This window comes from Pinus tabuliformis, chromosome 7 (genome assembly GCF_031772625.1).
Source record: "Pinus tabuliformis cultivar Carrire ecotype Pingquan chromosome 7, CPIR1, whole genome shotgun sequence".
Taxonomy (NCBI): Eukaryota; Viridiplantae; Streptophyta; class Pinopsida; order Pinales; family Pinaceae; genus Pinus; species Pinus tabuliformis.
The window spans coordinates 859,123,320-859,195,408 of record NC_142293.1 but is presented as its reverse complement, the minus strand read 5'-3'; the positions used below and the strand labels follow the sequence as shown (position 1 = coordinate 859,195,408).

Below are 72,089 nucleotides of genomic sequence, written 5' to 3'. Positions count from 1 at the left end.
TAAAAAATACATCATCTTCGATCATAGGTTGAAAAACATCTTATGATCGGCAAAAATGATAAGTATAAAAAACAAAAATGTCACATGTGCCCACAATAGGCGATCATCCTATCAGTGGTGATGATCTCTATAAGAAACCACTGCCCGGGCTACCTTGCAAAGAAACCTCCTAAAAGGTCCCGGGACTCCAATCACATAGCGCTGAAGTCGACGAGGAATGTCATCTATAGTGGTCTCGGGAATATCTCCTGTCAAACGCTCGAGATGACCCTCCAACTCGGCCAAAACCTCTGCTGATTCGTCCTACGGGGCAGGCACGGGTGCAACTGGTTGCTTCCTATCGAAAGGCCGGAGAGCGGCTGGTCGCTGTGGACCCACATCTGCATTTGAAACTTTTGCTATCAGTTTTGAGACGATGGAAAAAAAAAAAAAAAATTAAAATAGGAAAAATGTTGAAAGCGATTTTACCTGAGTCATCCCACTGCTCTCCTGGTGAAAGAGCCATGTCTGGATCACCACGAAAATCTATCCCAGCGAAAGGGAAGTCCTGAATAGAAAAGACCTGGTTTTCCAGCCATTGGAAATACTCAGGTTTGAATCGAGCAACCTCTGTCCTCTCGTCCGGGTGACGGGCCATAACTGCAACCCATCGCATCAGTTTGGGCTCTCGAGGAAGCCCAGCTCCAACAGTAAGGTGTTGCGGGATCAGCATAGGAACCCTCTCCAGGCTAAAACTCACGACCAAAGCCCCATAACCAAAGGTCTTTAGTCGTCCGTTGTTGGCCCTGGTCAGTTGGCCTTTCACATTGGCCAGCACAGCATCGTACCAGTTGAATATGGTGCCTCGAGCGCAATCAACTGCCATACGCATCTGGGATCCGGTGGCAATATGTAATGCGACAGCTCCGCAAAGTCGGGTGACAGTAAACGCAATCACCATGAGTTCAGGACGGGATATGGTTTTTATGTCTATCCCTTTGTCTCTAGCCTGGCTATTGCAGTACTCTAGCCGGAGGCTATCGACAGACTGGCCACCTGGCCTAGTCCCGTGCAAAGTCAAGTCTTCACCTCTCTTAGGCAAACCAGTCAAAAAATAAATGTTCGTCGACTCAATTTCAAGCTGGTGGCCGCCAATGAAGAACCACTGGTCCTGTATGCTCCATCTGTCAACCAGCCACTGTAAGAAATCCACCTGAGCCCTCATGCCAGGAGTGACCCAGAATTTGTACAGTCCGCATGCCCACAAAGCATCAAGTGAAGGCTGATGATTCCATGCAGCAGCATCCACGTCTTCATGCTCTCGTTCATGCCAATCTAGCATGATGTACTCTCTGCATCAAGTATAATGATAAATTAAATTGCTAGAAAACATTTTGTATGGTCCATTTTTGAGAATTTTTGGGTTCAAAACCCTTGCGGCGGGGTACGCAACCTCCGGGTTAGACACAGTGCGTGGGACTGCACTTTTTCTACACGGAAGGTGCGGACCCCGATCTTTTTCCCAATGGAGAAAAAGTCAGGGTCCGCGGGTCCGCATTGGTAAACCTGCGGACCCCCGCGCACGGGTTTTGCGCCTAAAAACCCTCCCAAAAATGAAATGAAGGACTAAAACAAAAAATTAAACAGTTAAAAATGAAGAGTGGGATGATGTCGATTAGCTGGAGAAGACGGCATTTGATTCCGACGGTTGGATTTTCCGCAATCTTCACGAGAAGTTTTCTGAGCAAAAGCACTATTTTCTCACCCAAACTCAAACGGTAAAAATGAATTGACAAAGGCCCTTTTTATAAGTTTTTTGATTAAATAAATTGAAAATTTGTTTATGTTTCACTTTGAAAAGGTATTTTTGCAACATTTTTACCCATTTCAAACAGGTATGAGTAATGTTTGTGTTTTTGTGCGGAATAAAAGGATTATTCAGGTAAAATCTATCATTTTCGATGGAAAAAAAATGCAGAGTCATCTTTAAGCTCTTTTCTGACTCCTAAAACATGAAAAGATTGCGGAGTGTTTCTTTTAAACTCGTTAAAACGGAATTAAAAGATTGTCTACTTACAACTCTTTTCCGACCGTAAAAACACGAAAAGATTGCCGGATTTTTGTCGTTTCGAATTCGATATTGGTTATAAAACGACATGTCATTGATCGCTTTTTTACTTTTTCGGGTCAAGGGCACTAATAACGAAAAGTACTCCTTGGTCGTAAAAGATCAAGTGGTTCTCTCAAGTATTATTTTATACTTTTTCGGGCTTGGGAGACACAAATTTACAAAAAAGGTCAACCCTGGAGTCTTCTTAAGTTTTTTCAGACTCTCTAAAATTGAAAAACGCCGTGTTTCTCCTATACTGGACTCGTTGAAATTTCACAGTAAAGGACTTGTTCAATTACAAACAGGAACGAACCACTCCTTCTTAGGGTTCGAATTTAAACTAAGTTGGACTCATCCGAAGGATGAGCTTATAATCAAGCAAATGTTATCCTCCTCAAGCTTGTCAAAAATAAAGAGGTACTTGCTAGAAATGGTGGGGGAAAAGAGAGAAAAATGAGTCTGTTTGTCATACTTTGTAACCACTCTTGAACATGACACTTTTATTCACCTGGGTTGGGAAATCCTTTGCCTAACAGTTGATCAAACCACATTGAAAGTCTTCAGCCGGTTTCTGGGTATTAACTTTGGGTCAATTGTCACCAAGCCATCTGTCGTGTCGTTATGTGTTCAAGAGGTCACTGCCAATAAGCCATTCATCTGCAAAATATCTGTCATCCATCTTGACCATCCCTGAGTCAGTCCTTGCAACTAAATTTCTTCAACTTGATCTATGATTTCGTGTTGTGGGCTTGCCTATGACGGATCGCTTTCTATCGACATCAGCTTATTATCTAGAAAGATGATCTAGGAATCGTCAGTACCTTGAGATCTTCATGCCTCAATGGCAGGTTTCTCGCCTTTGACGACAATTTACATCATTGAATTTCGATCGAAGGATTCCGTGATATGTTCAACATCAACACATCTATTCACATCTCATGGATTGTACTGGGTACTTTGAGAGCCATTGACATCACTGGTGGCTTCTCTCACACTTGTTAACAGTTTACATCATTGACTGGTAATCAAGTGGTTTCTACCATGTTCGACATCAACACATTTATTCGCATGGATAGAATCGTACTATTTCGGGAAGTAGAAATGAAGACCCTGGATCTAGCTTCCACCATCCAGGCTGCGAGGAATTTTGTATTCATTATGTTTTGGACTATTCATAAACAGATGGCTGCGTCCATACTGTGTTCACATGAGTCTATACTTGTGATGTTTTACAAGATCATTCCTATATCAGAGCAGTAGATATTTTTCTAGTTAGTTTTGATCTGAGTATGGGAATGCCTACCTCAGCGATGATATGATATCACATATATATCTTGCATTGAATGTTTTTACAGGTTCCGACCGGGCTCTCCACAATATGATCCTCGAAATGATAAAGTACTTCACTCTTCCTATATGATAAATGAAATCCTCATCTACTACAGACTTCGCACTTTAGGGGGCAATCTGTTACACAAAAATATCGTCACCATGATTATTTGCAGTCAGTATGGGTCTATCATCACTTGTACTGTCCTCCTAAGCAAGTCTAAGACCTCAGCTTTTCAAATCGAGCTTTGGAATTGGGAGAAAGACATTAAAAATCAATGTAACTCTGGTTCCGCACTTTCTCTCATGGTCACCTGCGGTCCCGCACCTTCTGTGTACAAAAGTTGCGTACCTACCCGCTCTGTCCCTAACAGTGTAGGTGCGGACCCCTGTGAAAGTCAAAAGGCGCAAGTTTTATCTTAAAAAACTCACTTTGGGTTAATTTTAGAGTTTTCTAGAAGGAATTTTGACGTGGATTGTTCTCTCTGAGGTGGTTCATGCATCCCAAAAGAGAAGGAGCTAATCCCTTGACTAAAGGAGCTATCCCTTTGAAGGAGGGCTTTATCCCTTTGAAGGAGGACCTAGTAACTTCCCTCCATTGCACTATAATACAGGCATTGGAGTGAGGACTAGAGAGGTTAGAAGCTGAACATTTTGAGGGTAAATGCTGGTGAAATTAAGACTTCCTAGTTGAGCTTAAGAGGAGAGATCACATACCTTTTTGGCTTCATTGGGGAGTGAGTGAAACTTGTTAAAGTAGAGGAGACTTCTTGCTGGACCCTGGGAGGAGATTGTACAGCGTCAAGGCAAAGGTTGTAAAGTTCTTCTTTTGAATTAATACAATCAAACTCATTTTTCTCAACAAGTATCTTATGTTATTTGTTTCATGAACTCCTTGACTTTCATGTTAAATATGTTTTATGCAATTGGCTTTTCAGGTGCTATTTAATTTGTTTTCCTTGTTTGTGTTTGCAGATTCGCGAAAAGGAGCTCATTTGGATCAAAGGAGCGAGGGCATCCACAAGCTTGCGTTGGACCAAAGGTAGGCCCTAAAAACACTTGTTTGCTATTGTTTATCAAAACACATTTAGAGAAAGATAGTGTCTGGTTGGTTTGCTTGTCATTAGGTCTTCTTTAGATTCTAGGAAGGTCTATCTTGTCTACAAGATCGACTCATTCCGTGTGACAGGAACCTTCACCGGTTTACTATCCTGCATATTAAACCTCTGTAGTATTGTCTCAACATACTTCCTCTGGTTTAACCAGAGCTTCCTCTTTGCCCGATCTCATTTAATTTCCATGCCCAAAATATAGTTTGCAACACCAAGATCTTTCATGTCGAATTTGGAGGATAGTTGGGTCTTAAAATCCTGGATAATTTCTTTCTCATTTCCAACCAGCAACATATCATCCACATACAAATGTATCAAATTTCTGATACCACATCCTTGGTGATTGTTTTAACCCATACAGAGACTTTTTTAACTTGCATACCAGTTCTTTCTTACCCTTCACCACAAAGCCTTCAAGTTGCTTCATGTAGATCTCTTCTTCCAGATCCCCATGAAGAAATGTTGTCTTCACATCCATCTGTTCTACCTCAAAATCAAAAGCAGCAGCAACAGATAAAAGTAATATAATAGAAGCTACCTTGGCAACAGGAGAAAAAATATCACCAAAATCAATTCCCGACACCTGGGAATAACCCTTTTCTACCAACCAAACTTTGTATTTCTCCACCTTTCCTGCTACATTCATCTTCTTCTTGAACACCCATTTTCTGCCAATGGATTTCCTTCCAGTCGGAAACTCTGCCAGATCCCAAGCCTCATTTTTGTGAAAAGATGTCATTTCATCGGCCATGGCCTCTTTCCAGAGTTTTCCATCCTCTAAATCTATTGCTTCCTTCACGATTCTGGGATCATCATCAGTAATAGATAAAGAAAAATTTGAACAGAAAGAAGATGGACTATACCTTTCTGGTTGCCTTCTTTCTCGAACTAATCTTCTCATAACCGGAGTTTGTGGCTCTTCATCTTCTAATTCCTCTTCTGCTGTAAATTATGATTCTTCTTCCTTTAGCTCAAACTTTATATTGTCAGGTTCCTTTGACAGGACTTCATGTTTAATAACATCTTTCACCTCTTTAAACACCACATCTCGGTTGTACACAACCTTCCTTGTTATTGGGTTCCAAAGCTTATAACCTTTTAAACCATCCTTATACCTAATAAAGATGCACTTTTCAGATTTACTATCCAACTTTGTTCTTTTCTCCTTTGGAACATGTGCATATGCATCACAAACAAATACCATCAGATGTGAAAGAGAAGGTTTCTTACCAGTCCATACCTCTTGTGGAGTCTTATCCTCCAATGTTGATGAAGGTGATCTGTTGACTAGGTAACATGTTGTCTCCACTGCCTCTACCCAAAATTCTTGTCCTAACCCGACACCACTAAGAATTCTTCTTGCCCTCTCCATCAACATCTTGTTCATTCTTTCTACAACTCCATTTTTCTCAGGTGTGTATGGAGTAGTCTTTTGTCGTGATATACCACACTTCTTACATAACTCTTCAAATTCCTTCTTGCAAAACTCTCCACCGTTATCTGTCCTCAGCACCTTTATCTTCTTCTCTGTCTGGTTTTCCACCAGAGCCTTAAATTCTTTAAACTTGTCAAAGACTTTAGATTTATTCTTGAGGAAATATATCCATGTATTCCTTGAGAAGTCATCTATAAATGATACATAGTACACAGACTTACACAGTGATGGAACTGACACAGGTCCAAACACATCATTGTGCACAAGCTCTAATATATGTTTCGCCCTCTTACCACCAGAGGCGAAACTCACCTGATCTTTCTTCCCATATACACAATTTTCATAGAAATCAAAATCTAGAGAGCTATTAGACATACCTTCTACCATACTTTTACCATGAAGTATTCAAAGGCCCTTCTCTCCAATATTTCCAAGCCTTTGATGCCATAGCATGGTATTTTCTCCAGAGACCACTAGATTTTCTACCTCCACTTTTAGGAACCACAGAACTGTTGCACCCATCAATACAGTGCTACCTTGCAGCTTGTACGAAGTTCCAATCCAAACTCTCCGCATCAATACCAATGCTCCCCGAACTACCTTACAGGTATCTTTCTCGAACACTATTTTTACACGTGCATCATCCAACTTCCTTACATAAATTAGATTTTTGGTTAATGCAGGAATATGCAGAACACCCGAAAGTGTTCTAATCCTTCCACCTTGTAACTTCAACTTGAATTTCAGTGACCAATGATTCTAGCCTTCTTATCATCCCCTAAGAAGACATCACCACCATCATATTTCTCATACTCGCAGAACCACTCTCTATGGGGAGTGAAATGAAAGGATGCACCTAAGTCAATCCACCATGCCTCATGATCTACATGTGTACTTGAAGAAGAAGCCAAGTACACATCCCCACTTTCATCTGAGGGGGTTTTCAGCTCTGCAGAAGGAGCATCATCAAATCCCTTTCCTTTCTCAGGAGCTTTAGATTTACAGTCCCTTTTGTAGTGCCCTTCCTTTCCGCATTTCCAGCACACTTTTATAGGTTTTCCTGGAGATTTAGATCTCCCTCTAGATTTAGATCTCCCACTTGAGGACTTATTTTTGTTTCTGTTTTGGGACCATCCTCGTACATACAAGGTATCACCATTCTGGCTCTCCATATTTTTCCATCTCATCTCCTCTGTCAGCAAGGATGAGACTATTTCATCAAACTTCAACGCAGTTACATTGCTACCTATTGCAACAACCAGACTATCCCATGAATCTGGTAGAGAAAACAACAAACTAATGCACTTATCTTCATTTGAAATTTTAATATCAAAAGATAATAACTAGCTTACCACAATATTAAATGCGTTCAGATGCTCTGTCACCGAGTCTCCATCTTTCATCCTCAAGTTATACAGCTTTTTTTGTAGGAATAGCTTATTCACCAGAGACTTATATTAGTACAAAGTCCATAACTTGTCCCACAAATCCTTCATTGTAGCTTCCCCTGATACATTCAACAATATTGAATCTCAGAAAACAATCGTATTGTGATTTTTGCCTTCCGATCCAACTTCTTCCAGTCTTCATCGAACATTGTTGTTGGTTTAGTACCCAGATCTACTGCGAACCACTAATCTTTATACACCAACAGATCCTTCATCTTTAGTTTCCACAACTTAAAACTCTAACCATTAAATTTCTCAATCTCTATCTTTCCACTACTCGTCATCTTCTTTCACCACAAGAATAAATCCCACTGAATAGGGTCTACCACAAGCTTGAGCAAAACCCCTCAACAGCAAAGGCCTCCCCTTGAAGCCAAAACAACTCTGATACCAAATGTAGGTTTTAACCCGTACAGAAATTAATTGCATACGAATTCTAAAAACAGAAAATAAACAATGGCGAGAGCATAACACATAAAACAAATATACACAGATATTTTCCATTGGATCCCAAAACCGGGACTACCAAATATATTTTTCATTATGTTCCTTTCAATGTTACAATACATATATATACATGTCGAAGCATCCATCAACCCTAGATTAGAACTTAACCATAGTTCCCTTGACCAGATCTACAAAATACCATGGACTAAAAACCATCGCGCCCAAAACCATGTGCGAAATCCATGCACAAAACCATAGGTAGGTCCACCCAGCTAATATAGGGTCCAAAAAGAAAATTCCTGGGGCGCTGCCCCGAACCCCGTAGAGGGGGGCTACTGCCCCCCCCGCGATCCCCCCGCTGCGCCCGGTGCAACAAAGGGGAGTATGACCACCCCCCAGCTTCACTACTGGGGCTAGTCGTGGAAAGAATATAACACAACCCAACATTGATGCAGTATTTACAATGACATCCTACTAGAAAACAAATAAACATATCGCTTATTGGAGCTTTATAAAATAACACATTGTGGTATTTACAACTATATATATATATATATATATATATAGAGAGAGAGAGAGAGAGAGAGAGAGAGAGAGAGAGAGAGAGATCAAAAACTCATTTGCTTCAACCAAAAAATAATGAAGGATACAAAACCTACATCTCATCATCCATCTCCCATGTAGCTTCATCGAGTTCAAAGTGCTTCCACAACACTTTAACTTGATCTATTGCTCGATTCCGGAGCATGGGCAGTTTCTGTTGCAGAATGCATTGAAGCTTTGGTTGTAACGCTCCCTCTAGTTCCACCTGCAATACAGACCAACCACATGATCAACATCCTACACATATCTATTAAGCAATGAAATGTGGAAAAAATCATGGAATTTCACTATTAGCGGTAGTGTAATTCTGTAGGCCACTAGTCCAATCCTCTCAAGGATCTCAAAAATATAGCAATACTGAAGTGACAACTTGGCACATGACCCAATCCTCAAGGAGCTCCTCTTGGGCTTGATGCGCAAGTACACATGCTCCTCAACTTGAAACTCCTTGAATGCTCTATGTTAATCAACATATCCCTTATGCTTTTCTTGTATTTATTTTAAATTCCTCTTAATAACATGAATATCTTGTTCCATCTCATCTAACATGTCCAATACAATTATCACCATGTTCACTAGATCACTCCAGCTGATAGGAGTATTAAAACTCCATTCATAAAGAACCTCAAATGGAATCATCATCAAGGATTCTTGATACCCATTATTATAAGCAAAATATACTTGTGGAAAAAACTCCTCCCACCTCCTATGTTGATGCATAACATACATCCTCAACATATCCTCAAGAATCTTGTTGACCCTCTATGTCTATCCATATGTCTATGGATGATAAGCTATGTTGAAATTTAACTTTGTCCCTAAGGCTGCAAACAACTCTTTCAAAAACCTAGAGGTGAACTTTGCATCTCTATCTGATATGATCTTCTTGGGAACACCATGCAATCTCACTATCTCCCAGATGAATTTTGAGCTACCTCACTAGTTGAATTCATAGACTTCACTTCAATGAAGTGAGATACCTTGTGCAACCTATCAATCAAAACCATGATGGAATCATGTTGTCTAGATGTCTTAGGAAAACCTGTAATGAAGTCCATGGAAATGACCTCCCATTTCCATTCTGAAATGAGAATAGGTTGTAATATACCAGTTGGGTTCTTACACTCAACTTTCTCCTATTGATTATCCAAGCATCTTGTAACAAACTTAACCAATTTCTTCAAATTCACCCAATAGTAGAACTTCTTGATTGCTTCCAAAGTCTCTTGATATCCGGGGAGACTTGAATATGGATTGACATGAAACTCTTTTAAGATGAGCTTCTTCAACTCACTACTATCTGGTACACACATATTGCTCTTGAATCTAACCAATCCATCTACCATGAGGTGATACTCCTCATATCTATCACCTTCACCCTGTTGTTTCAACCTCTACTTCAACTGTTGGTACCTATCATCATGTTATACTACACTCAAGATTCGCTCCTATAAATATGTCCCATAAGAGCTCACAACTAAAATATGATTCATCTGCACTCTCCTACTGAGAGCATCTATGACCCTATTCTCCTTTCCCTTGATGTATCTGATATCAAATTCAAACTCACTAAGGATAGCCAACCATCTAACTTCTCTTGAATTCAAATTAGGTTGGTCAAACAAGTACATCAGTCCACTATGATCACTTATCAAAATAATTCTCCTTCCAAGAAGATAATGCCTCCACATATTCAATGCACGAATGATAGTTTCCAACTCAAGATCATGAGTCACATAGTTTTCTCATGCTCATTGAGCTTCCTTGGCCCATTCATGTTCATTCAGCTTCCTCCTCATTCTTGGAGTATATTAGTATATCATCAATAAACACTATCACAAACTTGTCCATATAAGGATGCAACATGTTGTTCATCAAGCACATGAAAGTGGCTAGAGCATTAGTGATACCAAAAGGAACCACCACAAAATCATAACGCCCATACCTGGTACAAAATGTGGTCTTGTAGATATATTCTTCTTTGATGCACACCTGATGATATCCTAATCTCATATCAATATTTGAGAACATTGTTTCTCCCTTCAATTGATCGAACAAATCATCAATTTGAGGCAAAGGATACATCTTGTTCAATTGTCTATAATCAATGTATAATCTGAGAGTACCATCCTTCTTCTTTACAAACAATAGTGCAAAACCAGATAGCTCTTCAGGACTTCATCATCCTCAACATCTTTCCCTTTTTCACTGGAAACATGCACTACAAACAATACGCACCTTTCCTACAATTGCACTTAGCTTGCATGGTTGTAACCATTCTCACTTATGTATGATCCTTCTTTCCCTGTAAGATTCTCTTCTCTCCATCATCAACTAGGCACTCAATAACCTTCTCATAGAAATCTACCTTGGTCCTATGAGTAAAAAACTAATCCATGCCCAAAATCATACTATATTATCCCAAAGGAAGCACATTTAGATGTGTTGATGTAGGCATACCATTCAACTCAAATGCGCAAGCTCTCACCCAATGATGAACTCTTTTATTGGTCCCTATAACCAACTGCACAAACCAAGATTTTGCATGCACTTCTTTATTCAAGAAACACTTATCCACCAGTTCAAGACTAACATAACTATAATTAGATCCAGGATCAATCAAAATGGAAACAACTCAATCGAAAATCTTACCTTCCATCTCAGTAAGGCATGCTTGATGATCTGTCTGCCTATTATCAGGTGTTTCATAGATTCAAAGAATGATCTGACCAACATCCTCAACTTTTTGTGCCTCCTGAGCACAATAGATCTGTGGTCTACCACCCTGGTACAATGGACAATCCTTCTTGTGATGGTCTTTGCCACAAATCCCACATTGCAACGATTCTCTACCAATACCTTTACTTTTTTGCTCTCCAAACTGAGGTCCATGTCCCTTCTCAACTGCATTAAACTTCTTATAAGGAGCCACATTTTCTTTCTCACCTACATTTTGAGGTCTTCCTTGCCTCTAAGACCATTTTCCTTTAGCCTTCTCATTCCCTTTCCAATCATGCTTAGGCTCAGACTTACGCTTTAACTGCTCATAACAATGCTTCAATTTCCTTATGGCTTCCTCCGATGATTAGGGCTCATCATACTCAATCTGATCCTTAAATTCTAAAGGAAATCCACTTATGAACCTTTGTCTTCTCATTCTTCAATTAGGGCACATACCTCAATAGATATAGAAAGTTGTTCATGTACTCTTCATCTCTCATGGAACCCGTCTTCAACTCATAGAACTCCTTGGCCTTTGCATCATAATACCTCTTAGATGATTACTTATTTCTAAAGATTCTTTCAGGCTCACTCTAAGTCAACTTCTCTTCTCTAATGCCTCTGACATTCTCCACATATTCCCACCAGATATTTACTCTTCCTTTCATACTAAATGTGGTTAGTTTTCTTGAACTCCTTAGCAAAACACTACTTCTCATTCCTCCTATAAGGATGATGGAAGTGATGATGATGATGTCTTTTTGAACCAGAACTAGAATATAACCCATAAGCACTACCTCTCCTATCAAGCATATCCAACCATCTGCCTCCTCTAATGGTATCATCTTTATCCAACCTATATCCTGATTGAGGTATGCTACCATATGCCCCATTAGTCATTTCCTCCTATCCATGACTAATCCTTAATTGTCCCTGTCTATACAAATATGATAGACTCTAAAGGATCATTGCATTGACTTCGTCTTGCTTTTCTAGAGCTCTAGCAATCCTATCCTGTGTCTCAACTAGATTGTTATTATCTTCCTTACAACTTCTAATTTATGCCTTCAAACTTCTCAATTCTTCTCTTATATCAGGAGAATATTCATCTCCTTGTTGCTCAACTGCTCTATAAAGAGAGTCACATGAACTGTAATCCACAATTATTCTCGTCATCTCTAATATTATTCTTCCTGCAAACATACCATGTTAGATAAACCAAATAGAAAACATAATCAAACCATACCTCAGTGTATCTCAAGGGAGGCTATCTCATTTACACAAGTATTGGTAGAGAATCCTTGCTTTCCTTCACTTTCCTTTGCTTCTCCTTTTCCTTCCCTTGCTCACTTGATTACCTTTGTCTAAATTTAAGTGAATGTTAAAGTGCTGCCAGAATGCTCTAAGTGTGCAAGAGTGTAAGAGAACCAACAACTAACTGACAAAAGCTATGAATTGTTTCTATAATGCCTTTTTATCATTGATTTCCCGTCTTCTTCATTTTTCTTCATTTTACCTATAATTTCCCTTGCATGCATATTTGTGTCTCTTCATCTTCCTTTTCTCCTATTTTCCTTTATTTATCATAATTAAATGCCAAGTATTGTCCTTTTTCCTTTGCCAATGCCATAGCCATTATTAAATTGCAAGTGATGCCCACTACAATGTTTTCCCACCATTCAACTTGGAATATGTGTCTCATGACCTTGGTCTTATTTTTCCTTTATTATCCTTTATTACCTAAATATTTAACCGAGGGTTGTTACAATTCCCTAAAACAATGATCTAGTAACTGTTCACTGAGAGAGAAAACAACACAAATGATTGTAGCGTTGGACATTGTAGGAAGACTTTGATTTTGGCAGTGGATTCTGGACTTCTATTATGAAACCAGCTCACAAAAAGATAGAAAAGAGAGATCAACGCCTTAGAATTCAGGCTCTTCGAGGGGGCAACCTCCTTTACATTACACAAATGAGCAATTCTTGGATGATTCAAATGAAAAAACCTCCTTTCTATATATAGGAGTCTAAGAAGTCACAATATAACCCAGTCGACCTAACAATAATAATATAAAGCCACAAAAATAACAATAGAGGGATTCTATGGGGCACAGTAATAACAATATGGGGACAATAGGGGCACAACAATATTAATAAGGGATAAAATTACAATAGTAATGGGGTAATCACTAGTATTATAGGGACCCAACATGCCCCTCTCCTTCAAAAAAGTGTTGTCCTCAACGCTTGAGTAGTTTTGGATGCTTCTGTATAAAATTCTCATCCTCCCATGTGGAATCTTCAGTAGATAAGTTCTTCCACTTGATAAGATACTCTGAAATTGATCGATTTCGTAACTATCGAGTTCTTGTTTCTATGACTGCTTCTTATTCCAATATAATTTTTCCTTCCTTGTCAAGTTCTAGCAATATTGTTTGAACTGGGAGCTTGTCACCTATAACCTTCTTTAAACATGAAACATGGAAAACTAGGTGCAATCGAGAAGCTGCAAGAAGATCCAATTTGTATGCCATGGTACCAATCTTTTGCAACACCTTGTATGGACCATAATACTTTGGTGATAATTTATTATCCTTCTTAGCTCGCTTAAGGGACATTTGCTTATATGGTTGTAGCCGTAGGAATACCCAATCACCTACATCAAAACTTCTTTCGCTGTGATGTTGATCTGCTTGTTGTTTCATTCTATTATGTGCCAACACGAGGTTATCCTTTAAGAGTTGGAGGACTTGTTGTTGATGTTCGATGTGATGTTATACTGCTTGAACCTTAGAATTTTCTCTTAAATATGATGTGATGGATGGTGGCTAATATCCATAAAGTGCCATAAATGGGTTCATTTTTTTTGCTGTATGGAAGGAAGTGTTATACCACCATTCAGCTAGAGGCAACCATTTGACCCATTGTGTCTGTTTATCAAATACAAAGCAACGAATATATCCTTCCAAACATTTGTTTACTATCTTAGTTTTCCCATCAGATTGAGGATGATAAGATGAGCTATGAGCTAATTGAGTACCAAGACAAGAAAATAATTCTGTCCAAAAATTTACAGTGAAAATGGGATCTCTGTCACTTACAATAATCTTTGGGTTTCCATGGAGCTTTTGAATTGTTTCCATAAATGCAGTAGAAACTGTACTAGTTTTAAACGGATGTGATATTGCACAAAAGTGTGCATACTTGGTAAGTCTGTCAACTACCACCATGATGACACTCTTTCCCTCAGACTTGGGTAAACCTGTGATAAAATCCATTGAAACCTCCTCTCAACGTTGGCTTGGAATGGATAAAGGTTGTAATAGACCCGGTGTCTTAATTGTTTCAACTTTATTTTGTTGGCAAACCAAACATTCCACCACAAACTCTTGAATATCTGATTTAAGGCCCTCCCAAAAAAATTCCTTCTTAACCCTGTGGTAAGTTTTTAAAAATCTTGAGTGCCCTCCTAAGGGAGAAGTGTGCAATTCCATAAGAATCTTTTGTTTTAGCTAGGAATTCTTACAGAGGTATAAGCGATCTTTGTACCATAACGAATCATTTTGCCAACTAAATGTATCAGACGTACTAGAGTCTTGTTGTAACTTTCGAATAAGTGCCCACACTTCTTCGTCATTCTTCCATCCCTCCCTTACTTCATTTATCCAATCTGGTTGGATAATAGAAATGGCGCACAACAATGCTTCCACATCCTCATCCTTTCTTGAGAGTGCATCTGCCACCACATTTTGCTTCCCTTTTTTGTAGATGATTTCAAAATCATAACCCAACATCTTTGTGACCCACTTTTTTTGCTCTTCAGAGGATAATCTTTGTTCTAAAAAGTATTTAAGGCTATCATGATCCGTTTTTACCTTGAAGTGTCTTCCCATTAGGTAGGGTCGCCATTTCTTAAGTGCATGGAGTATTGCCAACATTTCCTTCTCATAAATAGCTTTGTGTAAAAACTTTCCCTTGATTGGATGACTTTCAAAAGCAATGGATCTTTCATTTTGCATTAGAACAGCACCAATTCCATTTCCTGAAGCATCACATTCCACAATAAAGGTTTTTGTGAAGTCTGGTGTAGCTAAGACTGGTGCTTGGCACATTGCCTCTTTAAGATGCTCGAAGGCCTTTGTTGCTTCTAGAGTCCATGAAAATGCATCTTTCTTCAATAATGTTGTTAGAGGTGCTGCTATTCTCCCATAATTCTTAACAAACTTGCAATAATACCCTGTCAACCCGAGAAATCCTCGCAGATGAGTTATGGATGTGGGGATTTTCCATTCCTTAATGGCTTTAATTTTGCTAGGGTCTACCTTAACTCCTTCATGAGATACAATATGACCCATATATTCCACCTCTTTTACTCCAAAGAAACATTTGGATCTTTTTGCATATAATTGTTTCTCCTCCAATAGTTGTAGCACCCTGTCAACATGTTTAACATGATCCTTCCAAGACTTGTTGTAGATTAGTATATCATCAAAAAACACTAACACAAATTTTCTAAGGAATGGTTTGAAAATGGAATTCATCAAACCTTGAAATGTTGAAGGTGCATTGGTAAGGCCAAAAGGCATGACCAAAAAATCATAATGACCCTCATGAGTTCTAAATGTTGTTTTCGTAATGTCTTCAGTCTTCATTTTGATTTGATGATATCCTGAATAAAGATCCAACTTGGTGAAGTAAATTGATCCATGCAATTCATCCAATAATTCATCAATGACAGGAATGGGAAACTTATCTTTAATAGTGAGCTTGTTGAGCTCCCTATAATCAGAACACATGCGCCATGATCCATCCTTCTTGTGCACCAATACTACTGGAGCAGAGAAAGAACTTTGACTCGGTTGAATTATACCAGCCTCTAGCATTTCTGCAACCATACATTCAATTTCACACTTTTGGGCATAGGGATATCTGTACGGCCTGATGTTTGGAGGAACACTTCCTAGAATCAGATGAATAGCATGATCATGATCACGAATAGGTGGGAGACCTTTGGGAGTCTCAAATACCTTGGAATGATTGTCCAAGACTTTTTGGAGATCTGGAGAAATAGATGATTCCAACGTGGAAACATCTAGCGAACATAATTGTGCAATTACACCTCTTTGTTCCTTTTTTAGAAGCTTTGTCATACCGTTAGAGCTGATTATTTTTCCCAGTTTCCCTGCAATACCCCTTAATTCAACTTCCTTTCCTTCCACAGAAAATTTTATGAAAAGTTCTTGAAAATTAAAAGCTATTGTACCCAAGGATTGTAGCCATTGGACTCCTAATACAACATCAGCACCTCCCATTGGAATGGAAAGCATTGGGCTAGTCAATACATATTCTCCCATGGATAGCTTGATATTATGGCACTTTCCAGAGCAATTTATTGTTCCTCCATTTGCAACCATCACTTGACACTCTGGTGCTGGATATAAGAAGCAATTCAATTCTTTTGCTACCTTACAATGAATAAAATTGTGGGTACTTCCTGAATCAATCAACACTATTACCTTTCTCTTCTTGATTTGTCCTTCTATCTTGATGGTTTGAGGAGTGGTAATTCCCGCCAATGCATTACAAGATATGGTCAAATTCATTTCTTCTTTATCTAGGCTTTGTTCCTGGAGTATATCCTCTTCTTTTGACCTTTCTTGCTCCTTTTCTTCTTCCTCTTCACAATCTATGTAGAATAATTTCTTCTCAGCACACTTATGACCTTTAGTGTATTTGCTATCACAACTGTAACAAAGCCCTTTTGCTCTTTTTTCTTCCAATTTTTGTGGTTTCAACCTTATAAGTTGTGGAAGACTAAGGGCAACAACACTTCCATCTTTATAGTTGTGAGTGGTATGCTTCCTGGTTTCCATAATTTTGCTTTCCATTTTTCTTGCTAACCTGAATGCATTCTCTAATGAATCAGGTTCCCAAAAGCGAACATCATGTTGGATATTATCCTTTAAAGTCCCTATGAATACATCAATCCTATGCTCCTCTGGAATATTTTTTACTCTTATGTTCAATTTTTGGAACTCCTCAATGTGCTCCATTATTGAACCCTTTTGCTTGAGACTTATCAATTGACTAAAAAAAGTGTTGCTTTCTGTATCCTCATAATGTGCTGTCAATTCTTCCGTAAAAATTTCCCAAGTGATAATTTGTTTACAAGAGCAAAGCCATTGATACCATACAAACTGATTTGGTTCCAAATATAAAGTTGCAATACGTACCTTTTGTGTGTTTTGCACATTATTGAGATCGAAAAATTGCTCCATCTGTAATATCCATGTTGCGGGATCCTTGCCATCAAACTTCCTCATATCCTTTTCGGAATATGGTGGGTCTTCGATCCAACATTAAAGTCTATGGAATCATGATTAACATTTCTTTTGTTCTAATCATGAGTTTCCTTTACTACCCTTTCACCATTAGTGACCATTTCTTGTAGCAACTTATTCATATTTATCTTCAATTCTTCCATCTTATCATCCATGCCAACAATTTTAGCGTCCATGCCTTTCATCTTAGCTTCCATGCCATCCATCTTAGCTTCTACGCCTTTCTTTAAACAATCCATATTAGCTTCTACACCTTTCTTTAAACCATCTATCTTAGCTTCTACATCTTTCCTTAAACCATCCATCTTAGATTCTATTGCTTTTTGTGCAAGGGACACTTGTTGCACTTGGTCTCGTAATTTTGATATATCATGTTGCATTTCTTCCTCTTCTTCATGAGTAATGCTAGAGCTTTCAAGTTGCTTACTAGGTGCTTTCATTTTCTTTCCTTGGGGCATCAATTACCAATTCAAGCTAATTTTTCAAACCAATCTTATGCAAAAAAAAAATTAAAAACTACAAACCCTTTTTCACTTTGTAGAAGCTTGATATTGAATCTGATGTATCTCTGCAATTTCAGATCATCCAGTTCTGAAATTGCGACCTGTAGTATCCCTATGTGTCCTCTTTCCAATTCCACCAGTCTAATCCAAATTGGATTCTCCAAGGAAGAGTTATGCACAATCTCCCAAGATGACCTGATTATATACTAGTTCAGTAGAGCGAACTTGTATGACATGCCACGAGTCATTGTTTCGACCTTTGGCTTTGAAAAATATATACAAGAAACTAAAATCCGTCCTCTTTCTGTACCTTCTTACGAAATTTCAATCTGATGTTCAGAGAGAAAGTTATGACGATTTTCCCCAGGTCACCTATTTGGAATGTAATTCAGGAGTCTGCAAGAAGACCAACTTCCTCAGATCATATCTCCACAAATATAGCGTGAAAAGCTCTGAAATTCGGACCCGAGATTCAGGACGATTTCTTCTCAAATGGGTTTTTTTTAGCGTCTGAAACATCGCAGAAAAAAGTTATAGCGAAAATGCCACGATGACCTGTTTGGAGCAGCGAAACCCTAGAATCCAAAGCTCTGATACCAAATGTTATGAAGCCAGCTCACAAAAAGATAGAAAAGAGAGATCAATGCCTTAGAATTCAGCCTCTTCGAGGGGGAAACCTCATTTACATTACACAAATGAGCAATTCTTGGATGATTCAAATGACAAAACCTCCTTTCTATATATAAGAGTCTAAGCAGTCATAATATAACCCAGCCAACCTAACAATAATAATATAAAGCCACAAAAATAACAATAAAGGGATTCTATGGGGCATAGTAATAACAATATGGGGACAATAGGGGCACAACAATATTAATAAGGGATACAACTACAATAGTAATGGGGTAATCACTAGTATTATAGGGACCCAACAACTTCCTAGGAAGGAGGTGAATCCTAGTACTACTTTGAGTGTGGAGGGGTAAGCCTCTAAATCCCTTGTTGTTGATGCAGGAAGGGTATACTTTTATTTGTTGATTAAATAAAATGTGCATATGTGTATATGTGTATATCATGGTAAATATTGCGTCAAGTTGTATTTATAAAGATCCATAAACAATATGTTTATTTGCTAGTTGAAGCAAATGTGTATGAGAATATATGTGTTGTCATTGTAAATATCACATCAAGTTGTTTTATAAAGCTCCAATAAACGATATGTTTATCGTATTTCAACATTTTTTTATTGTAAATACTGCATCAAGCTATGCTTATAAAGCTCCATAAGCAGTATGTTTTATTGGTCATAAGTATCTTATAATACCTAGGATGGTGTTCCCCCAAGAGGAAGGGGTTTGTAACAACCCCTGGTTGATTTTTTATGTAAATATAATAAAACCAAGGTCATGGGACATGTATTCCAAGTTGAATGGTGGGTAAACATTGTAGTGGGCATCACTTATGGTTTATTGATGGCTATGGAAATTGGAAAAGACAAGAGGCAATAAATGACATTTAATTAAGGAAATAAAGGAAAATAGGAGAAAAGGAAGATGAAGAGACACAAATATGCATGCGAGGGAAATTAGAGAGAATTTAGAGGAAAATGAAAGAAAAGAGGAAAAACAAATAAAAAAGGAAAGGAAGATACTAGGCATGAATGATAAAAAGGCACCTGAGAAATAGTTGACAACTTTTGGTCAACGTTCAGCAAAGGAGAGAGAACAAGCAAGGAAAGCAAGGGTGCACAAGAGAAAGTTTGGAAAACCACAAGTAAGGGCAAAAAATAATTGTAGATTTACAGGTAACATTGTGCATGCGCGATTTAGCATGCCTGGATTCAAATGCAAGGTAAATGCATTTGGTTATTTTGTTGTCATTGGCATAGGATTTGTTGGGATTGATAGTGGTTTCGGCCTTGCCTTGCTATTTCTTGGATAGCCATGATGTAGTGGGCTCTCTATTTTGATTAAGCTTTGGATGGTCGGTAGGCTTGGATCTCAGTTGAGGTGGTCTCAGGAAAATTCCCAAGAGTCAAGGGTGGAGATTGGTTTTCTCCTAAAACTATTGACGGGTGGGTGGAGACGGGAAAATTCCTTTGGAGCTAGTGAAGGAAGTCAGAGGCATCCAAGCTTGTTTTGATGTTAGTGATTTATAGACCGGATAGGTGAAATCATTGTGGTTGAGGGTTGAGGTGATTTGGCCTCTAGAAGCCCTAGTTGGTTCTATTTTGGTTTAACCCATATGATCCCACATTCATTCTTGGAATATGGCATGGGGATGATTGGTTGAAAGAGAGATTTGGTTCAGCCCAATCTATGGTCGGGTGCTATGTGAAAGTCTCTAAATTGGTTGGAACTTACATATGTTAATATTAGCTATGCTCTTATTGTAATTGATGAGAACATGTACTGGTTATTATGTTGATCTTATGGGTGGTGTGTCATGGATTCTATTTTAGTTGTATGTTGGTTATGTTCATATTTATATGATGTGTTCTTGATATGGATATTGTTCATGATTGGATAAATTATTGAATGATTGATGAATGCATGGGCTAACAAGTGTTGTTGCAACTAGCTTGAGAGGGCATAGAGCCTTCTTAATGGTTCTTTGATGAAGTTAAGATGATCATGATCAGATATGCATTCATGACCTATATCTACTATGTTTACCACTTGTTTTACGAAATGATTATCATGATACTGGCATGTTTTGAGTGAGTCCTAACCTTAGCATTCATTATTCAGACATGTTAGCATCTTAGACTTGATTCTAGAGAGTTCTAAGCATGTCTTGTATGCCATCCCTAAAAAAAGTGGCACAGATCTCACGACCGCATGCACAAAACAGGGAGATCTCATTCATAATCCCATGCATGAAGGCTTATGGGTGAAGTTGTAGCTTCCCACTTCCATAAATAGAACTTGGACGTCAAGTCATGTCATAGTAGCACTCAGCTCATGTTTACCCTGGAGAGGTTGTAAAATAGGGTAAATGTGGAATGAGGTGTTACAGAAGGTGGATGTGCTTCAATGTGTTTTGCAGTCCATTGGTCCTTTTGTTGGTTGTTTTGGGTTCAATATTCAATGGTGAAAATTTTGGGGAGGAGGTAGTCACTCCTTTTGTCCCAATTGGTGTGTCATTTGTGGTGTCCGGGTCTACCGTATGGAGTTTCTATGATGATTTAGTCTATTGGTTCCCTGGTCTTGCTGGAAGTAGGTCTTGTTTGTTCTTGTGTTCTTTTGCAGGTAGAGGCACTCATAACAGTTATTGTCAGTTTGACTCTAATTCATATATGTCGTTGAGGCAGAGCGGAAGGAGCAGACGAGGAGGTAATGCCTGAGTCCAGCAAGGGAAACGTGGTGCTAGGATTTTTTTCTCAAGACTTGGTTGCCTCATTTTTCAATTTTGTTCTGCCAAAAATGCGCAAATAAATTAGGAAGATAGAGACACAGGTGAGGGTTGAAATATAATCCCTCTCTAATTCATAGGTCATGGAGGATATTTTGACTTGGGTTCCTAACTGTAGGCACATCAGGGGAAAGAAGAAATAATTCCTAAACTCATTTGATTTTGATTGGAAAATGAATACTTTGTTAGGTCTGATCTTGAGGGACAAACAAGTGGAGACGTACAATGTTTTTGCGTCCCTGGAAGACGTCAAGAGAATGCTCAAGAATTAGCGGTTTTGTCTGGATAGAATCAAATCCTAGTTGGATCGTGTAGAAAGCCACATTGCATGTGAATCAGATGGGGGGGATATGATGGATCCCCTTGGTTCTAGCACGAGGGCTCCAACCATTATTTCTTCTTTTAAGAATGATTAGAGTGCTATGTGGGTGGAGGTGTAGCTTGATAGTTTTGTGTGAGGGCCCTTGGCTCATTAATATGGATGCTTGGTGTCTCTGGTAGCCTTCTCATTTACATTGCCGTGTGAATGGTGGTTCCTGGCCCATCCTATTGGGCATGTTCCATATCTTCTATCCCCTAGTTGTATGTTTTATGGTTGGTCGTGGTGCTTATCTCCTGGTTGTTAGGTCTCAACATGGTTATTTCGTAATGGGTTGTGAAATTTTGGTTTGGTTATATGTATTATGGGCAGACCCTTCACATTTTTAGAATGATAGTGTCTATGCTTCTTGGAAAATATGTTAGCTATATTTGGCTGGGTCTGTTGGGCAATGTTGTTGGCCAGTTCTGGTCATGAATTTAATGATTCTGGGTTATGAAGTCTATTTCTTTTCCAGTGGGATTTGAGACCTAGTTGGTCTGGATGAATGAGGTATTTTGCATCACCCATGATCACTTTGATAATCTTTGTAAATCATTAATATAAAATTCCTTAGCTTACAAAAAAAGGGGTATATTTACATGAAACAAAGCTTACCAATTCATTCTTTGAAACAAGTCTCATTTATTCTCTTAAATAGTGGAATCCACTTCATTCTCTTAAATAGATCCACTGGCTTCCTATATGCAAATTGGCTTTCTCATCCCAATATTACTATGCATTACTATTATAGAAATACCAGTCCCTTAAAGAAGTGGGAGGTAGCAGTGAAGGGATAAGCAAGCAGTGGAAAAATGCAGTGAAGTAATAGATTCGACTAACAAAGTCGATTACAAATAGGTGACATAATAAGTAACAAATTTAGTGTTTTATTTTTCATGTCAATATAAAATTATCTATTTCTCAAACTTTGGTTAATGATAAACTTAGATAAATGCTATCTATTATAATTAAAACAATGCAATGTAATGTAAACTTTGGTTAACTCCAAACTTATATAAATGTCATCCCATATAATTTTAAAGAAACTTGGCCCAAAGCTTATAATAGAAATGATAATAATATAGGTAAAGTTTGCAATAAAACCCCAAATCATATCCACCAATATAAATCAACATAAAAAAATTTAAATTTATTATATAACCTAAAGATATTCTTTTCCTATATTAAACCTCAGTGAATGTACAAATTTAGTGAAACAACAACGATCAAGTGATTCTCATAATCCCTATCCCTATATAACCTTCAACCAGTATTTCAGAACGGTAAAAACAAACAATCGCCTTCCTAAATTGTAAGATCACGAGTAAAAAACTTTGTTATAAGATATTAAGATCTAAATAACATAAAATAAATGACTTAAATTAGAGTTTGCTTAAAAAATTATTAAAAAATTAAATAGTATATCTTAAAATTAATTTTATTTTAATTTTCTATATATTTTAAATAATTAAAATTTATTACAATTAAATAATGGTTAAGAATATATCATATAATTATATTTTGGAATCTCTTAGATCGGGTGGATAAATGAAGCAAAGGGGGAGATGAGGATGGTCACCTCGTCATCACCTTGAGCAATTGAAGAGGTCGATGAGGGAGTAATCTGTAATGCCCCACTTAAATCTTATCCTACAAATTGTGTTAATATTTACATTATCTGAAAATATTGAGGAATATTGGTCTAAAATAAATTTATGATTTCCATTATTCAAATTCCCCACTTACCTTCTCAAATTGAATATTGTGTAGGATATGGTCTCCTTCCATTAATTCAAAGTATATTTATTCATTCACACGCCCCAATGTACCCTCACATTTAATGAGGAGAAGACAAAGTCCTCTCCATCTTATCATCAATATATATTTATTCATTCACACACTCCAATGTACCCTCACATTTACTAAGGAGGAGACATGGTCCTCCCCATGTAATTACACTTCACATTCCCAAATGTACTTCCCCATTAAATTCTCAATTTTAAATTCATATCACAATTCCAAATGTACTCTAGCTTGGAAGAGAAGTCAACCACTTCACATTCCCAAATTTACTTCCCCATTAAATTCTCAATTTTAAATTCATATCACAATTCCAAATGTACTCTAGCATGGAAGAGAAGTCAACCACTTCACATTCCCAAATTTACTTCCCCATTAAATTCTCAATTTTAAATTCATATCACAATTCCAAATGTACTCTAGCTTGGAAGAGAAGTCAACCAAGGATGGGTGAGAGTTAAAGACATTAATGAGAGGTGGTTGAGGAAAGAGGGTATAAAAGGGAAGGGGGAAGGAAGAAGAGTGGGAGTTGTAGTTTTGCTTAGGATTGTGGGGGTTGGTTGTGATTGTTTGGCCTTGTTATGATTTTGGGAGACCTTGGAAACCTGTGGAGGTTTCTTGGGTTTGAGAGGAGGAAAGTATCGTTTTCTAGTTTTGCACATTCTTCTTGAGGACACACTATATCTGGTTGGACTTGGGCACGGAGGGCTAGGGAACCTGTGGAGGTTTCCTGGGCTAGGAATTTATTTCCTAGTTGGCTGGGAGGTAAATCCGGTTGGGTCGGCGAGAAGGAGCGTCAGCTGGAGCTATCAGACAAAGGTATCGTCATCAACCGCCGGAACAGGTATTTTTCCATGGACTACTCTTGTTAAGTTGATATCAATGGAATGCACACCATAATTTATGTTGATTATAATGTAAATGACAAAATTTTGTTTGTTTAAAAGCCCTTTAAGTAAGTAAGTTATCACCTCTTGTCTTATTTAATTCAGTAAAATTAGATCCATTAGCAGACCTTAGGATAGGGCTCTTACACATGGTATCAGAGCTTTGGTTAAAACTCTGGACCCAAAGCCCACTAAACTCAATATTATACACGCTAGAAGGAGGGCTTGAACCTCCGACCTTGAGGTTAAGCTATTGTGGTTAACAATTTTTATCTGTCCAATTGAGAGGGTGAACCGCCTATGGGCCTTGATGCGCAGAGATATGCATGTGATTTTCTCTTGGAGTCCCTGCCCTATGTTTTGTTGTCAGACAGGGTATCATCGGAGGCGGAAAAAAAAATATGCTCTGAAAATTGCTGCTACATGGAAATCTAAAATGAACCCCGACCATGCGCACATCCCTCCTGTGGAAGCACACACATTCTTGCAGCTCTTGGCTTCTTACGGAATTTCAAAGGAATTTAAGGATGATGACTTTTGTACGCTAGTCCCTCGCATTTCCGGTAACCCAAAGGCACCAGAGCTCTATGGTGCGCTTCAAATCACTCACAAGATACCAGGTTTCTAGACTTTGCCTTCTTTGTTTCAGGAAGCCTCTTGGTTCAGTTTAGATTTTGTATTTAGGCAAAGATTGCTGAGGGTTACATTGTCAGTTTATACTGTATACTTTATACTTTAAATAAAAGTATACCATTCACCAGAAGTTAGGGGGTTGGAGTTCACTATTTTGTGTGCTTTAATGTGTTTTTCTCGTGTTTGTGCTGAAATGATTAGAGTGTAATTAGACAATAGGTAAATGTGCAAACTTTCTTGTTCATAGGCCGATCTGAAGAATAAGATGAAAGCATAGAATTTGCGCAGTTCGACTCCTTTTCTGGCTGTAAAGCGAATTTCATACCACCGGCCTTGAATCTGTTGCCATCCCTGAATATGTTACTCTCATGGGGATTGAACAGACCACCATTTTCGTTCAAAAAGGTCTCGGACCTCGCCTTCTTGCGGGCGTGCCCAAATGGGTCCATGAGATCTTCGAGCTAAACCCTCCTATATGATACGACCAAACTAAACAATAAACCTTCTTAGAACCCTTGTCTAAGCTCGATATCTCCACCCAATAGCTCAAACCGCACGAAAAACCCTTAAAACAAAACCCAGAAAAAAAACACAGACAACTCAAAAAAAAATCTTACAGATGACCATCCAATATCAATGCCAGTTACAGTGTAGAAACAAGCTGTCGCGTAACTCTCGCAATGTTTAGACTAAGGCCGCAGGGACAATCTGTAAATACCTTAGGAATGCAGTTAAACAACACACAAAATGGTATTTTTTTTTTTCAACTTACACCAGCTGAATATCTCATATTAAGGAAAACATTTGAAAGCTTCATTCCGACATAGTAAGAACGACCCACATTTGGAAGCCTCAATTAGAATAAAGTTTAAACCAACTTTTTCGAAGTAGAGATAATGCCTATACAGATGTTTTCTTCACAAAGATATTGGCAGTCATACAGGGAAATGGGCGCAACCATCAAGAAAAATTAGAAGCTATCTAATGGAGACAGCCCTCAACTAATATTCCATTTAATTTCCTTTGGGGAGGAGATATGAGAGAGTTTATAGAAAGACTCACCTATGTTTCTTTGTTGCAAGATTCCATTCGGTCCCTTAACTGTCATCCTGTGAGAAATAACCGTCTATATTGGTAATAAGTTTCCAATCTCCCTTGAGTTTGACAACTACATAGTGACCACTGACCATCACATTGAACTCCATTTTCCTTCTGTTAACCCAGAGAGAGAAATTTTGCTGTATCCTCTGACCCAATGTAATGACGAAATGTAATTTTTGGTTGAGCATAAAGCCAGCTATGCGATACTATAGATTTTATATGACCATGAAAGCATACCAAGCAACAGAACCTCATCCACTATCTGGGAATCGGACCAAGAGATTGAGTTGGAATAGGGGGCTTATTCGCTTTCATTGAGTTCCCTAATATGAGAGAGAGAAATCTTATATAACATGCTCCTACTACAGAGTGCATCATAGATGTGATCATCTAGTTGGCTCTTGAACCAAGTTCTGGATGCTTATGTAAGACCGAACACCCCGTTGAACACTAGCTTTTCAAATGTGTGCACCATCATCATTGTGCATCAACTCCTTCGCTTCTAATGCTTTTATGGTGCCATGGGGAAAGCAGATAGAGAGAGTCTTCCAGTCTCATCCTCAAATAGAACTGAAGCTGGTTTGACCAAACAAACAGTAAGGATGAGTTCAAACTCAGTCAATAGCTAAGCAAACTGGAGATTGGTGCAGAGTAAGTTTAGTTTGGTGCAGAGTAAGTTTAGTTGCGTATGCATGATGTATTTGTAGTAGGAGGGCACATATCTATATTCAGTTAGGATATTCATGTGGGTAAGTTTCAGTTTAGGTAGAGGAAGCAGATCTCAAGGAAGGGAATATATCCACATAGATCACATAAAACAAATTTTCCACGTTCATATCCAAAGTGAGTCAAGATGGGGCTTGAATGCATCTTATGATGCTTTTGATCTGGTTACAACTTACATCATTATTCCACTAAACTTCTGCTTCATAGTAAAGTGACATCATTATTTGTAGCTGAGTTATTGCTGAGTGAGATGGGTTATTTATGAGTTAGCAGAGCTTAAAGGGTGAGTAGAAACTACAAGATCTTCAAGAGAATCTATGCACTCAGACCTGCAACAGTGCTTCTTTGCATCTCCCCACGCTACAAAGGCAACGTGCAATTTCGTAGTACAGGCTTGCTGCTTCAACTATCCCTCGCCTCCCATTTCTCCAACTATGCATAGAGCTTTATGTATCTTACCTTCTCTCCAAAAAGCCTGTACAAGAGCTTTATAAGTTAAACCATCTGGACAGATGCCATTAATAGAATCGAGAGGGAAAAATATTCTGCTTTGTTAGTGGAGTCAGTATCAGTAGATTCTGGACAGATGCCATTAATAGAATCGAGAGGGAAAAATATTCTGCTCTGTTAGTGGAGTCAGTATCAGCAGATTCAGCACCATATTTAAAACAGAACATATGACTTGAATTAAATAAAGGAGAGCACATGCACGTCAATTATCTAGGGATCCTTTGCTTGCACCATTCAAAAGAAAATTTCCAAACTATTTCCACACTAATAGCAGTGCCTTTTGCGATCCTAGCATCTTCTTCAAGATACAATTTCCAGCTTCCCTTGTAGGAGACTCTGATCATATGTGCCACCTGCCCAGATTGGAATTCCTTTCCTTCAAATATCATCTTGTTTCTAGACAGCCATAGGCCCCAGAGCACAAAGTAACTGAGCAGAGACCTGACATTATACCAACTCTGAAAATCATTCAGCAGGGTGGCCTCAACTGCGGATGCTGTTTTGATTTCACATCCAGACACAAATCATATTGGTGCTTTGCCATATGCTGTGAAAAAGCTTGGGCTCTCTGCTCCTGTGTATTCTATAGAGCCTGTATATAGACTGGGTCTCTTGACTATGTATGATCATTATATGTCTCGCAAGATATGATATTAAAGGTGCTACGTGGAGATGGCAATGTGCTCCTCCCTGTGGAGACAGCAGGTCGTGTGCTCGAGCTTATTTTATGTTTGGACCAGCACTGGGCTTATCATCACTTAACTTATCCAATTGCCTTCTTAACTAATGTCGCTACAAGTACAGTAGAATATGTCAAGAGCTTCCTTGAATGGATGAGTGATTCAATAGCGAAATCCTTTGAGCATACTCGTGACAATGCTTTCCAACTAAAGTAATACCTCATTCTACTTCGGTATCTGTAACTAACATTAGTTGATTTTCATTTTTTTTTTACATTCAATTTTGTTTCATTTATGACACGATTTATAAATTAGTGATACATTGGAAAGCAGCTAGTCTATACGGTAATATCTCATTTTGCTAACTTAGGCAACATTATGTGTGGAATAATTATCTGCAGAAAAACCTACCTCCAGATTTTGTCCCTAGCATCTGAAAATGCCCTTGGATTTTGTTGAAATGTTAGAAATACAACGAGAGTACATTGTGCATGAATGACACATGTTTGAACTTGTGAAGTTTTTTTTTTTTTACGCTGTTAATACATTCCGTTTCTTTTTTTGTTTTTGCAAATTATGTACTATTTCTTTATGATTCTGGAAATACATAATCAACTCTATGTAATGGAAGGTTAGGAAGTGGACAAATCTCTATACTCTGGCTTAATATTATGGAGGTAATAAAATTTATTATAATTTTTTGTCAGCTTCTGTTTTAAAATATAAATATGACATATATTAAATCAATATCATAATCTCTATGAATATTTCAAATCAGTTGATTTCTCTTGGGTATTCAGTTTTGCATGATAAGATAAGGATGTCATTTTAGTACTTTGAGATTTATCAAAACTAAAATACATTTAGGTGGTTATCACCTGGAAATACACATAGTTGGAAGGACCCAAAGGTGTTTGGATAACTTAGTGAAAGTTCCAATGTCAGCTCACACTAATTGTTTCAATTTGGGTTACTGCTTTGTTTACTTCAGTGGGGAATCACTAGGTTGACTTAGGATTTAAATTCTGTGCTTTTGGGGATATTACCTAACTCAAATCAGCAAAATTTCCTTCTTAGACATAGATGTATCAAAACCATTTGAGGCACAATGAACATAATATTCGCTTTTGAAGCTAAGTAGGGAATATTGTGGAGAGTTTTTGCTTATATGTAAATAGGATTAATGGTTTATTGGTGAATACACAAGAATGGTTCAAAATTTCATTTTATATGAGTATTTTTTTTGAAAGCCAGTATGTGAGTCAGCTAAGAGAGACAAGTCCTAGGATGGATTAATAAGTCTTAGATATTGAACAGATTTTGAACAAATCAAAATGGTGAGGACGCGAAGGAACCAAGGGCCTGGGGAGTCTTCACAAGGACCTCCTTCAAATAACCCATTACCTTCACCAGAATTGACTCTCATCCTGCGTTCCTTGGAAGCAATTAATGAAACCTTAAGAGGACGCCAAACAAATGAAATGGAAGGGGAACACCCTTCATCAGGGTTAGGGAACCCCTAGAGACTATGATAGAAGACCTCCAGTTGAGGACATTACTAGAGAGCTCCAGAAGATTAAACTCCCAGAATTTGCAGGAGGTCGTGCCAGTGAGCGTGCAGAAGCCTGGTTAGAGGGGATGGGAAGGTGTTTCGCACTAAGGGATTACAATTCCAATTCCAAAGCCAAAATAGCAATATTCCAACTCAGAGATAGTGCTCTGAATTGGTGGGGTAACTTAGAGCGTCAACTGCACCTCACTCCAGACACAGTTACTTGGGAATTGTTTGAGGAGAGGTTTAGGAAGAAGTACCTACCAGCATATTATGAAGAACAACAGGTAGGAGCCTTCCATGCCCTAATACAAGGAGGTCGTACTGTAGAAGAGTATGAAATTCGATTTATGGAATTAGTCAAGTACGTTTCCTACATGGATACTGATCAGCGCCAAGCGGATCGTTTTATGTATGGATTAAGACCTAAGATTAGGGCAATGGTACGGATGTGGAAACCATCCTCAGTTGCAGAAGCTGTAGAACAGGCTCGTTATGTCGAAGAACACCTAGATTTAAAGGGTGAAGGCAGAGCCATCTTTCCACGTCAAACAGGGTTTATGAGGAAGGCCCCTCGTACCTTCCCAAGGGGGGAAAGTCGGAGGCCACCACCATATGGAAACAGGGTTATACCTAGAACACCAACAGTAGGAATTTCCATGGTTTCTAGTGCAGCTTCACCCACAGTTTCAAGGGCGCGTACAAATCAAAGTCATAGGCGAGGAACAACAAGTGGGGGTAGGGGTTCCAGGGGAAGAAACTCTTTCCAAAGAACTCCACACCATTCGGTTCAAGGTCCACCACGCATCACTTGTTGGGGATGCGGAGGACCTCATTACCAGCGGGACTGCCCAGAGTTTCGAACCAGTAACAGCAGAAGGGAGGGAAAAGAACCAATAAAGGGAGCAGGTAGCCACCACCGAATCTATGCCGCAGTTGACAATCAACAAGTTGAACACCAGTCTGCCGTGGTAGAAACCTCAGGTATGATAAACAAAGTAAAAGTTAAAATTTTGTTTGACTCTGGTGCTACAGATAGTTTCATTTCACCAGTTGCATTAGAAAAATGTGGGCTGGCAACCTATGAGCACGATGACTTTAAACAAGTTGAGATGGCTTCTGGAATAAAACAAGCAGTAGGGCCTAGTGTTGACCAATGTCAGGTAAACCTCGGGGTGTGTATGACTAAGTTGAAGGCATACGTCACAGAATTGGGAACGTATGATGTAATTGTTGGAATGGATTGGCTTGAAGCTCATCGAGCTTTGGTAGACTGTTTCAAGAAGAAGGTGATCTGTTTAGATGATGAAGGTAGGCCAATTGAGATTTGTGGAATCAAGAGGGGAGTGTCCCTACGATTCATATCTATGATGAAGGTAAAACGTTGTCTCAGACAAGGTTGCAAACTGTATTTGGTCAAGACTGTAAGTGACCAGAAAGGACCTTCCCTGGATCAACATCCAGTTTTGGCTGAATTCAAGGATGTTTTTCCAGAGGAATTGCCTGGATTACCTCCTGTAAGAGAGATTGATTTCACCATTGATCTGAAACCAGGGGCAGAACCAATATCTAAGACACCCTATAGGATGACAACTCCAGAGCTTTGTGAGTTGCAGATGCAGTTAAAAGAGCTCTTAGACTTGGGATTGATCAGACCTAGTATTTCCCCTTGGGGTGCACCAGTAAATTTTGTCAAGAAGAAGGATGGTTCCCTGCGCCTATGCATAGATTATAGAGACTTAAACAGAGCCACGATAAAGAATAGGTACCCAATACCTCGAATAGATGACTTATTTGATCAAATGAAGGGGGCAACGGTCTTCTCAAAAATCGATCTACGATCTGGATACCACCAATTGAGGATAAAGGAGGAAGACATCTCAAAAACAGCATTTCGAACTCGATTTGGGCACTATGAGTTCGTAGTTGTTCCATTCGGTCTAACTAATGCACCAGAAGTATTCATGAGCCTCATGAATGGTGTGTTCAGGAAGTATTTGGACCAATTCGTGCAAGTCTTCCTTGATGACATTCTTATATATTCCAAGAATGAAAAAGAGCATGAACAACACCTAAGGGTAGTATTGACTTGTTTAAGGGAAAATCAATTGTATGGGAAATTGTCAAAGTGTTCCTTCTTTCAGAAGAAAGTCCATTACCTTGGGCACATCATTTCAGGAGAAGGGATTTCTGTTGACCCGGAAAAGGTGAAGGCCATAATGGATTGGCCAGTACCAAAAAATGCCCGTGAGGTACGTAGCTTTATGGGGCTAGCTGGGTATTATCGCAGGTTTGTGGAAGGGTTTTCAAGGATTGCAAAACCCATCACCACATTACAACGGAAGGGGGTTAGGTATGAATGGACAAATGAATGTGACACTGCATTCACAGAGCTAAAGAGGTTACTAACTAGTGCACCGATCCTTCAAGTACCAGACATGACTAAAGACTTCACTGTCTGCACCGATGCTTCGACGCAGGGATTGGGTGCAATATTGATGCAAGAAGGCAGAGTAATAGCTTACGCTTCTAGGAAATTGAAGAAGCATGAAGAGTTATATGCTACCCACGACTTAGAATTGGCAGCAGTGATGTTAGCCTTGAAGCTATGGAGACACTACCTCATTGGGAGAAGATTTGAGTTAAGAACAGATCATCAAAGCCTAAAGCATCTCTTCACTCAAAGGGATTTGAACGCCAGACAAAGGCGATGGAGCGAATTCATGAGTGAGTATGATTTTGAAATCTCATACATCAAGGGAAAGGAGAATGTAGTGGCGGATGCACTAAGCAGGAGGCCACGAACTTTCTCCCTAGTAGCCTTAAAGGTAAATTTAAGGGAGCGGATATTGGAGAAACTCTTTGAAGATAGTTGGTATTTAAAAGTCATCTCAGCTATCCAAAGTGGGAAGCAGATAGAACCAAAGTTTGAAGGATATGTCCTTGAATCAAATGGGCTATTGAGATTCCAAGGGAGAATGTACGTACCTAAGGAAGGGGGTATAAGAGAAACCATCCTCGGAGAGTCTCACAGAGCACTCTATTGTGCACATCCTGGGGTAAAGAAGATGTACGCAGACACAAGGAAACTCTTCTTTTGGGCAGGCATGAAGCATGACATAGTCCAGTTTGTCGCCAAATGTCTTGAATGTCAACGAGTGAAAGCTGATCATCGCCATCCAGCAGGACTCCTACAACCTCATGACATCCCTACATCTAAATGGGAAGTAATTTCCATGGATTTTGTGGTGGGTTTGCCACTCACTTCCTAGAGGCACAATGCCATATTGGTTATAGTTGATAAATTGACCAAAAGTGCCCATTTCATCCTAGTAAGGGACACTTACGATGTTACGGATGTGGCGCGAGTGTTTGTCAATGACGTTATCCGACTGCACGGATTTCCCACAAAGATCATTTCTGATAGAGACTCCCGATTTACATCTAGGTTTTGGACAAGTTTGTAGTCAGCACTGGGAACTCAGTTAAACCTAAGCACTGCATATCATCCAGAAACAGATGGGCAGACCGAAAGAGTAAATCAGGTTCTGGAGGACATGCTTAGGATGTACGTCATGGATAATCAGACTCAGTGGGAAAGGTACTTACCATTGGTAGAGTTTGCCTACAATAACAGTTATCATAGTTCAATCGGGATGCCTCCTTATCAAGCTCTATATGGAAGACCTTGCAGGACGCCATTGAGTTGGGAAAAGTTGGAGGACCGAGTGATAGTTGGCCCAGAATTAGTCCAAGAAATGGAGGAACAGGTAAAGCAGGTTCGGCAAAGGTTAAAGGAAGCACAGGATAGGCAGAAGAGTTATGCTGATTCACATAGGATTGATCGCAGTTATGAGGTAGGGGACCAAGTTTTTATTCGTATCCGGCCCAACAAAAGCACCATCCGGTTTGGGAAGGGGACGAAATTGTCACCTCGGTTCGTAGGACCTTTTAGGATCAAGGAGAAGATTGGACCAGTTGCCTATCGTCTTGTACTGCCGCCCCATTTGCATAAAACTCATGATGTTTTTCATGTATCTGTTTTGCGACATTATGTTTCTGATGAATCTCACAAACTGGATTGGCAGGACTTGCAGGTCTCGGACATGGGAACCGTAATGGTAGAACCATTACGCATATTGGACCGTAGGGTTCGATAGCTCAGACGTCGCACGCTGGACCAAGTTAAGGTCCAGTGGGACAAGTATAGCCCAGGATCTGCTACCTGGGAGGATGCAGAGACTATGCATCATGACTACCCCTCACTTTTTGAGCATCTGTGATGCCTATTTTGACTTAGATAGCTACCTATGTTAAGATCCTATTTCCATGTTATTTATTTATGAACATTATGTAATATTGATGCATTTGGTTGACACATAAAACTACTTATATGAATCAGTTGATAAATTTGATATTTATGACAGAAATGGTTGATGTATGGACTACATGTATGACTCACTTAGTGATGGACTATCTAGTGGGTAACTTATCAGAATTACTTTGGTTCATATATAGCTCAAGTGGATATGATTTATTTAAATGAATGACTTAGCGAGAATTCTTAGATTGACACATGGATACTAGACTTAGTAATGTGATGATTATATGTCTTGTTGTATATAAATGCACGAATGAGAGGCTAACCCGCAGGGGAAGAGAACTATGTGATAGCCAAGAGGGAAGGATGAGACATCTCATGAGGAAGGTATAATGCACATTATTTTACTTCATTGGTATCTACTTGATATGCACTCTTATGACACAAGAAAAAATGCAAATGACAGGTGGCAAGACGACCCGACTGGATTATTCGATGACAAGTCCAACCAGCTTTGTAGTGTGGTCCGTGCTCTGAAGGAGGGGTGGAGGTGTTTCCCACCGTGTATCCTCTGAAACCTGGAATCGTGGGGAGGACAGCTGAACGCTCCCCCTAGACGTGTGATGACGATTGCCAGATTCCTGCTGGGGAAAGTTGGTCGAGGCATTCGACGCTCCCACCATGTCGGTTTTATCAGTGGTCAGTAGGGCCTTTGCCACTGATAAGGCAGCAGAGGACGGATAGGGTGGGAACGGAAGTAGGCCAGGGTGGATAGGAAGCTATAGATCAGTTGGAGACTCTTGATGGGAAGTAATGCCATTATCTGACTCATCGAATTTTAATGCTATAACTCTTTCTGGTTTGCTATAAAACTCCTTGTATCTTTTCATTCTAACTTCGGGACGAAGTTTTCTGAAGGAGGGGTGTATGTAATGCCCCACTTAAATCTTATCCTACAAATTGTATTAATATTTACATTATCTGAAAATATTGAGGAATATTGGTCTAAAATAAATTTATGATTTCCATTATTCAAATTCCCCACTTACCTTCTCAAATTGAATATTGTGTAGGATATGGTCTCCTTCCATTAATTCAAAGTATATTTATTCATTCACACACCCCAATGTACCCTCACATTTAATGAGGAGAAGAAAAAGTCCTCTCCATCTTATCATCAATATATATTTATTCATTCACACACTCCAATGTACCCTCACATTTACTAAGGAGGAGACATGGTCCTCCCCATGTAATTACACTTCACATTCCCAAATGTACTTCCCCATTAAATTCTCAATTTTAAATTCATATCACAATTCCAAATGTACTCTAGCTTGGAAGAGAAGTCAACCACTTCACATTCCCAAATTTACTTCCCCATTAAATTCTCAATTTTAAATTCATATCACAATTCCAAATGTACTCTAGCTTGGAAGAGAAGTCAACCACTTCACATTCCCAAATTTACTTCCCCATTAAATTCTCAATTTTAAATTCATATCACAATTCCAAATGTACTCTAGCTTGGAAGAGAAGTCAACCAAGGATGGGTGAGAGTTAAAGACATTAATGAGAGGTGGTTGAGGAAAGAGGGTATAAAAGGGAAGGGGGCAGGAAGAAGAGGGGGAGTTGGAGTTTTGCTTAGGATTGTGGGGGTTGGTTGTGATTGTTTGGCCTTGTTATGATTTTGGGAGACCTTGGAAACCTATGGAGGTTTCTTGGGTTTGAGAGGAGGAAAGTATCATTTTCTAGTTTTGCACATTCTTCTTGAGGACACACTATATCTGGTTGGACTTGGGCACGGAGGGCTAGGGAACCTGTGGAGGTTTCCTGGGCTAGGAATTTATTTCCTAGTTGGCTGGGAGGTAAATCCGGTTGGGTCGGCGAGAAGGAGCGTCAGCTGGAGCTATCAGACAAAGGTATCGTCATCAACCGCCGGAACAGGTATTTTTCCATGGACTACTCTTGTTAAGTTGATATCAATGGAATGCACACCATAATTTATGTTGATTATAATGTAAATGACAAAATTTTGTTTGTTTAAAAGCCCTTTAAGTAAGTAAGTTATCACCTCTTGTCTTATTTAATTCAGTAAAAATTAGATCCATTAGCAGACCTTAGGATAGGGCTCTTACATAATCAATCCACTTCCTCTCATTATGGTTTACATGAGAGTTACATATCTCAAAACTTTTCCATGATAGTAACGTACCGTGAGATTAATGAAAATTAGAAAACATGGAGAGAAGGTTCTCGGAACTTGAAAATTGTGGGTTATAATGGTTTTAAATGGTTACAACGATTTATTGGTTTTGGAAATGCCCATCTCCATCGACTTTTACTCCTGCATATTTGCATTTCTAGCTCAATGACTATATCTTCTCACTTTCGTTTCAACTCTTTTTCCTTACCGAATTAAGCTTTTTTCCTTCTCATTGAGAGAAGGATAAGGATAGGCCCTCCTAGCCTGACTTCCCCTACTCAACCCTTAAGATTTCCCTTGGTCCCTCGGAGTTGTTTACACTCATGCATTCATCTCAAGTGAAGCTTGATGCTTAGCTAGCAAGTAGTTCGACCCCTCATTGCATCAAGCACCAAATAAAAGTTAGTCTCACTTCTTTAGAACAAAGGAAAATTCAAGTAATGTAGGGTCTGAGATAGTTTTATACCACTTTCTATGGTATATCATTGTGGTTTCATGATACATTCTTAATTCTTAGATGTTATTAGAGTTCAAAGTTTCTATTAGTAGTTAAAGGATGTAAGAAGTTTGATTTATGTTTTTGTCGATCTTAATTTATTATGATTTTATGTTGGTTGATTGTCAAGGGACTCGTAAATATTCTGGACACTCTGTCTCTGCCCTCTGTGAAGCCATCGCTAGTTGAGTTTCTCTGTACTTATAGTCATAATTATAGCCTTATTTTTATTTCTCTAAACTTGTGTTTCTTTCTCTTGTTGTATCTCTCATTCCTAGGCTACCTCAATTGTTGGTCTTTTTGTCTCTAATCCTCGCCTTTTTTAGGGTTCCTTTCCTTGCTTGTCATCATGTGGCATTCACACTCTAGGATTTCCCGCTCCATTTCCTTTGCCTTTATTCCTAGATAGAGAGCACACTCTCGTCAGGGAGCTGGAATTAGAGGACACATGCTAGATCCAAAGCTTGAGCCAAAGCCTAATCTTCAACCCATCTATACCACATGCAAACCCCTCCCATGGTGAAGGAGGAAATCAAGGATGCGAAAGACATGATCATTAATGATAAGTAATATCATTCAAATACCAATATTTTTGGTATTGTTCCAAAATCATTTCCTAATATATGACACACCAAAGGTTGCTATAATCAATACTTACATACAATAGACCTCTACTAGCAATTAAATTCCTTACTTGGAAAATTCCTCTTTGAGAGGGATGACACCAAAGAGGAAATTTTTCTTGAGTTGGATGAAATCTAGAGGTAATACCAGGAATGGAAAACCGCCTACCTCGCATTGAAGCCTTGCTATCACGCAGGAAAGGCATAATACCCTCAAATAACCCGATAGATCTAGTGCTAATTGATTTCTCCATTATCTTGATGGTTTCACTTATGGTTTTCAACGGCTTCTGGTTTTTCAATCTTTTTTTGTTTTTAATAGTTTATATAGAGAAGAATACTATATATTTTTTGTTAATGGAAGGTGAGTTGTTTAGACTAGATTTTTATTAGTTTTTACAAATAAACAAGCTCAAACAATTGTTTAGTTAGTCTTATTTGTACAAATCTTGCTATTATGGTTATTTTTCTTTTTGATATTTCAGACAAAAATGCCATGTTTTTATTGTTGGTTTGATTTCTCATATAATAGGCTACAACATCATTAGAAATTCATTCATGATATAAATATAAATATATTGATAATGTAATAGAAGACACTTAACATACCAAAAAAAAAAAACTTTGAAATCAATATTATAAAAAAAGCTTACATTTTTTAACAAAAACACTTCCCATTTAAAATTAAATATTAAAATTTTTATTTTTTATAATTTATAATATTATTTATTTTTAATAAATAAATTTAAAATTAAACTATAATAAAAATTATTATTATTATTATTTAACATTTTTATAATAATAAAAATATTATTACTATAATTATAAATTATAACTATATATTTTGGTGAAAAACATCTTAAGTCTGATTTAAATATGTTATCCCCTGTTTATTTTGTTGTCTCCTAGCAAGAGTATATTTCAACCATCATGATAGGGAAGATACCCTTCGTTGGGCTCACTCACCTTCAGGCAGATACTTCCCCAAATTTGAGTATGGTTTCTAGATCTCGTCCCGTGTGGAAGAAGATCTGAAGTTGGCTTGCCCAGTCAAATGCTTTTAGGAAAAAAATTAATGATATTGACTTTCAAAGTTGAATATAATAGTAAATTTTATACAATTTTTTTTTTTTTTCTAAATAAAAATTTATATTTGATTATATCATATGATTCATTTTATAATAAATTTTAAGATTATATGTCAAATAAATTATGAGATATGTGTTATATTAGAAAATGCATATTAATATTCAGAATAATATTGACTAAGAATTATAATAAAATTTAAAAAACTATATCAAATAAATTATGAGTTGTGCTTTATATTACAAAATGCATGTTCAAAATATTCAGAATGATATTGGCTCTCAATGTATTGGTTAGCTTTATATAATATAATTTTTATTTTAATTAAATTTGATTCGTTCATGGAAGTTAAGAAATTATATTAAATGAATTATATAATGTATATCAGTAATATTTTTTAATATAAAAATATATAGTTTTAATTTTAAAATATTATTATCATATTAAAATTTTAAATGTTAAATTAAATCTTATCAATAGTGTGTTGAAATTATTATTAAATTACAGGAATTAATAATATTAAATTGTTCATAAATTATATTATTAATCAATTAGTTATAGATCATTTAATTTATGATTTTTTCATAATAGCTAGTTTTTAATATTGTGGGTCAAATTCTAAGTAACAATATTATTACAATATTTAATATAATATTAAAATTATTATTCCATTTATAATCTCCAGATATAATATTTATTTATCACACAACAACTATTTTCCAGCTAAATTTAATATTATCAATTTATAATATCAAAACATAATATTTATTTATTACATAACAACTAAATTATTAAAGTCTGAGCAGTGATGCATCCTTGCTATTTATTCCCTCATATCTTTCTCACATTGTCCTGATGAGGATGAACCAACTAAATCTTAACAATGTGATTAATCTAAAAGACTATATCAACATTATGGATCACAAAAGTCTTAGATCTAATATTATATCTTCTTGTTATATCATATTACTTAAAGTATTCTTTATTTGGATTTCTTTACTTTTTTGATCAAATCTTTTTCTAATTTTATCCCATTAACAATTCATATATATATATACCTTTGTTTTTTCTAGAATTATTTTAATCTTGTTAAGACCAAACCATTAGTATTAATATTTTATTCATTAATAGGACTAAAATGGCTATATAAGTTTTAATATATTATTTTATTATACCATTTAGTATAACTTTTTAATTTTTAATAACTTTTAATTAGTTAATTTAATCTAGTTAACTTTTGGGGATTTGAATATGACCAAACCATTAATATTGATATTTTATATAATTCATTAATAGTGTTATAAAGAGCTTTATTAAGTTTTTATTAATCTATTTATTATAACTTATTAGTTTATAATATCAAAAATAATTTTTAATTTCTTAAGTTAGATTCCCTTATTTTTTTTGGTCAAAACATTTTTCTAATTTCTTCCCTTAATCAAATTAGTTGTTAACCCTAACGGCTAGTTGGGAGCCCTCTACATCTATTTATTGCATTGCCTGGATTTGATCCCTCATCTTGTCCTAAAAATGAACCACACTCGCAAGTTTGAAACGTGTCGACGAGAATTTTTCTTATGTAATTTTTTGCAGAAAAATACTAATACAATTATTATGGATTACAGAAATCTTAATTTAATATATATATATATATATATATATATATATATATATATAATATTTAAATTTTTAATATTAACTAAAAATATATCATTTTTGTTATTAAAAAATATTACTCAATATACATTATATAATTCATTTAATATAATTTCTTAACTTCCATGGTAAATAGGACTTTAGGATCGAATCAAATTTAATTAAAAATAAAAAATAAATTTTATACAGCTCACCATTACATTGAGAGTCAATATCATTATGAATATTTTGAGCATGCGTTCTGTAATATAAAGTACATCTTTTAATTTATTTGATATGCTTTTTTAAACTTTAATATACAGCTTGAGTGGGCCTAATGGTTAAGAGCATGTGTTTCCTCCTAAGAGGTCATAGGTTCAAAACAAAAGGGGGGTAGAGTATGTATGCCTTCGTAGACTTAGCAAGGTGGGTCCCTTGTCCCACAAACAAGGGGGTCTCATACACCAATTTGGTGTCTGACTTGGTCGTGACCTTAAAAATGGATATTATTATTATTATATAATTTTTAGTCAATATCATTTTGAATAATGGGTCCCTTGTCCCACAAACAAGGGGGTCTCATACACCAATTTGGTGTCTGACTTGGTCGTGACTTTAAAAATGGATATTATTATTATTATATAATTCTTAGTCAATATCATTTTGAATAATGAGTCCCTTGTCCCACAAACAAGAGGGTCTCATACACCAATTTGGTGTCTAGCTTGGTCATGACCTTAAAAATAGATATTATTATTATTATATAATTTTTAGTCAATATCATTTTGAATATTTTTAATATGTAGTCAATATCATTTTGAATATTTTTAATATGTATTTTGTAATATAACACACCTCTCGTAATTTATTTGATATGTTTTCTTATATATTATATAAAAAAAATTATATGATCTAATCAGATATAAATTTTTATTTGGATATTTTTTTTAAAGTAATTTAAATGATTAAAAATTATATATATTATTAAAATATTGATTATTTTAATTTAAATAGATTTTATTCCATTTTTCTCACCTCAAAAATCTTTTAAATAAGGAAAAATGATATGTCCCATGACACGCATAAAATACTATAGAAGACTTTTTGCAACTTTAAAAGAATCACTTGAATAAAATAAATTAATTAAGGGTGGTACATTGTTTCCATCCAGAACCAACCATGAGCCCTCCCCCTCCCTGTCACTACGAAAAAACATTTGATTATAAGATGGACCCACGTGGAGCGACACCGTCCACTACGAAAAAACATTTGATTATAAGATGGACCCACGTGGAGCGACACCGTCCACTACGAAAAAACATTTGATTATAAGATAGACCCACGTGGAGCGACACCGTCCACTAGAGGGAGCACTATGAAAAGGGTTTCCCAACAAATATTCATGTCCACGTGGCAGTAAAAAACGAACACATACCTAGGGAATTATAGGACAAGCATGGTTGATTTGGTGCCACGTGGGGATGTATGCGTCATGATGCATCCAACCTATTGATGTGGTTCATTTACCAAAATAAGAAACGTTGAAGAATTGGCTCTTCAAAGTTGTTAGTCCAATTTGGCTGCCTCAAAGGTAAAGAATCAACGAACACTCATCAAAGGAATCACCAAACCATTTGAATTAAGATTTTTCAATCACTTATAATCATTGAACCCATATAATTGAGGAAACATATTGTTCACCAAACCATTTGAGCTAAGATCTTTCAATTTATCTTTCAATTATTTATAGTCTTTTTTTTCACTGCCTCAAAAAAAAATATATATTTCATTGGATTTGGGGATAAAAATTAAAATTAAAAATAAAATTTTAAAATCATAATAAATCTAAAGATCATAATATGTTTTGGGTCTTTTCTTAGGCATATTTTCTAGCCAATTGTGTTCAAAATCTAGCATGTATTTGTTAAAATCATATATTTGAGTTATGCACTTTGCAAAATCCAAGTGCCTCAAGGTTTTTCAGAGTGTTGAATCCATTTATGCAGCCAAAAATGCATCTTAAACAACCAAATATCGCACTCTCACCCAAATTTATATAACCGGATCAGAGAAAAAAACCCAAAATGTAGAAGACTTAGACTATATATATATATATATATATATATATATATATATATATATATATATATATATATATTGTTGGCATTATGATTTAGGTATTGTCTTTGATGGCAACTCACTCAGATAAAAGATCAAAGTATAGCAGGAAAACAACAAAGGATTACAGATCAGTCTTCACAGAATGAAGAAAGAGAAGTATACACAAGTTCACCATTGACCAAGCTACGTATACACACAGGGTCACTGTATACAAGTCGCATATACGTACACACGCACTTTCACGGAATGAAAAGTGTGTATACCTTGGAAAACTAAGTTTTTGGTCCAAAGTATTTGGCCCATGGTATTTTGATCCATGGTATTGGTCCAAGGTATTTGGTCCGAGGTATTGACCCTATGTATTTGATCCAAGGTATTGGTCCTAAGTGGTTTTGGTCCATGGGATTGAGAAAGCTCTAAAACTATAAAAGGAGGAGAAGATCATTAGGCCAAGGTGTGCAAGTATCGAATATCTGCTGAAGTGTGAGATTTAGTATGCAGGTTATTGGGTTATGGTGCATCGCTGGATCTGAACCAAGGATGAACCTTAGCTAATGATGAGGGATCAGAGCTAATGATGGATCGAGATATTAAGGCGTAAAATGAACTATCATTATGTGTTTTTGCTCATGTATATCCTAGATCTGAATACTGACGCATATATTATTCTATAAATGATATGATTTGGGTATAACTAAAGTCTAGCATAGCTGCAGAACTTAGAATTTATATTTGCAGATGTATACGTTGGTTGGCTTTGAGAAAAGCACATGTACACACGGGTTCGACACATGGAAGTAGCGTATACCTTATAAAATATGTTTCAGTTGTTTCTCTTTACTGTTGCAGAGTTCTGGGTTCTAGTTACTATATTCTGGTGACAGTATTCTGAATGATCAAATTGATGGATGATTGATTCAACTATGGTTGGTTCAAAAGGAGATTGGTTGATGCAGATATATTTAATGATTGAATGATGTTGTTGATGGATCTAGTCTGAAATTTTATGAAACATGGTCCCTAGAAGAAAAGAGGAGGTCATAGCCTTCTGTAGGTCGGCACCTATGTACTAGCAAACATATCGGCTAGTACAAGAGTTAGGGGGATGTAGCTCCCTTCCAGGAGAAGCTGGAGAACGAGAGAAGATTGTAACCTTTTGCAGGTAGAATCCTGCATACTAGTATAAGTTTGCATCAATACAAAAATTGTAAAAAGATTTTCTTATTATTAAAAGAAGACAAAGACGACAACAACTGGTGGTTTTAACCCACATTGGGTTTCCACCTTATATCTTGGTGTTCATGTGTGTTGCTTATGTGTGATGCTTTATTCTACTTTCTTGATATAGTGGTTAAAGTTCAATGCATGATAAATTGGGTAAATCAAAAGATATCTGCATATACGTTGGTTGCCTTAAGTACAGTCGTGTATACACGCTAGTTCACTTAACTGAAGTAGCGTATACAAATCTATTTTGAAAATTAAATTATTGATCTGATAATACTGATTCACCCCCCCAGTGTTATTTCCAACAATTGGTATCAGAGCAAGGTTCTTCAAAAGAAGCTTGATCGCTTGAAGGAATATCCATCATCACGAGTAATCAAGAAAGTGGGGGATCCATTAGACCACCAATCTTTGATGGGAGCAACTTTATTTATTGGAAGATAAGAACCATAACCTATCTTCAATCACTTGGAACAGATGTTTGGGAAATCGTGGAAGGAGGATATACATTTCCATCAGCAATTCCTACAGATACGACAGGTAAAAAGCAATATGAAACCAATGCCAAAGCTGTCAATACATTATTGGGAAGTTTGTCACAATCAGAGTTTGTCAAAGTTATGCAACTCAAATCAACCAAAGAAATATGGGACAAAATCGTTCTAAGCTGCGAAGGAGACTCTTAGGTAAAACGTGCTAAACTACAAACTCTCAGAATTCAATATGAAACTCTTAAGATGCACAATGATGAAAGTATAGCTAGTTACTTCCTACGTATAGATGAGGTTGTTAATTGCATGAAGAATCTGGGTGAAGAGATAAAGGAAGTTACCTTAGTTGAGAAAGCTTTGAGATCCTTGTCTGCTAAATTTGAATCAAAAGTATCTGCCATAGAAGAAAACATGATCTACAAACTATTACTATGACACAGCTTCACGGAATCTTAACTGCTTTTGAGATGAGAAAAGGAGGCCCATCAGATATGAGAGAAATTGCATTTAAAGCTTCAGCGAAAGGAAAAGAAGAACTCAATGAATCAGGATATATTTCAGAAGAAGAAGATGAAGTAAACTTTGTCAAGAAGCTTCAACAGGGTTCTGGAAGATTAAGAGGTAAACTACCTTTCAAAAGTTTCGCCTGCGGTAGAGTCGATCATTATGCTGCCAAATGTCCTCATAAAGATAAATATGATAAAGGGAAGGAATCTGCAAAATGGAATAGAAAACAAAGTGTAAGTAAAAAGAGCTACTATACTCATGAAGATAGCGATGGTTTATCAAATAGTGATGAAGATGAAAATAGTAATGACTATAGACTTCTGATGGCTTATGAAGATGATAATTTTTGGGATGCTTTAAATGAAGATGATCTTTATGAAGAAATCTCTAAACTCAAAATCTCTTTAGAAGAAAAGAACATGATTATAGATACCTTGGCATACCAACTTGCTGAAAGAGAAAAACACAATGAAAAACTAGAATGTGAAATTGTGGGTCTAAGAAAGGATCTTGAGAAAACAAAATATCTCAATCTCATATTTGCTAAAGGATCAGAAACCTTAAACTAAATTATCAAAGTGCATCGTTCTCCTCTGATAAAGACAGGTCTTGGATATATTGAAGAAGCATCTCAATCACAGAAGCCGCCAACCTCCAGTAAAAGCTATCTTGATGTAGCAAAGAACAGTGAACAATATGACAATCGTTAGCAAAGGCATAAAGTAGATCACCAGGTAAATCGGGCTCCATTTACTTCAAGGATGAACAGAAGCCACAACCAACCTCAGGGAAATCATACTCAATTTGCTTCAAAGTTGAATAGAAACTACAATCACCAGGTCAATAGATTTGATAATCGCAGGAACTTTTTTAATGGTCAATGTTTTTCATGTCATAACTTTGGACACAAAGCTACTCAACGTGTTACTTACAAGACCATCATGACTAGAGAAACACGAAATCAAAGGAATGTGGCAGGGATCAAGAAAAGTTCCTACAATAACTTTTCTCTTCTTGAAAATGAAATAGAATGCTCAATCTGTAACAACTTTGACCATGAAGAATCTGAATGCAAGAGTAAATTTCAGCAAATATCTCAAAATGAGCAAACTCCATTAAATCCCAAAATATGGAGAAAGAAAGAACCGCAAACAAAAAGATGTGGTATAGCCTTGTATGCAGAAGGACAAGAAAATCAGTGGTACATCGAGAGTGGATGCTCAAAACACATGACAAGTGACAAAGAAAAACTTCACTCTTATAATGTCTTAGAAAAGGAAAAGAATGTCTCATTTGGAAACGACACTCCTGCTGTCATAAAAGGTAAAGGCTCTGTTTTCTTGAAAGAAAAGGTTAAAACTGGGAATGTTATGTGTGTTGATGGTCTAAAACATAACCTGTTGAGTGTTAGTGAAATGTGTGATCAAGGAAATGAAGTGATATTTCAATCAAACAGATGTGTTGTTCGTGAGCTTGATACAGGAGAAACTGTGATCAAAGGTACAAGAACTCCAAACAACTTATACATACTCAAGGGAGGACAACAACAATGCTATCTACGCAAAAATGATGAAAACTAGCTATTGCACAGAATATTGGGGAATCTAATCTTTTCTCAAATAAGAAAAGCATGCAGATTTTAGGTTGGTCGTGATCTTCCTGATATCAGCATTCCGGAAAATACAATATGCAAATCATGTCAATCTGGTAAGCAAACTAGATCTCACTTCATTGAAAAATAAGGGTCAACTAGTACGCCTCTTGAAATTGTTCATACTGATTTATGTGGACCATCAAGGAAAAATTCACCTCGTGGAGAAGAATAGTTTATATTGTTCATTGATGATTTTTCCAGAATGTGTTGGATAGGTCTTCTAAAGCATAAAGATGAAGCATTTGAAAAATTCAAAGCCTTCAAAGCTTTGGTTGAAAATGAATCAGATCGCAAAATCAAATCCCTCAGATCTGATCGAAGAGGGGAATTTACCTCAGATGAGTTCTTTGACTTTTGTGAACAACACAGAATAAAAAGGCAGATCTCCACCGCAAAGACTCCTCAGCAAAATGGAGTGGTAGAAATAATGAACAAAACTGTTCAACAAATGGCTCGAGTCATGCTAGATGAATCTGGAACTCCTGCAACCTTCTAGGGTGAAGCTGCATTCGTTGCCATCACTATTCTAAACCAACCAAATGTTCGAGTAAATAGCCCCCAAACTCCACATGAACTTTGGTATGGTAGGACTCCTACTGTAAAGTACTTCAAAGTTTTTGGAAGCAAATGTTACATCAAAAGGACTGATGAAAAACTTGGTAAGTTTGAACCCAGAGCAAATGAGGGTATTCTTCTTGGCTACTCTTCCCGAAGTAAAGGATATAAATGTTATAATAAAAGACGGGAAAATTATTGAAAGTATTGATGTTGTGTTTGATGAAGCATGCAAAAATCCAAAACAGATAAAAACTGAAGATTATGACAATGAAGAAGATGAGGAACATTTTCCCTCATCAAATCACACTGATTCTGAAGAAGAAAACAATGAAGCACCAGAAGAAGAGATAACAGTAGAAGAAAAGACTCTGTCCAGGTATGTTCAGAAAAATCATCCAGAAACTCAAATTCTAGGGGATAAAGGGGCTGGTGTGCAGATAAGAAGAACTATTATCGAAGCCTCACGCTATCTAGCATTACTATCTTCCACCAAACCTCAAAACATAAATTAAGCATGCAGAGATGAATGTTGGGTCAAGGCCATAAACGAAGAACTTGAGCAAATTGAAAAGAATAATACTTGGGAATTAGTTCCTAGACCTCATGATAAGAATATCACGGGAACTAAATGGATATTCAAAAAAAACTGAACAAAAATGGATAAGTTATTAGAAACAAGGCCAGACTTGTTTGTAAAGGATATGCTCAACAAGAAAGTATAGATTTTGAAGAAACTTTTGCACCTGTTTCTAGACTTGAAGCCATAAGAATGTTTGTTGCTCTTTCTAGTTTTCAGAAATTCAAAGTATACCAAATGGATATAAAATCTACCTTTCTTAATGGAGACTTAGAAGAAAAAGTCAATATTGAACAACTAGAAGGATTCATTCTTGGAAATGATGCAAAACTTGTATGCAAACTCAGAAAGGCTCTCTATGATCTAAAACATGCTCCAAGGGCCTAGTATTACTGTCTTGACAAATATCTCCACCAATAGGGTTTTTCAAAGGGGTCAGCAGATAGCAATCTATATACAAAGATTGACACTGGTAAATTGCTAATAATTGTTGTTTATGTTGATGATATAATTTTTGGTAGCAATGAAGAATTCATGGGTCAGAATTTTGCTTCAGTAATGCAGCAAGAATTTGAAATGTCCTTGCTTGGTGAGCTTACCTACTTTCTTGGTTTACAAGTTCAACAAAATAAAGATGTATTTTTCTCTCACAAACCAAATATCTCAAACAAATCCTGAAAAAGAATGGCATGGAAGATTCTAAACCAGTATGTACCCCAATCGTAACAGGATGCAATCTTAGCTCAAATGATGAATCAACAACAATACATCAACCAACTTATAGATCCATGATTGGCAATTTGCTTTATCTAACAGGTACCCGACCTGACATCATGCATGCAGTGGGAATAGTTGGAAGATTCCAAGCAAATTCAAAGGAATCACACCTTCATGCAGTCAAAAGGATTTTCAAATATCTTCAAAGAACACAAAACTTTGGTTTATGGTATCCTAGAGATACAGGTGTTACACTTCATGCATATATAGATGCAGATTGGGCAAGAAGTATTGATGACAGAAAAAGCTCTAGTGGAGGTGCATTCTATATGGGTTCTAGGTTAGTGTCTTGGTTCAGCAAGAAACAAATTTCAATTGCATTATCTACAGCTGAAGCAGAATACGTGGCTATTGCATCTTGCTGTACACAACTAATTTGGATGATGCAAACCTTGCAAGACATTCAGATCACATGTACTCCACCCATCTCCATTCTATGTGATAATACGAGTGCCATCAGTATTTCAAAGAATCCAGCCATGCACCCCAAGACCAAGCACATACCCATCAAATATATTTTCTACGTGAACAAGTACTTGAACAAAAGGTCAAATTGGAGTATGTTCCCTCCAAAGAATAGGTTGCTGATATATTCTCTAAACCACTGCCTAGAGAGACATTTTGCATCATCCTGCTGTTAAATCCTATTTTTTTTAGAAAGGTGGTTATACACGAGTTTCATGAAGCATAGTCGTGTACATATGCGGGTTTCTGTGGGCACAATCGTGTATATGTTGGTTTGAAGAAAAGTAGTGGGCCAGACTTAGAAAAAAAAAGGGGTCTGTTATGGTTCTGTCAATTAGCTGCTCTGTTTGATGATGGTTACAATTTGCTAATAACATGTGGAAATATATTGGTCCTCATAAAGTTGTTGATAACTTGATGTATATCTTATTGATGATGATGCTTTGATATCTCATACAGACATATGAAATGATCATATCTGAAAGTGAACAGGTGGAACAGGTTCAGGGGGAGAACATGGTATGCTTCTAATTAAGTATTGTTGGATTTATGACTATAAGTCCTTGGTACCTAATGAGTTCTTACTTTATGATGATAAGTTGATACTCACATATGTTGATTATCATGGTTGATGATGTGGGATGTTCCCTTGTGATGTCCTAATGAAGGTTCTTGTGGAAAGATCATGCAGTTCTTGATAAAGATGTCTATGGTGTTTTCACATACATATGATATGATTTTGTGTTACCACTTGGAGATATGACATATGCTTAGTTGACTCATGGAATGTTATGATAAGGGAACGAAGAAATTTGATCTTGATGAGATCAAGAGGATGAGTTGATATATGTCGACATACTTTGTCACAGGTTGATGATATTTTGGGAACTAATGATGGACATATACAGGTTGTTGGTCTGGATGTTGTTGATAGATGTTGTTGATGGTGTAGATCATATGATAGTCACTGATGACGATCATGGCCTTGTTTAAGATATTTGGTCTCTGTTACATATCATGTATATCATTTCATGTAAAGGTCATGAAAAGACCTAATTTGTAACCCCACTATGCATGGGATGGATGATGTAATGTTTCTTGTTTTTGTCATGTACAAACAATTGGTATATCCCCACTTGGTTGGGTGGATGAGTCAAATTTGGTATATCCCCACTTGGTTGGGCGATGAATGTATGTATGATTCATTGGTGATAGGAAGGTCATTGGTGATGTATGTATAGAGTCATGTTATTCATCTTTTTGTAGACCTTGCTTGTGCTCAAGGGGAGCATGGATTCGATCATGGGAGCTCAATCAACACACTTCAACATATCAGAGAATTCAACATGTACTTAGGGGGAGCATGACCCTTTGTCCTTGATGTCAAAGGGGGAGAGTGACTTGGTGTTGCCATCAAGTCCAAAGGGGGAGATTGTTGGCATTATGATTCAAGTATTGTCCTTGATGGCAACTCACTCAGATGAAAGATCAAAGTATAGCAGGAAAATAACAAAGGATTACAGATCAGTCTTCATAGAATGAAGAAAGAGAGGTATACGCAGATTCACCATTGACCAAACTGCATATACAGCAGGTTCACTGTATCCAATTCATGTATACGTACACACGCACTTTCACGGAAAGAAAAGCACGTATACCTTGGAAAACTAAGTTTTTGGTCCGAAGTATTTAGTCCATGGTATTTTGATCCATGGTATTGGTCCAAGGTATCTGGTCTGAGGTATTGACCCTAGGTATTTGGTCCAAGGTATTGGTCCTAAGTGGTTTTGGTCCATGGAATTGAGAAAGGCCTAAAACTATAAAAGGAGGAGAAGATCATTAGGCCAAGGTGTGCAAGTATCGAATATCTGATGAAGTGTGAGATCTAGTATGCAGGTTATTGGGCTATGGTGCATTGCTGAATATGAACCAAGGATGAACCTTAGCTAATGATGAGGGATCAAATCTAATGATGGATCAAGATCTTAAGGCATAAAATGAACTATCATAATGTGTTTTTGCTCATGTATATTCTAGATCTGAATACTGACACATTTATTATTCTATAAATGATATGATCTGGGTATAACTAAAGTCTGGCATAGCTGCAGAAATCTAAATTTATATTCGCAGATGTATACGTTGGTTGGCTTTGAGAAAAGAAACATAGAGAATATGATTCCAAACAAATTCTTGAACAAAGACTTGCCTGGACCCCTACTCGCCATAATAGGCATTTCGTCAAACATGTCACAAATATGCATTCTATAGGTTTAAACAACATATTTGAGCATAGGGGTCTTATACTTATCTACAAATCATTAGGAAGAATTGGCACCTTATCACATTAGATGCATTATCATCTATTAGGTCATAGTTGCATTGCTCAATCATTTACAAATCAAAACATGATGAGAACCATACATTTTCATTGTATTAAAACGTATTCATAACTAGCATATAAACAACAGAAATAATGAGGATACAAAAGCCATAAATGCCACATATATTCTAGTACTTTTACACAGAAAATACCAAGGAAATGAACTCTTATTAATGAATGCAAAAGCCAACCCGGTATGGGACTACCACGTTCCACCCGACCATAGATTGGCTGAGTCAAATATCTCTTCAACCAATCACCCTCGCTTCATATTCCAAGCATGAATGTGGGTCTCGAAACAAAAGAACCAACTAGGGCTTCCTGAGGCTAAACCACCTCATCCTCATCAATAGATCAGCCTTTATCGCAATCCCCACCAGATCACTAGACCATAAACAAGCATGGATGCCACCATATTTTTCCACCTACAATGTGAGGAATTTTCGTGTCTCCTAGTCTCTAGGCTTTACTGCAACCCACAGTCTGATCCAGGGGTCACTAGGCCATAATGAAGACACCAACCTTCAGGCTTTACCATAAATGCCACCATTCCCTGACAAGGATTCCCAGGTTGATCAAGGGAAACCACCTCTGGGCTTTACCATATATCTCATCATCCACTGATCAATGATTCCTAGACCCACCGAGGCACACAATACATGTATTTACCACAATTCACAGTCTAGTTCAGGGGTCACTAGGCCAGTGGTTTTACCGCAATCCACAGTTTGATTCAGGGATCATTAGGAAATGTTCTTTTCATTCAAAGATCCACCTCACTCAGTTTCGAATCCATCTGGAAATCAAGCTCAAGCAAAACATGAGAACCACATCCCACCATGACTATATGGAAATGGAAAGGCAAGGTTGAAGAACACTGTCACTCCTGGAAAAACCCATGCCCATGACAATAAGAGAACCAAGAACACACTTGCATAACCATGCATGCCACATCTAAGAAGCAAATCACACATGCAAATCGATACATGCAAGTGAACCCGTTGTAGTTGCTTGATCCTTCTCTTCCTTGTTTGATCTTTGCTTCCTCTTTGCCTTCTTTGGCTTTCTTGATCCAATGCTGAAGTGCTCCAAGAAAACTCTAAGTGTCCAAGAGTGAGAGAGAGAATTGAGACATAACTCCAAAACTAAACTGATTGAAAGCCACGAACTGATCCTCATAAGCCTTTTTATTAATGTGGCCTCTATTTTCCTTCATTTTCCATCATTTTTCGTTATTTTCCTCCTCACATTAAACCTATGACTTTTCACCTTCCTTTTCTCCTAATTTCCATTATTTTCATAAATAAATTGCCAAAAATGTCATTTTGCCTTTCCAAAGCCTTTCCCATTGCCTTTGCCAAGTTCCTTAGCCATAATAAACCAAATGAACACCCACACTAGGATGTCTTGCCCAACATTATCTTGGAATAAGTGTCCCATAATTGTAGTTATTATTTTTCCTTTATTAACTTTTATTACATGGAATTTTCACCAGGGTTATTACAAATTTCGTTTCTAGTCTGCAAGGCATCTTAATGGTGTCGAAACTTATTGAAGTGTCCTGGATTTTTTGGTTGATTTACCTAACCTAGAGCTACCCTATGCAGACACCTTCTTTTCCACTATTAGTTCATCCCATCTGCTAACTTACTATAGAGAGTGAAGATTATTTCAGTCCTTGTCTCGGTTTCATTTGATTTGTCTAATTGATCTATCCCTTCACTTGTGATTCTCGTTCATTATGCCCTTTTCTCTTTCAAGTGTTATGCCCCATTAGATGATGCTCTCTCGATGGGGGTTTCAAGGTCGTGGACCTCAGGGTACACCCCAATCACAAATGCAAGCCTAGACAACTGCAACTATCTTCATTCATCGACTCCACCATAAATCTAAGAGGGAATATGTTAGTTAAGAACCTTAACCACTAACAATTTCTAGGCCTATTTTGACTCTGAAATTCAAACACAAATAAGCAGTTGGGTTTTGGACCCTAGTTATACCAGGGGAAGATGCAACCAATACGTCAATTCCATCACCCTCCTTAGAAAATGAAGACGCTCCTAGTCAGGGTGCTCAAGGAAAATCACAAGGACCACAATGAAATTATTGCATGCCTCAATGAAATCCAACAAGTCGAATACCACCAACAATCATGCTTGGTCAACCTCGATGCTCGCTTGGCATATATAGAAGGCCACTTAAAATTTCATCTCAAACCTATAGCACCAACAGGCACACACATCAAGAACATGACCCCAATAACATCCTCTGATAATTGGTGTTAGCCCAACCTTTAGGTTTATGTTTTTAATTCAGTAAATTAGTTTCTTTTATAAAATGTATAGCCAACTATAACCAACAAACATTTATTGTAACTTTGTATAATATATATTAGTGACTTAGACGTAGTCTTGTTATATTTTTTTGATGGTTTTGGATGATAGATAATTTCTCCCACCATCGTTGGTTGGGTTTCCCTTGTGGTAGACCACAATAATGATTAAGACAATAAATAAATTCTAATTTTTGTATGGAAGCAATTTTGAGGCAATAGAAACTTTAGCCAACAAAATAATAATAATAATATAATTAGTTTTTATGATTTTATAATTTTAGCAACCTCATATATATATATATGCTAAAGTAATTTTTTTATGCTTATTAAATCAATGCATATCAACATATACCAACCATTTAATTTATATAGTTATACTAGTATATAATTAATCATGAATTACAGTAAACTACATAACTATATATATGCATATATTAATAATTCATAAAATATAAAATCATTATAAATATCTATTAACATTAATTAATATGTATTTAACTTAATTATTAATATTATTATATTTAGTTGATATATTTATATTCATAACTTTTTCTATTTCTTCTAAATACTTTCTTTAAAATTTTCTATGAATAAGCTTATTCATACATTTGTTCTAGATTATAATGTCTGCTAATGAATTTTTTTCCTTAAATGGTATTGTTTGAGAATACAAGATGATAGTTACAATGTTGAGTTATTTCATTTTATCTTTTAAAAAGCTACAATAACGTTTGTTGATTGGGAAATAATGAAATTCTAAAGTCCAACTTCTATTGAAGGTAATAAAACCTTAGTTTTTCATCATAGTTTAGTCATTGATTCCTAAGTTAATACAATAATTTTTATAATTAAAATTAATAATATTTATATTTTATGTCTTATTATTGGAAGCTTCACTTTTTGATGATTCCTAAGTTAATACAATAATTTTATAATTAGAATTAATAATATTTATATTTTATGTCTTATTATTGGAAGCTTTAACTTTTGATGGTTTATTTGTTTACTAATTTTAATAGAATAATTTATTTTTCTTGTTAATGTTGTTGGATTTTTATTGATTTTTCTATAGCAGTTTTACATTTAATGAATTATTTATTTTAATGGGTTTCATTATTATTTTCTGATTAATTTATAAGGATGGAAATTCTGTCTTATTGTTTTTAAATTAATATTTATCTATCTTAATAAAGTATTAGATATTGTTCATGTGGTGCAACTCAATTGAAGATTAACATATTATGAAATATTATGTAAATCAAGAGATTAAAGATTCAAATCTTTGGTGGGTCAAGTTAACCAAAACAACATAAAGTATTAAATATCACCTTAAAATAAAATTAAAAAATTTAATATTCAAAATATGCTAATAATCTAATTTTTCAACATTAATAATTCTACTAAATAAAATAACTATCACATTTTCGAATGAAGATTTCTGGAAAGCATTTGATATTCAAACTATATGAATAATTTAAATTTTCAACATTCATCATTCTATCCCATAAAACAAAAATCATATATAACACTAAATAAAAGTTAAATAAAATTTAAAAAACCTATTAGATATCACCTTAATAGTGGATTGAAGATTTCTTGAAAACTTTTGATATTCAAACTATACGAATTATTTTTTAATTTTCATAATACTTTTAAATAAAATAAATATTAACTTAAATTAAAATTAAATATTTTTTAAAAGTATTTGATATTCAAATTATACTAACATTCAATTTTTTAATATTATTAATCCAATAAAATAAATTCCTATTTAACACCAAACAAAATTTAATAAATAAAGAAAAAAATAGATAAAATATTTGAGTTGATATAAGTATTTTTATATTCAATCCTTTAATCACAATTAAAAAAAATAAATTTCTATCAACACATTGATATTTCATAAATGTTATATTTAATATATTTTTAAAGTTATTTTTTTTCATTTGTATAATTTAATTATATATATCTATATATATATACTTACTAGTCATTTAATTTTTTTAATATTCATAATCTAATAAAATAAAATCATACTTAACTCTAAACAAAATTTAATAAATCAAGAAAGGATTTTTAGATAAAATAATTGAGTTGATATAAATATTTTTATATTCCATTTTTCTATCATAATTAAAAAAAATTATATCTCACTGCAGGTGACTTTATTAAGTGGTGGCAGGGGACCCCAAAAGCCACTATCTTCTTTGATGGAGCGTCCAAGGGGAATCCAGGCACTACAGGCACAGGGGGATTGATTCTTTCCCCAGACAGATCGAAAAAAACCAGTTTCAGTTAGGACCTAGGCATAAGTTCAAACAACCAAGCAGAGAGTTACAGCCTCCTAAAAGCTTGCCAGATTGCGAAGGAGTTAGATTACAAAACAATCCAAATATTCGGAGACTCAGAGCTCCTGATAAAGCTCTTAAACTCTGAAGATTATTTCAGTAACCCAGCTTTAAACAAAACCTTGCAGAGAATTCGAAACACTTTGAAAGACTTCGACACTGTCGACTCATACCATATTCTGCAGGATTTAAACAAACAAGCGGACTCGCTGGCAAATAAAGGTTGCCTGTTGTCTCAAGGTAATCTTAGCCTTAATGGAGGACCCTGCTCGATTCATCCTTTGCCTTAGACAATCTTCAGAAGGTAGATCTACTTCTCAGAGGGAGAATGGTATTTGGTACCTTGAAAGTCACATTCAGGATCGCCAAGAAGCAAGCAGATGGAACAACAAGCACAAGGACTATCAAGCAGAAGAAACAGTACTAGAATGTACAGCAGCAGATGGTAGAAGGAATAGCCGCAGAAGGAAAAACAACCAGAATGAAAAACAGCATAAGGAATAGCACCGGATGGAACAACAAGCATAAGGAACAATAGAAGAAGGAACAACATCCAAAGGAACAGTAGGCCAAAGGAACAGCCGAAGCAAAAGGAACAGTAAACAGATTAAGTAACAGTAGCAGAAAGAACAACAATCAGAAGGAACAACAGCAGAAGGAACAGCATCAGAAGGAACAACAGCAGAATGGACAACATCCACAGAAACAGCAGGCTAAAGGAACAACAACAGAAGGAACAACATCTGAAGGAACACCAGGCCGAACGAACAACAGACTGAAGGAACAACATCTGAAGGAACAACACCCGAAGGAACAACAGGCTGAAGGAACAACAAGCCGAAGGAACAGTGGGCCCAAGGAACAGCAGTTTGAAGGAACAGCAGGCCAAAGGAACAGTAAGCAGAACGAACAATAGCAGAAGGAACGACAAACTTAAGGAACAACAAAAAGAAAAACATAAGGAAAAGGTCATAGAATTTTCTCTTCCAGAGATAAAATGTAAGACAAAAAACAAGAATAGCCAAAGAACTCACAGAACTTTTGAATTTAAGCTTAGGAGAAGGGACTACCATCAGCTCATTCTCATTGCTCAGTTTTTAAAAGCTATTGTCGATTGTAATAGGAGCTTGCTCCACTTTTGGCAATAAATACATTAACCATTCTTGTTAAAAAATAAATAAAAATCTCTTTCATTACAATGATATTTCATAAAGCTTACATTGAATTTATTCTTTTCATACATACATATATATATATATATATATATATATATAAATTGTTTTTCAACAAGTGCTTTAACTACTCAAACCTTGTTGCATATTCCTTTGTCCATTCAAATTTATTATCTTTCCTCTGTAATGATGTAATAGGATATGCAATCTGAGAGAAGTTCCTGATGAACCTCCTATAATAGCTTGCTAGCCCCATGAATGATCTCACCTCATCCACATTTCTAGGAGCTTCCCACTCCATGATAGCTCTTATCTTCTCTGGATCTACTATTATGCCTTCCTTGGAGACCACATGCCCCAAGTAATGTACCTTTGTCTAAAAGAAACTACATTTACTGAGCTTAGCATACAACTGATGCTCTCTCAACAGTCTCAACACTACTGCTAAATGCTTGGCATGCTCTTCCTCATTCTTAGAATATATCAAAATGTCATCAATGAATACAATAACAAACTTGTCCAGATAAGGACACAACACACTATTCATCAAGCACATAAAGGTAGTTGGAGAATTATTCAAACCAAATGGAACTACAACAAACTCATAATGCCCATACCTGGTCTGGAAAGTTGTCTTGTAAATGTCCTCTTCCTTTATGCGTACCTAATGATATCCAGATCTCAAATCAATCTTTGAGAACATTGTTTCTCCCTTTAATTGATCAAATAAGTCATCAATCCTCGACAACGGGTACTTGTTCTTGATGGTCACCTTGTTCAACTACCTATAATCAATGCATAACCTAAGAGTACCATATTTCTTCTTCACAAACAAGATCGGTGCACCCCACAGTGATACACTTGGCCTAATGTATCCCTTGTCAATCATTTCCTTCAACTGCAACTTTAGCTCTACTAACTCTAGAGTGCTCATCTAGTATGGTGCCTTTGATGTTGGTGTTGCCCCTGGTACTAACTCAATAGAAAATTTTACTTCCCTGTGAGTCAGAATCTCTGAAATATATGCCGGAAACACATCCTGAAACTGCTGCAATATCAGGTAGCTTCTCAATATCTCCACATCCTCATCCTCCTTACCTTTATCACTAGAAATATATACTGCAAATAACATACACCCTTTTCTGCAACTGTGTTTTACTTGCATATTTTTCACCATCCTAACTAATCTTGCTTTATTCTTACCCTACAAGATTATATGCTCCCCATTGTCATCCAAGAAATCAATGGCTTTGTCATAACTGTCCACTTTGGTCCTATGAAGATACAGCTAGTCCATACCCAAAATCATACTATATGACCCCAACGGTAATACGTTCAAATATGATGAATTAGGAATACCATTCAACTCAAATGCATAAGATCTTACCCAATGATGGTGTCTCTTCTTGGTACCCATAGCCAACTGCACTAACCAAGATTCTGCATGCACTTCTTTATTCCAACGTCACTTATCCACCAAGTCAGGGTTAACATAACTATAATTAGATCCAAGGTCAATCAAAATAGAAACAACTTGATCAAAAATATTACCATCCATCTCAATGATAGATGCTTGATGATCTTCCAGCCTATTATCCAACACTGCATAGATACGAGGAATGCTCTTCCCAACATTCCCAATAGTTTGCGCCTCTTGTGCACTATAGATTTGAGGCCTAAAACCCTGATTCTACAGACAATCCCTCTTAAGATTCTCCTTAACACATGTCCAACACTCCAACTGTCTTGTAACATCACCTCTATTCTGTTGTTGTGTCCCATGTCCCTTTCTAACTGCATTGAACTTCTTATGGGGTGCAACATTCTCTTTCTCTTCTGCATTCTGAGGCCTTATTCTTTTCGACTGCCATTTACCTTTACTTTTATCTTTCCCTTTCCATCCTTGCTGGGATTTTGTCTTACGCTTTAACTATTCATAGCAATGATTTAGTTTCCCAATAACTTCCTCAAGTGACTGGGGCTCATCATACTCAATCTGATCTCTAAATGTTAAAGGAAATCTACTAACAAATCTCTAAAATTTAGCCTTCTCATGTTTAAGGTACGATGCATACCTCAAACTCTCCAACAATTTGGTCGTATACTCCTCATCTGTCATTGATCCCATTTTTAGCTGATAGAATTCCTTGGCTTTGTTGTCGTAGTACCTTTCCAACAAGCACATCTTTATGAGGAGTCTATTGAATTCATGCCAAGTCAACTCCTCTGTCCTAATGTCTCTGACCCATTTTACATTTTCCCACCATATATCTGCTTTCCCTTTGAGGCTAAAGATAACTATTTTGGCCTTCATATTCTCTATATACTCATGCAGTTCAAAGAACTTATTCATGCCAAGTAACCAAGCCTATGCATCCTCAGGCTTCTTAAACTCTTCATCAAAATTAGGTGGCTTCACTTTCTTAAACTCATCCAACAAGTATCCCCTATCACTCCTCCTATAAGGGTGATAATGATGACAATCATGATACCTATCAGAACCAGAACTAGAATAGTACATGTGTCCATCACCTCTCCTATCCAGAGTATCCAAGAATCTACCATCTCTGATCATGTCATCTTTATATGACTTGTGACCACCATGAGACCTACTGCCATATGCCCCATTAGTCACATTCTCCTATCCATGTGTGATCCAGAGTGTTCCCTGTCTCTGCAATTCTGACAAACTTTGAAGAATTACTACATTGAATTCTATTTTTTCTCTTGTGCCTACATGATTTTGTCTTTATCTACTTTACAACTCCTTATTTCTTCCTTCAAACTCCTCAATGTATCTGTTAAGTTAGAAGAGTGCCCAACACCACGCTGCTCATTTGATTCATAGGGAGAATCTTTGTAGTCTACCATCTTGCTAGTCATCTTGATCTCTTCTTGCAAGTCATACTATGTCAACTAAATCAAATCATAAACAAACCAATGTACCTTAGTATAACTCAGGGAGGATATCTCATCTGCAAGAACGACCAAATTAGCACAATACATATATAAACATAATCATATCAACATTTAATCATCATCTCAACCATTATCCAGTCATCAATGCATGACCATACCCACCTGATGAAAAGGAAAATAGGGGTATAACCAATTTCCCCTTTCATATCAATAATCGATCCTGAGGCCTGTAGGTTATGGCCCACAAAGCCTATCAGAAGCTTCATTGAGGCTTTAAGCCTTTAAACCGTGGACTTACACTTTATCGAGGCCATTACACTATTAGAAGCTTTAAATTATTCGTTCAAGCCTTAAAACCCCGGGCAACACATATTACGGAAATACACAGGAAACCATGAAAAACCCGCTCTGAACCCTTTGTTTGGACTTCAAAAACAATTCACCTGGATCTATATATCTATCGGGTCCGCTCTTCTCTCCAACCCTTTCCGTTGCTCTGATCGCCCGACCTCCGATCAGCGAAGCCTCTAATCGCCAACTTATCGCTATAGGCGTATCGGTGTTCCACCACATCGGCGCTATCACACTACCCCTTGACTGCTCTGATATGCGATTAGCGATTAGATCTGGACCGTCGATCTGGACTCTCAATCCGACGGTCCATGATCTATCGCATTATCGCAATTTCTCTTCTCAATGGTTAGCGTCTGATAACACCCAAAAGGGTTCTGCCGATGCGATAAAATCCTAGTTGTTGATCTATAAGATCCAATAGCCTTGGTTTGCCGATACTTCATCTCTTCGTTATTCTTCCTTGGCTTGATCTCGTCGTTTTGAAGAAATCTGCACTTTAAAACTAGTTCCTCTGCCACACCTACGTTCACACCACGACTCCACATATAACAATATTTCATTGGATTGCCATCGATCCTACCTTGATCAATGGTCGATCAACACACTTACAAACAGGATTTAAGCCCTTAGCGCATATATACATAACAGAATTGAAAAGGGACATAATACACAGACACGTGGAAAACCACAGAACACATATCCATTATATATATAAAGACTTCCATTACAGCCTAAGGCATTTCAGCCTTAGGAACGAGTTCTCCCTTTGGTTACATTTTGGTCACTCTCTGTTACACAATTTTTATCCTACACTCTCTATATCACTCTATATCCTCTATTGAACACGCAGGCTCAGATATATATATATATATATATATATATAAGGAACATTGGATCGGATCACTGAAAGGATCTGATTACATCTTTTCCTCGAAACTCTCAACTAATCGCTAGATTCTCTCTACAACTCACTATACATATGAATACATGGCAGATTACATTAACTAAAGTCTTCTCGAGACTTTATTAGTTCCATCAATCTAGCTCTGTTGAAACAGAATTTCCCCTGCTACGTCTCCTCTTTGCTCCGCTTTGTATTCCTCTTTTGATTGGGGGGGTTAGATTCTCCTGCATCAGACTCCCAAGGCACAAAAATTTATGACCTCCTAGTCATATGCTTCTCCTTATCCTTGGCAATTCTACCCACTTCACTTCTTCAGTGGAACTGCCTTTATGATCTTTTGTGAGCTGCAACCAACCTCTATAGTAACAGTCTTCCTTTGCTACATGATACCTCACCAAGCCCTCCTCACTTGGTCTTTTGGCATCCTTCTGGTTCTCTTCTCTGGAACCAATTGAGCACACCTTGCTCTAGGCTGCTGCAATTCTTCTCACCTTCCACTGCCATTCTCTGCATGAAAGTAAGACCATAAACTCTCCAGCTTCAACAACTGTACCTCATGCTCCTTCTATTTTCACTCTTCCTCCTCCTCACAGGAAAACCTTTCCTTGCCTCTGATACCACTTGATGAAAAGGAAAATAGGGGTATAACCAATTTCCCCTTTCATATCAATAATCGATCCTAAGGCCTGTGGGTTATGGCCCACAAAGCCTATCGGAAGCTTCATTGAGGCTTTAAGCCTTTAAACCATGGACTTACACTTTATCGGGGCCATTACACTATCGGAAGCTTTAAATTATTCGTTAAATCCTTAAAACCTCGGGCAACACATAATACGGAAATACATTAGGAAACCATGAAAAACTCACTCTGAACCCTTTGTTCGGACTTCAAAAACAATTCACCCAGATCTATATATCTGTCGGGTCCACTCTTCGCTCTGACCCTTTCTGCTGCTTCGATCTCCCGACCTCCGATCAGCGAAGCCTCCGATCACCGACTTATCATTATCAACGTATCGACGTTCCACCACATTGGTGCTATCACACTGCCCCTTGACTGCTCCAATATGCGAGTAGCGATTAGATCTAGACTCTCGATCCGATGATCCATGATCCATCGCATTATCGCAATTGCTCTTCTCGATGGTCAGGGTCCGATAACACCCAAAAGGATTCTGCCGATGCGATAAAATCCTGGCCATTGATCTATAAGATCCAATGGCCCTGGTTTGTTGATACTTCATCTCTTCGTTATTCTTCCTTGGCTTGATCTCGCCGTTTTGATGGAATCTGCGCTTTAAAACCAGTTCCTCTGCCACACCTGTGTTCACACCATGACTCCACATATAACAATATTTCATTGGATCGCCATTGATCCTACCGTGATCGATGGTCAATCAACACACTTACAAACAGGATTTAAGCCCTCAACGCATATATACATAACAGAATTGAGAAGGGACATAATACACAGACACACGGAAAACCACAGAAGACATTTCTATTATACATATACAAACTTCAACTACAGCCTAAGGCATTTCAACCTTAGGAACGAGTTCTCCCTTCAGTTACATTTTGGTCACTCTTTGTTACACAATTTCTATTCTATGCTCTCTATATCATTGTATATCCTCTATTGAACACGCAGGCTCATATATATATATATATATATATATATATATATAAGGAACATTGGATCGGATCATTGAAAGGATCCATCACATCTTTTCCTCGAAACTCTCAACTAATCGCTAGATTCTCTCTACAACTCACTATACATATGAATACATGGTTGATTACATTAACTAAAGTCTTCTTGAGAATTTATTAGTTCCATCAATCTAGCTCTGTTTAAACAGAATTTTCCCTGCTACGTCGCCTCTTTGCTTTGCTTTGGATTCCTCTTTTGATTAAGGGGGGGTTAGATCCTCCCGCATCAGACTCTCGAGGCACAAAAGTTTACGACCTCCTGGTCATATGCTTCTCCTTATCCTTGGAAATTCTACCCACTTCACTTCTTCAATGGAACTTCCTTTATGATCTTCTGTGAGCTGCAACCAACCTCTGTGTAATAGTCTTCCTTTGCTACACGATACCTCACCAATCCCTCCTCACTCGGTCTTTTGGCATCCTTCTAGTTCTCTTCTCTAGAACCAATTGAGCACACCTTACTCTAGGTTGCTGCAAGTCTTCTCACCTTTCGTTGCCATTCTCTGCACGACAGTACGACCATAAACTCTCCAACTTCAACAATTATACCTCCTGCTCCTTCTATTTGCACTCTTCCTCCTCCTTGCAGGAAAACCTTTCCCTGCCTCTGATATCACTTGATGAAAAGGAAAATAGGGGTATAACCAATTTCCCCCTTCATATCAATAATCGATCCTGAGGCCTGTGGGTTATGGCCCACAAAGCCTATCGGAAGCTTCATTGAGGCTTTAAGCCTTTAAACCGTGGACTTACACTTTATCGGGGCCATTCACTCTCGGAAGCTTTAAATTATTCGTTCAAGCCTTAAAACCCCAGGCAACACATATTACGGAGATACATGGGAAACCATGAAAAATCCACTATGAACCCTTTGTTCGGACTTCAAAAACAATTCACTCAGATCTATATATCCATCAGGTCCGATCTTTTCTCTGACCCTTTCCACTGCTCTGATCGCCCGACCTCCAATCAGTGAAGCCTCCGATCGCCGACTTATCGCTATCGGCGTATCAACGTTCCACCACATCGGCGCTATCACACCGTCCCTTGACTGCTCTCATATGTGATTAGCGATTAGATCTGGACCGTCGATTTGGACTCTCGATTCGACGGTCCATGATCCATCGCATTATCGCAATTTCTCTTCTCAATGGTCAGGGTTCGATAACACCCAAAAGGGTTCCGCCGATGCGATAAAGCCTTGGCCATTGATCTATAAGATCCAACGGCCCTGGTTTGCCGATACTTCATCTCTTCATTGTTCTTCCTTGGCTTGATCTCGCCATTTTCATGGAATCCTCGCTTTAAAACTAGTTCCTCTGCCACACCTGCGTTCACACCATGACTCCACATATAAAAATATTTCATTGGATCACCATTGATCCTACCATGATTGATGGTCGATCAACACACTTACAAACAGGATTTAAGCCCTCGGCGCATATATACATAACAGAATTGAAAAGGGACATAATACACAGACATGTGGAAAACCACATAACACATATCTATTATTTATATACAGACTTCCAATACAACCTAAGGCATTTCAGCCTTAGGAACGAGTTCTCCCTTCGGTTACATTTTTGTCACTCTATATTACACAATTTATATTCTATGCTCTTTATATCACTCTATATCCTCTATTAAACACACAGGCTCATATATATATATATATATATAAGGAACATTGGATCGAATCACTGAAAGGATCCGATCACATCTTTTCCTCGAAACTCTCAACTAATCGCTAGATTCTCTCTACAGTTCACTATACATATGAATACATGGCAGATTACATTAACTAAAGTCTTCTCGAGACTTTATTAGTTCCATCAATCTAGCTTTGTTTAAACATAATTTCCCCTGCTACATCTCCTCTTTGCTCCACTTTGGATTCCTCCTTTGATTGGGGGAGTTAGATGCTCTTGCATCACCACCACACATCATGACCTCATGCATGGCAACTATAACCATATCATTGTATGCATAACAGCATATGTATGACCCACACACATACATAGCCAGTACATAGACCACAAACATGAGAACACATATGAAATCGACATGAATGCATGACCAACACATTACCCGTCCAGTCCAAGGGGTGAACCATGCTCTAGCACCACTCTGTAACACCCTCCTCTCACATCTACCCAAGTAACCAACCAACTAGGGTAAACATGTAACGAGAGGATACTATGATCTGATTCAACCTCGTAGGTCACCTTAAGGAAGTGGAACCAAAAAAACACCCATTCTAACTATCCACACATCCTACAGAATCTCCAAGACCTACCCCACCTTTCCAAGTGACCAACCCCTTAGGTAACTCAATAGTTCAAGGACCTAGAGCCCCAGTCTCTCCCTTGTGAATCCATCCAAGCAATTGAGGGTCCCAGTCACTACCATGAGCCTGCCTGAGTGCGACTGTAGCCTTTTTCTACTAGTGCTATGCCAACTACTGCGAGATTTAAGGCAAAATTCCAAGGCTAGGACCCAGTCACTGCCCAGAACTTCATTGAATTTACATAAATGAAAAGAAACGTAGTGACAATGATGTCAATACAAATTCTTGAACAAATACTTGAATGGACCCCTACTCGCCATGATATACATTTTTTTGAACATGTCTCAAAGATGCATTTTATAGGTTTCAACAACATATATGAGCATAGGGGTCTTATACTTATATGAGAATCGCTAAGAAGCATTGATGCCTTATCACATTAGCTGCATTATCATCTATTAGGTCATAGATTCATTTCTCAATCATTTACAAATCAAAACATGATGAGAACCATACATTTTCATTGTCATAAAACATATTCATAACCAGCATATAAACAACAGAAATAATGAGGATACAACAGCCATAAATGCCACATATAATCCAGTACTTTTACACAGAAAATACCAAGGAAAGGAACTCTTATTAATGAATGCAAAATCCAACTCGGTATGGGACTACCACGTTCCACCCGACCATAGATTGGTTGAGCCAAATCTCTCTTCAGCCAATCACCCCCATGCCATATTCCAAGCATGAATGTGGGAATCAAACCAAAAGAACCAACTAGGGCTTCCCGAGGCTAAACCACCTCACCCTCATCAATAGAATCAAGATTTACCACAATCCTCACCAGATCACTAGACCATAAACAAGAATGGATGCCACCGGAATTCTCCACCTACACCGTGAGGAATTTTCCTATCTCCTAGTCTTTAGGCTTTACCGTAGCCCACTACTCGATCCATGGGTCACTAGGTCATAATCGAGACACCACCCTCCAGGGTTTACCATATATCCCGCCATTCACCGACAAGGATTCCTAGGCTTGATCAAGGGAAACCACCTCTAGGCTTTACCATATATCCCTCCATTCACCAGTTGAGGATTCCTAGTTCCACCGAGGCACATAATACATGGCTTTACTGCAACCCACAATCAGGTTCATGGGTCACTAGACCAGTGGCTTTATCGCAATCCACAATCTGGTTATGGGATCATTAGGTCATGTGTTCTTTCATTCAAAAATCCACCTCACTAGGTTTTGAATCCATCCAGAAATCCAACTCAACCAAAACATGAGAACCCCATCACAGCATGGCTCTCTGGAAATGGAAAGGCAAGGTTGAAGAGCATTGTCACACCAGGAAAAATCCATGCCCATGACAACAAGAGCACCAAGAACACACACGCATAACCATGCATGCCACATCTAGCCAGGAAATCACACATGCAAATCGATACCTACAAGTGAACCCACTGTAGTTGCTTGATCCTGCTCTTCCTTGCTTGATCTTTGCTTCCTATTTGCCTTCTTTGTCTTTCTTGATCCAATGCTTAAGTGCTCTAAGAAAACTCAAGTCTCCAAGAGTGAGAGAGATAATATAGAGAGAACCCCAAAATTGAATTGACCAAAAGCCATGAACTAGTCCTCATAAGCCTTTTTATTAATGTGGCCTTTATTTTCCTTCATTTTCCATCATTTTCCTCCTCACATGCAACCTGTGACCTTTCACCTTCCTTTTCTCCTAATTTCCATTATTTTCATAAATAAATTGCCAAAAATCTCATTTTCCGTTCTAAAGCCTTTGCCAAATTCTTTAGCCATAATAAATCAAATAAACACCCACACTAGGATGTCTTGATGAACATTTAGCTTGGAATAGGTGCCCCATAACTATGGTTATTATTTTTCCTTTATTAACTTTTATTACATGGAATTTTCACCAGGGTTGTTACAAATTTGGTTTCTAGTCTGCAGGGCATCTCGATGGTGTTGAAACTTATTGAAGTGTCCTAGGTGTTTTGGTTGATTTACCATGCCCAGAGCTACCCTATGCACACACCTTCTTTGCCACTGTTAGCTCATCCCATCCACTAACCAACTTAGAAATAAGGCGTGAAGATTATTTCAGTTCTTGTCCTGGTTTCATTTGATTTGTCTCATTGGTTTGACCCTCCACTTGGGATTCTCATTCAATATGCCTTTTTCTCTTTCAAGTGTTATGCCCCATTAGTGCATGCACTCTTGCTGGGGTTTTGGAGGTTGTGGCCCTCAGTGTATGCCCCAATCACAAATGCAAGACTAGACATCCGCAACTATCTTCATTCATCGGCTCCACTAGAAATCCAAGAGGGAATCTGTTAGTTAAGAACCTTAACCACTTACAATTTCTAGGTGTATTTTGACTCTGAAATGCAAACAAAAATAACTAGTTGGGTTTTGGACCCTAGTTATACCATGGGAAGATGCAACTAATACGTCAATTCCATCACCCTCCTTGGAAAATGAAGTTGCTCCTAGTCAGGTGCTCAAAGAAAAGCACAGGACCACAATGAAATTATTGCATTCCTCAATGAAATCCAACAAGTTGAATGCCAGCAACACTCCTGCTTGGTCAACCTCGACACCCGCTTGGCATATATAGAAGGTCACGTAAAATGCGGTCTTAAACTTCTAGCACTAGCAGGGACACGCATCCAAGACCTGACCCCAATAACATCCTCTGATAATTGATGTTAGCCCAACCTTTAGGTTTATGTTTTTCTTTCAATAAATTAGTTTCTCTTAGAAAATGTATAGCCAACTATAACCAACAAACGATATATTGCAACTTTGTATAGTATATGTTAGTGACTTAGACGTAGTCTTGTTATATTTTTTTGATGGTTTGGAATGATAGATAATTGCTCCCACCATCGTTGGTTTGGTTTCCCTTGTGGTAGACCACAATAGTGATTAAGACAATCAATGAATTCTAATTTTTGTATGGAAGCAATTTTGATGCAATAAAACTTTAACCAACCAAATAATAATAATAATAATAATAATAATAGTTTTTATGATTTTTACAATTTTAGCAACCTTAGATATATTATAAAGTAAGTTTTTTTATGCTTATTAAATTGATACCTATCAACATTTACCAACAATTTAACTTATAATTAATGATAAGTTACATTGACCTACATAACAATATATATACATACATTAATAGTTCATAAAGTAAAATGTTATTATAAATAGTTATTAGCATTTGTTAATATGTATTTAACTTAATTATTAATATTCTTATATTATTTAATTGATATATTTATGTTTATAACATTTTCTATTTGTTCTAAATGCTCTCTTTTTTCTATGAATAAGCTTATTCATACATTTGTTCTAGTTTATAATGTCTACTAATGATTTTTTTTTAAACTGTATTGCTTGAGAATACAAGATGATATGAGTTACAATGTTGAGAAAAATTGTCTCATTGTGTATAGGTCAAGTTGTATTATTTCATTTTATTTTTTAAAAAAATATGGTTGTGAATTGATGCAAGAGCATCTGAGCACCCTTCATTAAAATTGGAATTCAAAACTGTGAATGGGGAAAACGTGGACAATCATTGTAAGCCGAGGCAAATTTTGTTCAAACAGAGCTAAATTGATGGAATTGATAAGTCTTGATTTAATGTAATTATCTGCCATAGAGAGATTTAGGGGATTTGATTGAGCGATTGTGGGAGAAACTCATGGATCATAAACAATCCCTCCCTTTGTAATTTCCTATATAAGAGAGTCTGTGTTATGTGAAATAGAGGAAGAGAGGATACAATGTAGCCACAGGGGTAATTTGTGGTTCGGCCGTAAGGCCTTAATATGTAATCGAATTATGTATATAATTGAAATATGAGTGTTATTATACATCTGTGTGTAGTCTGGATTTTGTGTGTCTGTGTATTGGTTACCTATAATTTAGATGTATGCAATGTTACAAGTTTATTGATCGACCATCGATCACTATAAGGATTGATGGCGATCTAATGATAATACGATATCATAGAGTGAGCTGTTATATGGAGAAATGTGAGTGCCTTAGATAAAGTATGCAGAGTAATTTGTGTGTTAAATGTGAATTTCACCAATAAGCGACTACACAATAACCGTTGGATTAGAGAAATGATCAACGAAGGAGAGGTGTTCAATCAAAACTGTAGTGGATTGAGCAGCATAGTGGAAACCATCGAATTAGTTGGATTGATGGATAATAATGGTGGAAGAGGAATTCAGAGGAAACATCATAGCTGTTTGATGGGAAAAGATCCACTGTGATCGTGCGAAAACTTGTGAGCAAGTTATCTCGACTAGCGAACCCGAGAAAATCATCCAAAGGAGTTTAAGGTTCCGAAGGATCAGACTGTCCGTTTAAAGGGTGATCAGATGCATATCGCGTGCTAATAAGTGCGAACGTTAATTTAGAAAACGAACGTAATAAGGTTTTATACTACAGGATTAAAACCTCGTTGAGTTCTGGCCATCCAGGCAGTTCGTCGGTTGATTGATCGGACGGTAATCACGCTCGAAAGTGCGCACGAGGTAGCATTTTTGGCGGACCCGATATGGTATGAATTGGGGTTTACTTCCTTTTGGATTTTGATCATAAACGTTTAAAGGACCGTTGGGTGATTGGTTAGGTTTTCTTTGTGATTTCGCTGATTTGAAGGCTTCCAATATATACATGGGCCCATAACCCACAGGTCCACATGCGGAAAATGTAAAGATGCAGCTTTGCTGTATAAAAGCAGGCGAGCTATCATCATTTTTGGTATCAAAGCAGAATAAGATTCTGCGTGCGAAATGAGGTACAATTATGTTAAATATTGGAGAGTTTGTGGTCTTATTCTTCTTGTACAGATAGCGACAGAAGAAGGTGAGAAGATTGCAACAACCTAGAGCCAGGAGTGCTCAAATGGTTCCAAAGAAGAGAGAACCAGGGAGATGCTGAAAGAATAAGCTCAAAGCAGAGAAGCTCGGTGAGGTATCGTGTGGCAGGGAGGACTTGTTACTGTAGATATTTTGTTGTAGCTCACAGAAAGATCATAAAGGCAATTCCACAGAGGATGCGGGTAGAATGCTAAGGGATGGAGAAATCATATGACCAGGAGCTCATAAATTTTTGTACCTTGAGAGTCTAATGCAAGAGCATCTGAGCACCCTTCATTAAAATCGGAATTCAAAATTGTGAAAGGGGAAAATGTGGACAATCATTGTAAACCGGGGCAAATTCTGTTCAAACAGAGCTAAATTGATGGAATTGATAAGTCTTGATTTAATGTAATTATCTACCATAGAGAGATTTAGGGGATTTGATTGAGCGATTGTGGGAGAAACTCATGGATCGTAAACGATCCCTCCCTTTGTAATTTCCTATATAAGAGAGTCTGTGTAGTGTGAAATAGGGGAAGAGAGGATATAATGTAGCCGCATGGGTAATTTGTGGTTCGACCGTGAGGCTTTAGTCTGTAATCAAATTATGTATATAATTGAAATATGAGTGTTATTATACATCTACGTGTAGTCTGGATTTTGTGTGTCTGTGTATTGGTTACCTATAATTTAGATGTATGCAATGTTACAGGTTTATTGATCGACCATCAATCATTATAAGGATCGATGACGATCCAATGATAATACGATATCATAGAGTGAGTTGTTGTATGGAGAAATGTGAGTGCCTTAGATAAAGTATGGCAGAGTAATTTGTGTGTTAAATGCGAATTCCACCAATAAGCGATTACACGATAACCGTTGGATTAGAGAACTGATCAACGGAGGAGAGGTGTTCAATCAAAACTGGAGTGGATTGAGAAGCACAACGAAAACCGTCGGATCGGTCAGATCGACGGATAATATTGGCAGAAGAGGAATCTGGAGGAAACATCATAGCTGTTCAATGGGAAAAGATCTACGGTGATCGCGTGGAAACTTGCGAGCAAGTTATCTCAGCTAGCGGACCCGAGAACATCATCCAAAGGAGTTTAAGGTTCTGAAGGATCAGACCGTCTATTTAAGGGGTGATCGGACGCATATCGCATGCTAATAAGTGCAGACATTAATTTAGAAAACGGATGCGATAAGGTTTTATACAACGGGCTTAAAACCTCGTTGAGTTCCGGCCATCCAAACCGTTCGTTGGTTGATTGATCGGACAGTAATCGCGCTCGAATGTGCGCACGGGTTAACATTTCTAGCGGACCCGATATGGTATGAATTGGGGTTTATTTCCTTTTGGGTTCCGGTCATAAATGTTCAAAGGACCATTGGATGATTGGTCGGGTTTTCTTTGTGATTCCGCTGATTTGAAGGCTTCCAATATATACGTGGGCCCATAACCCACAGGTCCATGCACAGAAAATGTAAAGATGCAACTTTGTTGTATAAAAGCAGCTGAGTTGTCATCACGAATTGAGAAATAATGAAATTCTAAAGTCCAATTTCTCTGGAATGTAATAAAATCTTATTTAGCTTTTCAACATAGTTTAGTTTTTAATTGATTTCTAAGTTAACACAATCATTTTTATAATTAGAATTAATAATATTTATATTTTATGGTGTATTATTGGAAGCTAGCTTCACCTTTTGATGGTTTATTTGTTGACTAAATTTTAATTGAAGAATCTATTTTTATTTTTAATGTCATTGGATTTTTATTGATTATTTTATATGAGTTTTATATTTAATGATTTATTTATTTTAATGGTTCTATCATTATCTGTGTATTAATCATTAATTTTTTTGTATAAAGATGAAAAATCTTTCTTATTTCTTTTATTGTTTTTAATTTAGTATTTAGCTACCTTAACAAAGTATTAGGTATTGCTCATGTGGTGCAGCTCAACTGAGGATATTATGAAGTGCTTTGTAAACTATAAGATTCAAGGTCCAAATCTTTAGTAGATCAAGTCAACCAAATCAAAACAAAATATTAAATACCACCTTAAAATAAGATTGAAGATTTCTTGAAAAATTTTAATTTTCAAACAATACTAGTAATCTAACTTTTTAACATTAGTAATTCTATTAAATAAAAAAATATCACTTTAGAATGAAGATTTCTTGAAAGCATTTGATATTCAACCTATATGAATCATTTAATTTTTCAACATTCATAATTCTATTTAATAAATAAAACAAAAATCATATTTAACACTAAATAAAATTTAAATAAATAAAATATCAGGG

The 72,089-nt window shown here is 37.0% G+C and overlaps 1 protein-coding gene across 2 annotated transcripts; it reads left to right on the top strand.

The window, feature by feature from the left end:
* The first annotated feature begins 24,625 nt into the window (after positions 1 to 24,625).
* LOC149250318 (FRIGIDA-like protein 3) lies at positions 24,626 to 33,906 on the top strand. 2 transcript variants are annotated; one of them, XR_016265936.1, is made up of 2 exons: positions 24,626 to 25,112; positions 25,373 to 25,704. XR_016265936.1 is itself a non-coding variant. In XM_089456427.1 (2 exons), the coding sequence occupies exons 1-2, from the start codon at positions 24,803 to 24,805 to the stop codon at positions 33,842 to 33,844; spliced, it is 372 nt and encodes a 123-aa protein (XP_089312553.1). In that variant the 5' UTR covers positions 24,630 to 24,802; the 3' UTR covers positions 33,845 to 33,906. The 2 variants fall into 2 exon arrangements, 1 of the variants encoding a protein (XP_089312553.1); XM_089456427.1 differs by lacking the exon at positions 25,373 to 25,704 and adding an exon at positions 33,783 to 33,906 and having other exon boundaries at positions 24,630 to 25,112.
* Positions 33,907 to 72,089: the final 38,183 nt, after the last annotated feature.

What these genes read in the sequence shown, in the direction of transcription:
- LOC149250318 (XM_089456427.1), top strand. Translation starts at nt 24,803, where the DNA reads ATGCGCAGAGATATGCATGTGATTTTCTCTTGGAGTCCCTGCCCTATG. An exon ending in AATCACTCACAAGATACCAG is followed by an intron (nt 25,113 to 33,782) that starts GTTTCTAGACTT and finishes CTGGATTGGCAG; the next exon opens with GACTTGCAGGTCTCGGACAT.